The following is a 72,089-nucleotide window of genomic DNA, read 5'->3' as shown; positions in this document are numbered from 1 at the left end:
ACCATCTACAGAGATACAAATGTGCGAGGTAAGCCTAAACGATGTTGATTCATTATATGCTGATATCATATTCTATCTAAAGAACGGATATGCCCCTTCAAACCTCGATTATACAAAGAAAAGAGCTTTAAGGTTGAAGGCTAAGCAATATCAGCTCGTGAACGATGTACTTTTTAGGATGAATTATGATTTTGTTCTCCTTAGATGTCTTGAGAAATCTGAAGCTGAAAAGGTTTTGCAGGAACTCCACGATGGACCAGCAGGTGGACATTATGCTGGTGATACTACTGCACATAAAATCCTCCGCGCAGGCTATTACTGGCCCACATTATTCAAAGACGCGCATAGCTATGTAAGAAAGTGTCAAGTTTGTCAAACTGCTGCTGGAAGACAAAAGAAGCCATCATTACCTTTGCAGCCAGTCAACATTGAACAGCCTTTTGATCAATGGGGATTGGATATAATAGGTGAGATTGTTCTGCACTCTTCTAAACAGCATAGGTATATCCTTACAGCTACAGACTATTTTACTAAATGGGTAGAAGCAGTTCCTCTCAAGACAGCTAATGCCGAACACATCATTGAATTTATAGATCAGTTCATAATCACCAAGTTTGGTTTACCCTCTGCTTTAATGTTTGATAATGCATCGTATTTTTCTGGCAATACTATGACTGAATTTGCACTCAAAAGAGGTTTTAAGCTTAAGTACTCTGCCAATTATTACCCACAGGGGAATGGGTTAGCTGAATCTACGAACAAAAACTTGATTAGGATCATTAAGCGAACCATTGACCAAAGTCATAAAAATTGGCACAAGTCTTTAATATATGCTTTATGGGCGAACTGAATAACACAGAAAGCCTCTATTGGCACTTCTCCCTTTAATTTAGTTTATGGGAAAGAAGTGGTTCTTCCAACTCATCTAGCAATTCCCTCTTTGGCCTTAGTTCAATATATTGATGAAACACCAACTTCTTCCTTACAACTAAGGTGGTTACAAATCCTTAAGCTAGAAGAGCAAAGAGAGCAGGCTAAAATAGCTCATCCTCATCACCAAGCATTAGTAAAAGCTTCTTTTGACTCAAACATGATGTCCAGAAAATATTTTAGATAGGGGATCTAGTTTTAAAATTGGATAAGGCTCAAAAGGGCAAACATACGAAGTTTCAACGAATGTGGCTTGGACCTTTCCAAATTGCAGAAATCATAGGCCCATCTACCTTTATGTTACAGGATTTAACAGGAAAAAGAGAATCTTTACCCGTTAACGGGAAGATACTCAAAAAATACTTTCCATAGGAGATCGTTCTTCTATTTTTGTAGATTAGTTTTTCTTTATTTCCATAATAAAACTAGTTGTAAACTGTTACATTTGGAATTCACGAAAAGGACAGATATTTCTTTTATATTTTTTTTCGCTTATATAAATAGAAATAATCTAGAAAGATGGTCATTATTATTGAAAGATACAGTCAAAAAAGCTATAAGCCTTAATATGATACTAGTTTCAACCTTGTAAATTTTGATAAAAAGCTACCTTTAATGGGAATTTGTTTTATATCATTCCAATGAAAGGCATCAATAATAAAACAAAGATTCTCTATAGAAAAGCTCTTTCCAAAAACTCTACCATTGTTGTCCAAAGCTATTCTTAAGGAAGCAATGGCTTCCTCCCCACTTAAGGAATCACAAGCTTCAGGGAATAATCCAATGATACACTTTAAACTTAAAGAATAAGAGGTCTCATCACGAGCCGACTTATCATGATCATAGATATTATAACTTGCTGACTTTGCCAAAACTGCATACCACAATAGGGCAATGACTCAAGATTGTTACAATCAAGAGACAAGGGGTCTCATCATGAGCCAGCTTGTTCAACAAAGCTATAAATCAAGTGAGTGGCACTGTCATAATTTGGCTATCAAACCAAGGCATTGTTCTTTAAGGATTAAAAGAAAATGAAAGCAATAAGTGTAGATATGGATTTCTCTTTGAAAATTGTATATTTCTCCAAGTGGGATATAGGATCATTGTTGGGTAACAGGTAACCCTGTCGAGGCTATAAACGCCTGCTGGCAGTAGTGGCTCTACCTACGACAAATGAGCATATTTAAAACTGATTTACAGAGAAGGCTTTGTTTTTATCTTTATAAACCAAGTAGTGACTAATGTAAATACAATGACTAAGCTCTAGGAAGTAAATAAACAAAGTTCGCACAAAAGAAACAAACTATCATTAACGGCTGGAAAGCATAATGTATTTTATCTTTCTATAATAAAGTTTGATTTTCTAGAACAATTTCTATTTTGGAAGATTAGGAAATTCAAAAGAAAAGCAGAGATAACTGGTTCTTCCAAGTGAATCGTCAATTGTTGTGGCCAGCAAGAACCCCCCTTCTTATTTAGTGTTAGTAATAAAACTAAATAAGTGGGGACCCTTATTCAAAAAATTAAAAAAATCAATTAATGCCTGTATTTTCTTTTTCAATAAAACTTACTATCATAAACTTAGGAGAATACCATCAAACATTTAAAAAGGACTTAAGTTTTATGATAAGTTAGAAGGAAATCACTCCTTAAAAGCACGTCGCATCGCAAAAAGGGTAAAGGATACCTTCTCACAAGCGGAATTCTAAAAATGCGAAATCGTGATGCGAAATCACGCATGAAAAACCCTCATCGCATTGCATGCCTTAAACCTCACCTACGCTGAAGTGCCTTAAAACGCCGATATGCGATGGCGCATCTCGCGAATCACATTTCGTAGAAAACACATTAACAGATGCTTGCCACAAGTAAAATATTTGCGATATTGCGATATTGCGATCTGCGATACTATGATCTACGATATTGCAAAGCAAATCACAAAATCGCCTTATCGCAGATCTGCACGGCCCGTTGTTCGAGAAATTTTTTTCCATAAACTGAGGCACGGTCATGCGCATTTATGTTAATTAACAAGTTAGTTGGCAATCATTAATGAAATATGGTTTTGATCTTATCAAGGAGCAAGTTCACGTAAGGTGATATATTTTATATATTTTCCGCATTTAAAGCTTTCCCGTCACTTTTTCTTATCATCGTTTTCACCTCATTTGTAAACTGCAGGAGCGAAGAACTGAGAAGTATACAGATTAGAGTTCAAGATATTATGGGAAAGAAGGGTCAAGCCCCCAGTACTGAAGATATGTTCATTCTTGCATAGGATAGCGGCGAGACCCAAAATTCTCCTGTATACGGACATGATTAAATGAGTACTAAATAATGTTGATATCACGTATAAAGAAATCAAAGCTCAGAACCAAGGACGTATAAAACCATTCTTTCTACAAAATTTAAGCTTTATATCCTCTAACAAAATGCGCAAGAGGCAAAAATCGCATCAGGGAAGCCCGGATCAAGAAACGGAGGCAGTTTCCAATCGCCAGGCAAAACCCCTCGAGATGGAAAGCCTCAAATTGCTCAGTCGCCTGTAAGCGCGAGAATTTGTAGGAAAAAGTGCTAAAGACGAAAAGTAAAATTGGAACTCAAAACCAGTAATATTTATCAGGTATATCATCAAGTGATATGTAGATATCTACCAAAGGTGCAACATCTACAAACAAGTTGGAGACAGAAGGCTCAAGAAAAGGCATAGTCAATCCAAAGGTTAACCAAGTTGAATTGGGATTCTTACTGGGCGTACTTGGTAAAACCACACAGCCAGTGTATGACTCTCAAATGTGTCATCAATTCTGCCGAGAAGATGGCGCCAGCTCTTATTGATTTCGTTTTCACAGGATAGCTAAAATCGGAAGTCGGCCACCCAACTCTCCTCAAGCAAATGCTGAACGCTTGCGACTTCAGGTTGAAGATATATAAATAGTTAGTTAGTAGTTTTAGTTTTAGATTCAGTTTAGTTTTATTTTTGCTTTATTTTTGCTTGAAATGAGGATGGTCATTTAAACCGCATCCTATATTTTTGTAATAAATTATTTTTAGAATTAGTTAGTAGTATTTAAACCCTTCTCATGCATTTAGAGAAGGGTCTAGAAATTTGTCAAAAACTTGTCCTCATAACATGCACTTTTGCACCCTCCGAGGAGGTTTTGATGAATGAATGGAACAGGATTTATTGATATCTGCGTTTAATATCTACTACTGATGTTGCACTTCTATACTCTTAGTGGATGTTGGATTAAGAAGAAATAGATCATTATTGTTGGAGCTCATGAGTAAAACTAGTTATAAATGGTACTTTTATCTCTTAACTGTTTCTGCTTATGTGTTATGGCGATATTCATGTTCAGTTATTTATATATGAATGCTTAAATGCTTGATTTATCATTTGGCACTATTGTACGGTGATAGCTATTTATTTATGCTTAGTATATGAGTAGCTTACTATGCGATATGTTTTTCACAACTGTTTCATCTAACTTTTTATATGAAATGGTTTATCTTTATTAAATTCTTTTCTCATAGAAATTGAATGATCTTTATTACCAACTGTCATTTGAAATCATTTTAGATTGCATAAAGGAAAGATTACATCCCGAGTTAGTTTAGAATTAGATATTTCTGTTTATTAGATTACAATTGCATGTTGATAGATTAGATTTAAAATAAAGAAAGCATTTTACTTAGGAATCATTAGTTAAGAAATATCAATTCTCAACACGCACACACATATTGGGAAACTAGTCCCATATCCCTAGTCAGACCCACTATACCAAATGGAAAAGGAGCTACTAACCAAGGTCCGGACCGGGTGGGTATCCCCCTTGTTGTAGACCCAATTTTCGGGGCTTCAACATAATCGAAGGTGCAGAAGAGGCTGATGATTTTGTTGTAATGGATAAGGAGCTGACAATGTGGGTTGAGGTTGGGGACCTGTCCCCATAGGAGTGTTGGATATTCCCAAAGTTTGCTACCAATTTGTAGACCAATTCGGGTTTTGAGAAGTGGAGGCAGACCACTGGGATTGATAGGGATTGCCTTGCCAAACAGGAGTAAAAGGAGAATTTGGCCAACCATTTCCCAGAAAGGATTGAGTTGACCATGGTGTCATAGGGAATGGCTAAGGTTTCCAATTTGAGTAGGGTGATTGGCCTTGCCATGCTGCCCCAGGGTTCTGCTGTTGATTAAAATGTGAAGAAGGAAAGAACTGGGATGCATCTTGTGATATACCTAGAGGTTTGGCTTGCCACTATCGACGCTGGTTCATTAGATATACTGGCTCGGTCTCTTCTTCTACTTCCTTGAACACTGCTTTCAACCCTGAGAGTGATGGACATTGTTTAGTGGCGTGATCCTTGGTACAAATAGTGCATGTCTAAACCATGTCTAGTGGACACTCTTGTTGGTTGTGCTTCTTCCAACAACATGGACAGAAAATGGCTAAGTTTTGTTCTGCTAAAGCTTTTTTTTTGTTTAGCCTGTAGGACGTCCAGCTACGTTGTGAGGGTGCGCAGGGTGTCTGTTTTGAAATCTTCTAGGAGGTTTCCGATCTCCATTCATGTAACTCCTCCACTGTGTGGTTTTCTTCCCCTGCTCATGGGATCTCGATTTGTTGCTCCTATGCGTGAGATTCCTCACGAACACCTGATACAAAAGCAAACGATCTCATCATAATCTTCCTGAGAAATATCCCCTTTCCCCCATTAAATTTCGAGTTTCTAACCATTCCTCTTTCATTCCTTTAATTAAGATAGCTCTTAGGACTTCTTTTGGTAGGGTGTTGTGTGGAGATCTCTGCAAGTTATAATGAAACCATTCAATGTACTCTTATAGAGTTTCATTATCTTTTGCAGCCATCTTAAATATTTCATCCTTTAGCTCCCTAGTCTTGCAAAAGTCCTGGTATCTGGTGAGGAAGGCAATTTTCATATCATCCCAAGAATTAAAAGTACGCCCACCCAGACCCATGAACCATCTTAAAGCTACTCCTTTCAGAGTAGAAGGGAATAGTTTTAGCTTTTCGGGGTCAGTAGTGTAGTCATACCCTCCGCAGAGGATGTGGAATTCGAATAGGAAGGCATCGAGATCCTCTATGATCATCCCATGAAAAGTTGGGATGCTCTATAGAGGAATAGCCTTCATGGGGCATTGGCCACTTGGTCGACTATGGGGTATTCCAATCTCAAGGTTTTACCTTGATGTGGTTGGTTTTCCATTTGGTCAAAGATGTTCCAATACTCTTCAGGAATTTCAGGGGGTGTTTCTCGAGTCAGCGGGGGATTAATAACACGAGATGCCTTTGCAGCACTGCTTAGATCTAGGATCACATGAGACCCTTGTTCAGGCAGTTGAGGTCCTGTCTTAGCAGTTCCACTGGTTTCTCCTTCTCCTTCTCTTAAGTTACAGGATTTTCCCTCTTGTAGAGGATCAGAATGTAGGCTTACTGTAGCTTGAAGACTCTGTTCAGATCCTCCAATTTGGCTTTGAATCTCAGCATGAGCTGCAGATGGTGAGCTTGCTACTTGAGGGATTATAATAGGACTTTTTCCAGTTACAGCCCAGAATCCTACTGATGCTTGACACTGATTTTCTCACAATTTCGTCTATAAAGGTCGTTCTCCCAAGGTTCACCGATCCCTTGGGTTTTGTGGATTTTGGAGGGGGTTCGGTTCCTTTTCTATTTTTCTATTCCTAGTCATTCATAAAAACTAATTCCTATTTAACCTCTAAGCTTTTGATGAAAAGCGGGCTGGTAAGCAAGCACTTTACTTGCTAGGTACGCGGATTCTTACCTCTCATTTTTAAAACTCAATTCTTTTACAGTAAGAAAAAAAGGAAATCACTTTGGAACACTCTCCCCGACAACGACGCCAAAATGTTGGTGCACTAAGATGTATTTTTACAAACAATCTTAATTCCTACATTAATTGTCAACCCGAGGCAAGTATTTTTATTTCAAGAGTGTCAGCACTATATATGCAGTTAATTCAGAGGTTAACTAATACAATTCATTGCAACTGCTTATGACTATCTTCTTCAAACTCAATCCAATCAATTATGAAAGAACTTCATAATGCACTCCGCAATCCTACTTAACTTGTCATGGAAGAAAAAAAATCTAAATACAACTTGTAAAGAATCACACTTGGCAGTTTTAACTAAAATTGAAGCTAACTTGCTCACTCATGAAAGAGAACTGTAATAATTAACAGTAATGGTATTTGAACAACAAATCCTAAATAAACAAAAAATCCTAATTAAGCAGCAATTCTAAATTGAACAACAATTCTTAATTGAACAACAATTCTGAATTGAACAACAATCTCGGATTGAACAACAATTCTGAATTGAACAACAATTCCGAATTGAACAACAATTCTGGATTGAACAACAAATCTGAATTGAACAACAATTTAGAATCAAACAACAATTCTGAATTGAACAACAAACGATACAGGAATATCAAACGTTATCTAATAGCAAATGACTGTAGAAGCATAAAGCGATTAATTCTATCTCTGAAATAACATTATTTGAAAGGAATGACGATCTAAGCTAGAACTATCATAACCGATTCAATCAAAAGTATTACTCGCATATAACACATAGATCAATCTAAATCTCAAATGAACAACAAATGCAAACCAAATCGTCAATCTTTACAATAATCAGAAGTAATATTAACTTAACATTAACAAGCAATCAAGAATGAAATAGAAAAGATAATGACACAGGTGAAGCAGTAGATCTTCTCTTGACCGGGCCCAAAGTTGCCAGAAGTCTCCGCTAAGAGGTACTCATAATATAAAGACGAATTAAACACAACCTTTCTTCATTAATGTAAGTAACCAAGTTACAACATTCAAAATAACAGTATTATATGTCAAAAAGAATAGTTACAAATGGTGTAATTTTGAACTCTGTGCAGTTTTGCCTTTCGGCCTTATATATTACATTTATAAAATAAACAGATAAAAGCAAATCCTCAGGATCAGGGGATCCTGAGGATTTCACTATACTTGATCTGATTCTATCATAAAATAGCCATTGGTTTTCCCAGTCTTCCATTGTCCTGCCTTGCCTCTAACGTTGTCGCTTTCCATTGTGAGATGTTGTCGTTCTATTGATTGGGCAGCCATCGCTCAGTTTGTGACTTCTGCACATAAAGATAGTAAAAATTAGTTTTTCTTGCTTAGATTCGTCTAATTTGTTAATGATTACTTTTACTAGACTTTAGCTATTATTTCCTCTATGTTATTCATAAACAGAGATAATCATGTGAGGATGAGTGCAAAATAAAGCGATTACCAAGGAGAAAACATAAATTTTTCTTGACCCAACAATGAGGACACGATTAGGATCATGAGGAAGTGGTGTAGGTGGTGGAAGAATGTAAAAAAAAAGGCTTTTCTATGTTTTTTTAGGTGCATAATAGAAAGGAAATTTGAACTAAACTTGACTAGATGGAGTGGATAGCTGATGAAATGGATAGTGGCGGACCTCCCTCAACATTACCTAATGAAAATATGACCCTTTGGCCTCTTTTTCACATCATATCTCACTCTTGTAACATTACAATTAGGACACAAAATTTGTTTTTTTTTTACAAGATGATGGAGAGAGGTAGGTATGTGAGTGGAGAGTGAGGAAATGAAAAGTATATATGGAAGAATGGAGGAATAAACATGTATATTATGCCATGCAACCATGATTCTATCAACTTTTTTGAGTCCTGCAAAGAAAAAATGTTAGCAGGGGTGGTGTAACAACTCCTTCCCTTTATTTCCTTTTCTCCTTTGTTTTTTATTTTTCTTTCATTCATTTTTTTTTAGAAAAGTAGACTACTTCTGCAGAGGTTTTCAATCTACATGCCTGCCCTAGGTGCCTCAAAGGAGGTTTTCGCCTGAAGATATTTTATTTTCTCTCTCTTTTTTTTTCTCCTGGGTTTCCTCAGAGATATTTTCAACTCAGGAATTGGCCCTAGACGCCGCATGGAGGTTTTCACCTAGGCCCTCTTATTATTTTTATTTTTTCCTTTTTGAACTTTGGTGTTCTGAGGGCTATGAGCCTCCTAATCACATTTAGCTCTTGGCTAACTAAACTGATAAAATATTCCTTGGAGAAAGGTTTCTTGTACAACTTCAATCTATGACCATTGACAAGTAAGGGATCTCTTCCTCATCAATTTTTATAATTTGGACAGACCCATTCTCATGACACTTATCTACTAGATAGGGACCCAACCATCTTGTCATTAACTTCCCCTTGAAATCCTTGAATCTAGAATCATAAAGCAGGGCCCAATCTCCTTCTTGAAAATTATTTTCTCTGATGTGCTCATCATGCCAAATCTTCCTTTGTAGCTGGATTACCTCAGTGTGCAAGAGAGATCGCATTATGAATTCATCTAGACAATTGAGTTGGAGTGGCCTTTCTTATTGTGTTATAGTGAGATCCAAGTATAACTGAACAAGGCCTTCTTCCCATAGACCATCTCAAATGGAGTGAATCCAGTAGTGGTCTTACAAGTGGTGTTGTAGGCCTAGGTGGCTTCCACAAGCCTATCTTCCCAATATTTTTTGTTGTTGCTAACAACCTTAGTAAGAATGCCTTCCAATGCTTTGTTTGTGACTTCCACCTACCCATTTGCTTGAGGGTGATAGGTAGTAGATGTCCTATGCTTGATGTGGTGTTGCTTCATGAGATCTTCAATCAAACTTGATGTAAATTGTGCTTCTTAATCAGTGACTAATTCCCTTAGAAAAGAAAATTTGTAGAATATGTTCTCCCTCAAGAATTCAGCCACCTTTTGCTCAGTTGCTTCCTTCACTACTTTTGTTTCATCCCATTTGGTTAAGTAATCAGTGAAAACAATGATATACATTTTATGTCCCAATGGGGGATCAATAGAATCCATGCCCCACATGTCAAATGACTCTAGATTCACTTAAAGTTGTAAGGGCATTTCATCCTTGGTTGTCCGTTTACCCATCCTTTGACACTGATCACACCCGGTGGTGTACCTCCTTGCATCCTGATGTACAATGGGCTAATAATAACTTGATTGTATAACTTTGAAAGTTGTCCTCTTAGCAGAAAAGTGGCCCCCACAGGGTCCATCATGGCATGCTAAGAGGATGTAAAAGACCTCTTATTCCCTCACACATCTTCTCAGGATTTGATCTAGCCCCAATCTGAAAAGATTTCCCCAATCCAAGTGAATGGGGCACTCTTCTTGCCAATCTTGTTTTTCTCCTTAGAGGATAGGTTAGGGGAGAAACTCGCAACAACCAAATAGTTGGCTATATCAGCAAATCAAGGAGAAAACACTGACATGGAAAAGACATGTTCATCTGGAATTTGATCATCTACCATTTCTTCCTTTCCTATAGGTAGGGTTAGCCTCAACAAGAAATATGCAACCACATTCTCTTTCCCTAGTTTATCAATAATAGTCAAATTAAACTGCTACAATAATAACCATCTAATTATGCTAACATTGACATCAGGTTTATATATTAAATATTTAATGGTTGCATGATTAGTGTGAACCAAAGTTTGATAACCAGTGATATAATGCCTAAATTTGTTCAAAGAATGCACCACAACCAAGAGTTCTTTTTCAGTGACAGTATAATTCAACTTGGCTTTGGAAAAGTTCTTGCTGATGAAATAGATAACATAATGTAATTTGTATTGTTCTTGTCCTAAGGCAGCCCCTACAAATTTATCTAAGGCATCTATGTGTATATGGAAAGGTATTGCCTAGTTGGGACCCCTAAGGATGGGTGCAGTGGTCAACTTTTCTTTCAGTACTTCAAAAGCTTCTTGACAGTTGGTTTTCCAACAAAAATCTTAATATTTAACCAACAACCCAAACAAGGGTGAAGCCAGTTTGATAAAATATTTAATGAACCTCCTATAATACCCATCTAATCTAAGGAAACTCCTAACATCTCTTTGTTTATGAAGGATAGAGACCATTTTGATAATTTTCAATCTTGTTTGGGGCAACCTGTATCCCTTCCTTGGATATAGAATGGCCAAGGACAGTCCTCGCATTCATCAAAAATTTACATTTTTTAGGGCTCAATGAGAGATTCATTTCAATACATTTCTTCAAGACTTTGCACAAATTGGAGAGATATTCTTGGAAGTCACATCCATAAGGAGTGAAATCATCCATGTATATTTCAATAGAGTCATGAACAAGCTCAGCAAATATACTTAGGACAATCCTCTAAAAAGTAGCAGGGGCATTGCATAAACTGAATGGAAGAACTCTATAAGAAAAGATACCCCAAGGACATGAAAATGTGGTCTTGTCTTAGTCTTCAGGGCTGATATGAATCTAGTTATATCCACTAAATCCATCCAAGAAGGAGAATACATGTTTTCCTGCAAGGCCATCTAGGACTCAGTCAATGAAGGGAAAAGGAAAATGGTCCTTTTTTGTAGAGTTGTTAAGTTCCCGACAATCAAGACAGATTCTCCACTTCCCATTATTCTTGGGAACTAGAACAAGAGATGACACCCACTCGCTATCTGAAATAGGGTATATGAACCTTGCATCCAATAGCTTTTGTAATTCTTCTTTCACAATATCCTTAAGAGTTAGGTTCATCATTCTTTAGGGTTGGCACATGGGCTTGCATCCCTCTTTGATGTAAATATGATGAGTACAAATTGAGGGATACACACCTTTCATTTCTTTATAATCCAAGCAAAAGCATCTAGGTGTTGCCTTAGTACATTGCACAATTGTTCTTCATGTTTGGATGAGAGAGAAGGGTTGATATTTAGAGTTCTTGATGGGCCAATATCTACAATATTTACATTTCCTAGGCTAGATTCAACAGAGCACAAGTCAGTTCAAAGACTGCTCTCAAATTCCTTCATCAATTCATCAACTAGTATGGGATTGGGAGGCTGATTCTGAAGGATATGGTCAATAAGGTCTTCTTAATCAAGCTATCCCCCTCCTATAACAATATCTAGAGTTCAGACTGGGTAGGGGGTGATACAATTCATCCTCTTCCTCGTCCTCTAGCCATATGGGTAAATCATTTTCAAAAGAAGTTTGAGCAGGAGGATACAACACAAGTCATTTGGGTAAATGTCCATTTTTATAGTCGTGTTCCTAGACCGAAGGTTGATCTCTTGTATTTCCATAGCATAAGCAGGATAGGATGTTTCCCCACTATAGACCTATTATGCCTGCTTATTGTTCGAGTTCCTATTGGGTTGAGCAGGAATTTGAGGTTTCTTAGGTGGGGTATGATGAGCTAGCTTTGGTTGAGGTTGGGGTGGAGGCAGTAACGCAGGAGGTTGTCTTGTTTGATGCCTCCACCCTTGTGAGGGGTTGCCCCATTGGGAAGATTGGGGTGGATATAGCTGAAAAGGAGGGTTGATATGCTAAGGAGGATATTGAGGAGTATAAGACTAAGGAGGAGGTATGGACCATGGTGGATAAGTGGAAGGGTACCAAGGCTGGAAAGGTGTACTCTAATTTGGATTGTAGTGAGGATAATCTGCACCTTGCATGCCTTGTTGATATGGTCGAGGTTCTGGAGGTTTCCTTTGGTTAACAAAGCACAAATATTTTGACCCACTCTCTACTCCTACCTCGTATACAAACTTTAGGCCTAGAAGAGAGGGACATTTTTTTGTTGCATGATTCTTCTCATAGACTAGGAAGACTTCTATGACATTTAGTGGGCATTCATTCTTAGGATGTCTTTTAGTACATCTAGGGGAAAAAAAGCTACTGCCCTTTTTTCTTCCTCTTGCTTTCTTTTTATTTTATAGGATCCATTTTCAATGAAAATGTATGAAAAAATTCACTATTGAAATCCTCCAACATGCTCCCTATCTCATGCTTGATGGATGTTGTGGAGGGAGAGCAATTGACCAAGTTTTGGCTAGACGTACGCTTTTTCCTAGCAGCCCTAGAGTGATTATTGAATACAATTTTGATGTCATCATAAGAAAATTGGTAGATATATCCTCTAGATAACATGTCGAGGATCTCCATTACATCTTCCCTAATCCCTCGGAGAAGAACTAGCTTGAGTGACTTAGGATCAAGGGTACAGTTGGACCTCATATAATTGAGTTGAAACATTTCCTCATAGTCCTTTAAAGATTTATCAGGTCCAATTGTCATCCTAAAAATTTCCTCCTTGTTTCTTTGGACCTATAGTAATAGACTCATAAACCAGCACAAGGTTGCATCTTTGAGGGTAGAAAGAAACAACGTCAACTTATACTCATCATAGGCATAGTCATAGTTGCTAGAGACAACAAAAAATTCAAACATGAAGGTGTCAAGATCTTCAGAGGTTAGGCCATCGAAATGTGGAAGGGAAACAAGGCTTATATTTTTCATTCTAGCCTGTCCATTGGCTTCTCTAATAGGGAAAATGTCATTGTTCTAGTTTTTAGCCATAGTTTGAGTAGGTGAGATAGGTCCTTCTTCTCCAATAGGCTCTTCAAAAATTTCGGTTGGCTCATCTAGAGGGTATTATAACCCCCTTGTATTCAAAGAGCGAAGTTCATATCCACCGAAGAAGAGTGAAGGTTGGCTGCTTGAGCGTGTGGGGGTTTTTGGTAAGAATTTTCCTTGGTTATCCCTACTCCTACGAGGCATGAAAGAACATTTTTTTTTTAATTTTTCACTTTTTCAAAGCAATAATACTGATACAAAACAGGAAAAATAAATAAATGCTTACACAGAAACAACACCTACTTAGACACCTCCTCGAAAATGGCACCAAAAAGTGGTGAGCCCTGGTATTGCACAAAGAGTATTGCAACTCTGAAGGGCTCCTCAACTCAAATTATCAACCTGGGGTTCATGCAAACTTAGAGGTGACAACATTATATGCACAGTAGGTTAGGTTCTACTCATGTCACCCTTAATCATGAAATTATATCAAGATGTTCAGAGACCATTCCTCCAACTAATTATAGTGAAAACTTCCTATGAAAGAAAAATTGAACCTGATTCTAACTATGAAATTGAAAATGCCACTCATTCAAATGTAACTGCTAATTGAAATTGCATGAAAGAGAAAGGGGCTAGTCTACTTACAGAAGTAAAACTACTCTAATTTTCACATCTAATAAAATCAGTAATCTACTTGCATGTATCATTGATCTTCTCTACATTTTCTTGAAAATAAAGAATCTAACTTTTAACATGCTTATGAAAAAAACTAATTCTAACTTTGTTTTGCAGTGAGGAAAGGAGGAGGTTGGAGAGGTCTAATAGCTCCTCTTAATCATAAAATCACAATTTGAGGGTCATTATTCATCGTAACAAGGCTAAGGTCAAAGTGTGGAGTGAAACAAGTTGAGGAAAATAGTGCTACAGGCATGCTACAACAAGTCCTATATTGCTACAAGAGGCCCTGTTTTGCTACAAGAGGAGTTCTGAGAGCCTTTTGAGGGTAGAAATGGTGTCTTGTGGGCAGGAGAAGATGCATGAAGATAGGAGGAAGTGAATGAAGGTTGGGGAAATCCCCTTAGCCAAGCCTAGGATCTCTCAGAGGTCTACATTGCACTAAGGTTTATGCTCACAATGTCTTTTAATTACCTTAATATAATGACTATAGAAACAGAGTTTGGGACCAGTTTGAGGTAGAGAGGGAGAGGATGGAAAGGTGTAGGTAGAGATGGAGAGATGTGCCACCCCTACAGATCAACACAACCTTACAACTAGCCAAAACATGCATCAAATGACCAATAACACAGTGAGATAAACTTATCATGGAAAAGATGAGTTGAATTTTACTAAAATATATTCTATTCTACAACATTATTTGATCACTGAACTAATGCTAAATTTTCATTAAACATGAAAAGGGACTACTACTAACATCCATCTGTTTCCAAGAAATCATAAACAAATATTTTTAGACTGAGATTGTAAATCTTTCCAATAACTTTTCCCACAACAGAGTTGATAGGGAAACCTGTAATCACAAGTTTTTATAGCTTAACATCTACTACAACAAGAGAATGACATGAAATGCTTTGAAATAAGAACAAGAAAGAAATACAAAAGAGGGAACAAAGCCTCTAGGTTAGGCTCAAACCCAAGGGTTTTATCCCTCTAAACCTAACTCAGACAAAGATCACTGACAAACTTCTCATTAGCAGAAAATAGTAGTCTTATACATCACATGAAATTTAAGAATAACAATATTAAGCACTAGTCTCAATATCTACTCTTAGTTTAATCAAAATTTTGAATCCTAATGAGTCTTTCAGCTGGTTTATTTATACAAAAAGGTAGTTGATGGCAACTCCCTTGAAAATAGGAGTGGTTCCCTCCAAGAGCCCAAAAATTATGGATCTGGTCCTCCTTGAGCTTCACATGTACTTGGAGTTACTCGGCTATCAGTGAATTCGAACTTGTGAGTGAGGATCCTATGATCTCAAGCTGAGTTATAGAGTTAGGGAGGTGGAAAAGCCCCCGTATATTCTCTCTTGGTTGTCTCCATCAAGCCCCTGCATAGTAAATGCCTCAAAATGCTTCTTTTTCTTGCAATTTGATCACATTAGGCCACATACTATGACAAACACCTTTTAATCTTCTTGCTAAGCACATTATGAATAAAAATATGAATTAACCTGAGAAAAGGATTATCCTAAGGGCTCGAGGATAGCATAATGAATTTCAAAATATACCTATTTATGGGACCCATTAGAGAGAATTAGAGGTTTTTGTGCATAAGGATGAGGATGAACTTACTTTGGTGAAATGAGGATGTATTGGGGTTAATGAAACAACGAAAGGATTGAAGCGAATTGTGTTGGTGGACACCAATGCAACTCACAATTTTATTTGTGAGTGGACTATGAACTCACTTGATTAGAAAACATGTGTGTAATATTTGATCCATTTATGGGTGCACTAATTAATTATGTCATAAGGCATTCTCTTTTGAAAGAACTCCCCTCCCACTGCCACTTTGCACCATCGATCCTATGTTAGATAATTGAGTTATTATATGTTGTCGGATGATGATACTGGTTACACCATACATTTATTATGTGGCATGTGGTTCCTTGATTTACACTACCTTAAGTGTTCAATTAGTTTATGCTCTTCTTGTAGGCATAACCATCTCACAGGTAAACTTTTTGCTGTCAATAATATTAAAGGGCATCTTTCCCAAAGCATAATACCATCTTTATAAATGTCTCACCCATGAACATTGTGTTATCAATGATATTAACATCAACATTGGGAGGTGACATTGTTAGTTGTTTGAGTGGTCTGCCATATTAAAATAAAGAAACGACTCCATATATTTTTGTTGAAGGGAGAATTTGGTGAGACCAAAAACATGGCACAATCCTTTTTGAAACTGTGGGAGAGGGCTCACATTCTCATGGAAGCAAATATTTGTCAATCCCATCCACAAGATTTGTTATTTATGGTTTTGGCCAGGCTGCTAATGCACATTCTTGCTAAACTGAACACTGACTATTTCGAGACAAATTCAAATTTCAAAAATTGTTTTTAATTTTCAAAATATTCAATTTAATAGTTATTTATTTCTAAACTTTAATAGACTTTATAAAATATTTTTAAAATTTCCAGAACTAATTGAAAGTCAAATCATTTTGATTGTAAAATGATTACAATATAACCTGCCTATAGTAGGTATAAAAATATGATTGCTAAAAAAAAATTCTTACTTAATTTCAAGTAAGATTATTAAAAAAATGCCCCCGAAAACAACAGCTACTACCGGTTAGACTACTGGCAAGCTATTGGACCGGTGCCAAAACAATGAAGAAAGTCAAGTATACAGATGGTGAGAAAAGTGGTTAAGTGTATGGGGTGCTAGGCCAAGGAAAAATGACTCCATATCTCGATCTGGAAGAGATGTATACCCATTGAATTTGAATCTGAAACACACTGGCTTGAAGGATCATGATGGGACAAAAAGAAATTAAGTAATATGTTTTTTTATAAAGTGGAACCAAGCTGGGATTCTTGATTCTTGACTTGGAGAATCATGATGAAAAAAAAAATATTATGTTTTTTTATAAAGGTTAAAGTGGAAGAGAACAATGAGAAGAGTTAAAGAAAGACGACATCTTACTTCAAATTCAAAACAATATATTGTCGAGTGAAGACTCTATTCAATATCATAAACCAAATTTATTTTGTTATCATTCATATTTTTTATGCAATAGTGTTCCATATAGCACACCAGTGTTTGAGAATTAGATTTTCTGGTATCAAGGGTAAATAAATTTCATGCCATACCATAACGGAGACCATAAGGAAAAATGGGTCACACGTGGAAACCATAACAGAGACGTTGTAGCCATTGAATCATCAAAATAATCTGTCTTTTGTATTACCAGTAGAAAAATAAAATTATTGATACCCTCTAATATTGACATGCATTTATGTTTTTGTGTTCTGAAAAGAATGAAAGAATAAATGTAATAGAAATGAATAATTGGAAGGAAACAATCAGTGGAAGGGTCGGGTATCTACAAATCATTCTTTGAATTCAATGGAATTGAATTGAATTAAGGGGTCATTTGCGTTAGGTGGGCGGTCCCTGGGGGAATCTCTTGGTGTCTGAACAATAATCGTAGATTATGTAGTTCTTTCATACCCACTGGAGCCTCTTCTCTTCGTTCAATTCCAAAGTCGCCTCCTCTGCAGTAACGACAAAAGAAGAAGTAGCAGAAGCAATGAAATTGTGGAAGGATGAAACAAAGGGAACTTTAGTTCAGTTGATCTTCACAAGCCCACCTCTGGTTGCCCAATCACCTGCATTCCAAAGGCTAGAGTAGACCCTCATTTCTTGGCTCTTGGCATAATGATAATTTCTATCGAGTTTACCTAACTCTGTCTCCATGTTCTTAAACACTCGAACAGGAGTTCCGTCTACATAAAATATGAACAACCAAAAACATGATTGTCATGGTCATGTTAGTTTGAGAGGTCACGGTATTGTATTGTATTATATTATATTGAAATAAAAAGAATGAATGCAAAGAGTGATTAGAATACATACATAATTTGGTTTGATGTCCAAATCATAGAGTAAGTGTGAAAATACAGGGTTGGGTGGAACCACAAGTAAAATTGTTGCTCGTGATTACCAAGGTCTTGAGCAAAGACATTAATGTGCATAATATAGGGATCTCTAGAGAGGTTGCCCAAAAATTCAGTCTATTTCATCGTGTTTGGGACCTTGAGATGATAGTTGTAGAGAGACATAACAACAATAACACCATGTTAGGAGAAGTTATATCTTCAATCTAATGATCCAAGGTAGTGCTACTTAATTTAATTCAATATAAATAAGGTGAAGTTAATTACATAGAAGGTAGTAAATGTGCCTGCAAAGTTGTCAGGTACCAACTTGATTTGCATATAAATTTTGGCAAATAGATACTCTTGCTTGGATTGAATACCACAACTTGTCATAAAAGAAGAATATTAATATTATCTTATCTTTGTTTAGTTGAATTTAATTGATAGAAAAAGGCTTAATGGCATGAGAACTTCAAATATTACTTGAAGAGTGGTCGAGAGTAAGCTGCAACTTCTTTCCATTATCAAGAATTTTAGCACAATCAATTCCCCATGTGTTGTCGAAATCATTTTAGAAATTTACAGAAACAAGAGCTTCCAAGAAGGCAACGTTAAGATAGAGAACACATAGTGTTGGGGGCAAGCCCGCCAAAGAAGGATCATGTAAAGAGCTTAAAAATGGAGTCGGGAATTATATCTTTGAAATTCATATGCACAAGCAATAATGTATTCTAGCATGTGGGAGCTCAAAAGTTCAGGTGGAGGTTAGAATCACGTGATGGGAACTGCACAGAAATGACCATCCCTAGTATGGTAATCCCAACTGAAATGAAAGAAAACAATTAGGAAGACTGTCAAATATGATTTTGGCTGCAGGAGGGAGCACACGGATCGTCAAGTCGAACCATGGATTATCAAGATGATGAACTAAATGAGGATAATACTAAGGTAGAGGAAGAAAGTAAGTTGAAACTAACTAGGACAATAGAGGTAACACATGTAAACTATCTCATCAAGCTGAGTTGAAGGAATATTTTACACTTAGTCTATGCAGAGGTACAACAATTCAGATCTGTAAACTATAATGTCTGAATCAATGTCCCAATCATTCAAGAGAGGGAGTGGTGGGCATGAAGAGGTATAAAGCACCACCCAAAGAAGAAAGAAGAAAGAAAGGAATTGTTAGGATAAGATCTTAGAGTTGAAGGGATTAGAGGATATGACAATAGTTCATGGCTGCAGAGAGATAAGTAGTGCAAGGTTGGCGCAAAGAAGAGGGAACGTAATGAGAATCATAGAGGGAGCTAAAGGAGAAATGGGAAAATCTAAGAAGATGCTAAGAGAAAACGTCCAAGTTGCTGAAAAAAGTAAGATGACACAACTATGGAAGAGAAGACTATGTCAAGAGAACATGGTGTAGAAATTATGGTGTAAATGTGAAACTACTCATGAAGTTTTAATCAAAATCACAAGACACAAACCTACTCTACTGCTCTGCAAAAGTTAATTCACAATTTAGAACAAAAATTTCAGACATGCAATAAGAAATAACACACATGCACACAATATTTTTCTTGGAGAAAGCAATTTGCTAAAAACCCCAATGCCTGCTTGCATTAATCTGATGAATAGAGATGTATTACAATTTATTTTCTCAATTGAGCACAACCTGCAAGTGAATAACCTATATGTATCTTCACTGAGAAGCTATGACCCAGAATTAGTTAATTTATGCCTTTGCTTGAGCCACTATTTCCTTGTGCAATTCCTCAAGAAATATAATAGGATTTTCTCCAAAATGGTTTGCGCAATTCTCAAGGTTGATGATTTGACTTCATGCAACACTTGTACACTCAAGACTAGTCTACAATTGATGTTACACTACCTTGGAATCTCCACCATAGCTGGGGAACTTGAATTCTCTACATGCAGTAGCTATTTTGGGTTCATTAATCAGTTAACTAGATGATCACTGAGTTTAACTGAAGTCCCATTGCACAATTGACCTTCCACAAGTTCCTCCAACAGTTGGAACTAGTTTAACTAAAAATAACTTGAGATAACTAACTTTTATTGCTACAAATTAGCAATAAGGCATGCTTAACTAAAATTTAACTCCAACTCAAATTTACTAAGTAAAATGGTTGACTCAAATTCAAAGTTTCTCAATTTAATAAAGGCAAAATCAAATTAAGAATTTCTTATTGCATTTTTTGACAATACCTCTTAGCAAGAAAGGGATTATCAACCACCCCTATCTCGCACTTGTGGAACTCGAATTTCCCTCTTGACAAGGCCTTTCTTGACAAATGTAAACATCTTGTTCCTCTTTCAGAATGTACTAAAGAAACATTATCCGCCTCTGCACATAGTCTCGTAAATGGTGATACCATATATATATATATGCTTATATCGATCATGAAAAATAAGATTCTCAAAGAGCTTGATGAAACTATGATTATTGTAGTAGATCATAGTTGGATCCATCATCTTACCAAATAATCCAACAAGTATATTTCTCATCTAGATCGTCTCACAAGTTGCTTGAATTGGTGCTATGTATTATGCTTCTGGCGAGCTGAGCGCCAAAAAGATTTTCTTCATGTTGTACCAGGAAACAACTATGGACCTAACACTGAAAATTACACTTGATGTGGTCTTTCAGCCTAATGGACTCCCTACCCAATCTGCATCTGTGAAGCCACACAACTTCACTCCCTTCATCCGTTTGTACCATAGTCCAAACTGGGTAGTGCCTCTACAGTACCGTAAAACATGCTTAGTTGCCTTCCAAAATAATTTGGTTGGCCTAATCATAGCTTGGCTTAGCTGGTTGACTGCATAACACATATCTGGTCATGTGTTCACAAGATACATGAGTGAACCCATGAGCTTTCGATAAATGCTGGCATCCACTTCCTCACCTGAAGTGGCATCCTCCTTCCTCCAGTTGGTCTCTAGAGGTGTCTCCATGGGTTTACAACACTACATGTGGAATATCTGTAGTATATCATTTGCATACTTGTCCTGAGAGACAAACAGTTCCCCATCTCCTTGCCATACTTCCAACCCAAGGAAATAGGGAATGAGACCCATGTCCTTCATTTCAAATTCTCTTTTAAGGTCCTCCTTGAAACATCTGATCAGCTGCTCATCACCAATTAAAATTAAATCATCAACATATAAGACAATAATAAGAAATTTACCTTCTACCAAGATGTGATAGAGGTTTGCATCCACTTCACTTTTGGTGAAGCCCAACTAGTGAGATTGATCCGGATTTAAACAGGAACGCAACAAATTACAGAGATAACCATATACACAAAGATGCAGCGGAAATAATACTTCATTTCATTAATGGAAAATACTGAAATATGCTTACAACCAGAAATGGAAATAAACCAGCTGGGGCGATGGTAGCTTATCTCTGAGAAGAGATGTGATGGCTACATGCCTCTGAACTGTGTTACAATGAGGCTCGAAGGCCTATTTATTGTTGAGAAACAATGGAAAACCCTTAACATTCCAAAACCTAACCCTAGGAGATGAAACGCCAAACTGTGGGCCCCGTTTGGGGTAAATTGGTACATCAACTTCCCAGGGTCGTAACTTTGGCATATGATCTCCGTTTGACGCATACAATAGCTCGTTAGAAAGATCTATCCGAGTACTACCATTGTTGGAACAGGCAACATCGGTCCATGGACCCATGTTGCCCCCGGATTCCCCAAAAAACGTCGTTTAGGGCCTCAAAACGGCTCCGGAAGTTCAGGACCCGAAAAAGTGCTAAAAATAGTAAGTTGTGCTACAATTAAGGAAACTAAAAATGCTGAGAAAGACACTGGTGGGGGTCCAGGTGGACTTGGCAGGTGGCCACCAATATCCACCTGGATCATTCCTCCCCCCTTAGGAAGCAATGGTCCCCATTGCGTTGAGCTCCTCCATGAGATGAGGAAACTTTTGCTGAACTTGTTCCCTGGTGAGCCACTTGCCCTGCTGAAGGAGTTGGCCTGCTTTGACAACTCGATACAGTTGGATATTCTGTTGGCGAGTGTTCTTGATCTGTGTGTCCATGATCCGATCAGTTGCAGCTTGTTCCATGCAATCCGGATTTAACTCTGTGGGTTTGAGCTGTTCTGCAATGTCGGATGTGTCTAGCAATGGTGGAAAGAATGGCTGAAGGCGGTCCACATTAAACACTGGGTGCAGGCCAAGGAATTGGGGAATGCTGAGCTCAAATGCATTGTCTCCCATATCCTTAGTAATGGTGTAAGGACCATATCGGAGTGGTCTCAATTTCCGATAGGCTCCAGTAAGGCGTTCCTTTTGCAAATGCAACCAGACTTTGTCGCCCACCTAAAACTTGTGTGGCACCCGGTGTTGATCATGTCGCTGCTTGTACTTGGCATTTGATTTCTCGAGAATGTCATGGACCTGCTGGCGAATATGTTGGATGTGCTCAATGAAGCTGGTGGCCTTATCTGTTTCGGACTGGACATGAGCTAAATTCATGTGAGTAGCTGCAAGTGGCATGGCCACATCAATGGGGCAGAGTGGCTAGAATCCCAAACCCACCTGAAAAGGGCTATGGCCAGTGGAGCTGTGAAGAGCTCGGTTGTAGCTGTGCTGAACATAGGGGAGGCTCTCGTCCCATGTGCGTGGATGCTTTGAGTTATACATGCGCAGAATGTGCACAATCATCCTATTGACAACCTCTGTCTGGCCATCAGTTTGAGGATGGAAGGCTGTGGACTTCGTGAGTTTGGTGTCCAGCATTGACCAGAGACTGGACCAAAATGTGCTGAGAAACCGACTGTCCCGATCTGAGATGATAGACTGTGGGATCCCAAAGTGCACCCACACTCGTTCAAAGAAGAGTTTAGCAGTGGCTTCTGCTGTGATATTCTTCTTGCAGGCCATCATAATGGCCATCTTCGAGAACCTGTCGACGACCACAAACACACAGTCATTTCCATGCTTAGTGGAAGGAAGGCTTGACATGTAATCCATGGAGATAGATTCCCAAGGTCGACTAGGGGTAGGCAACGGGGTATAGAGGCCGTGCTTCTTAATGGTCGGTTTGGCAATGGCACAGGCAGTACATGATCTGATGTACTTCCCAACATCCTGTCGAAGATTCGGCCAATAGAAATAATTTTGCAGTACTGCCACTGTTTTCTCGACCCCGAAATGCCCAGCAGCCCGACTGTAGTGTGCTTCCCAAATCATCTTGGCACGCTCGCTTGAAGGAACACAAAGGTGATCGAGGTGGCATAATAGGGCATCCTGGAGGTGAAAATCTGCAACATGCCGACCCTCCAAGAGTGTCTGGTATGTGTGGCCGAATTCTGGGTCGCTTTTGTAGAGAAGTGGCCAATCAGAAGTCTCGTGCCCACAAGAGTTGAGCACGGTGGTTAACGCCATGATCGGTGGTCGACTGAGGCAATCTGCAACATTATTGGTGTTGCCCTTCTTATACTTGATATTCAAATGGAACTGTTGCAGGTATGTAGACCACTTCTGATGGCGATCATTCTGCAATTTCCCTTGGGTCTGCATGAACTGCAGGGGTCGGTGGTATGTGTGGATGACCGTTTCCTTCCCCAAAATGTAATGCTTCCATTGTCGGCAGGCCTGTACAATGGAATACATCTCTTTATCATAAGTGGGGTACTTCCGGACTGTGTCTGAAAGTGTTTCACTGTGATATGCCACTGGATGTCCATGTTGAGTAAGGACTGCCCCAATAGCATAGTCAGAGGCATCTGTCTCGACCTCAAATGGTTGTTGTAAATCTGGTAATGCGAGCACTAGTGTCGTGCAGAGGCGATCCTTCAACTCCATGAATGCCTTCTATTGAGATTCAGACCAAAAGAAATTTGCTTTAGCCCCTCCCTTGGTGACTTGACTCAGGGGCCAAGAAATATGAGAAAACCCCAACACAAACCTGCGGTAGAAGTTGGCAAGACCTAGAAAGCTGTGGAGCTCTGTTAGAGTGGTTGGAGAGGGCCAATCCCGAATGACTTGGATCTTGGCTGGATCGACATGCACCCCCTGTTCATCAATGATGTATCCCAGATACTGAACCTGGGTCATGCCAAAAGTGCATTTCTCCAAATTGGCACATAGCTTGTGTTGCCGCAGTGTTTGGAGAACCTGTCGGATGTGGTGGAGGTGCTCTTCCCAACTCTGGCTGAAGATCAGAATGTCATCCAAGTATACTACTACAAAGGAGTTGGTGAATGGCCGCAAGATGTCATCCATTAGCCTCATAAAGGTTGCAGGAGCATTCGTCAATCCGAAAGGCATGACCAACCATTCGAAGAGGCCCTCCTTGGATTTGAAGGCAGTCTTCCACACATAAGAGGGTTCGATTGGTACCTGGTGATATCCTGACTTCAGATCGATCTTGCTGAAATATTTTGCCCCCTTTAGTTGGTCTAGGAGGTCATCAATTCGCGGGATCGGGTACCTATTACGGACAGTGATCTTGTTCAGCGCCCGATAGTCAATACAGAGTCTCCACGTCCCATCCTTCTTCTGTACCAACACGATCGGGCTCCCACAGGGCGATGAACTCGGACGGATGTGACCTTTCTGCAGGAGCTCCTGAATCTGCCTCTTGATTTCATTGTTCTCCAGAATGGAGCGCCGATAAATTGGTCCATTGGGTAGCGGCGCACCTGGGGTCAGATCAATGGAGTGCTTGACTTGACAGTGTAGAGGAACCCCTGCCGGGGAGGTGAAGATGTCCTCGTACTCCTCCACAATCTTGTCCATCTGTAGTTGTTGTGCAGAGGGGCCCCGTCTGGAGGCCACGGCCACTGTCTTCTTCTTTCCTTGAGGGCGTATCATCAGGAAAACAAATTTCCTGGTTTTGGAAATGATCTTACTGCATTGTTTTGCAGTAATCAAAGAGATGGCGGCAGGTGGTGTTACCTCTGGTATCCTGAACAACTTATTTCCCAATGTAATAATAACAGCACGGGGCCTTGATTCATACAGAGCATGTCGCTTCCACAAGTATGGTTGTCCTAGTAATACATCACAAACTTCAAGGGGAGCAATGTCACACAATACCTCATCCGTGAAGGGTTTGATGTTGTATGGAAGGCGACACTGCTGGCTCACACGAAGATCTCGTCCTTGGTGAAGCCACCCAATGGTGTATGGTTGTGGATGTGATGTGGTCGGTAAGCCCAACCGTTTCACGACCTCTGCCGAAATGAGGTTCTTTTGACTCCCGCTATCAACAATGAACTGTATCGGGGAGCCCTTTACCCACATCTGGGTGTGGAAGAGATGCTCCTCCTCCTCTGGATCTTCGGGTTCATTTTTCTGGATCTTTGCGGTAGCAACGGTGGCACTGGGATCTGCATCAATGATCTGCTTCCCTTTTTCATACCCCTTATCGGGTTTTGACTCAGAGTCGGAACATGCATCTGATTCTGAAACTTTTAGCTCAGCCACCAGTGACTGCTTGGCCCGACACTCACTTGTGTTGTGAGTGGAGCTCTTATGGAACTCGCACCATTTTCCAGTGTCCTTTCTCGGCTTCGCGGCGCTGTTCTTTGCTTGCAGCTTCGGCTGGTTGTCTTGGGCTGTCCCGCCTTGGCTTTGTCCTTTGTTCTATGGTTTAGGGGCACCTTTCCTCTGCTTTGGATTCGCAGATCCAAAGTCTCGCTTCTTTTGTTTAAACTTCTGCTCGACCTTGACGGCATATCGGTATGCTGCACCGAGCGAGGGGATGTTTAGGAATTGTATTTCTTCCTGGATGTACTTGTGCAGGCAGCCACGGTATTTGAGTATCAAATGTTGCTCCGAATCTTTGATACCCAACTTTGTACGAAGGGTATGGAAAAGATTGGTGAACTCCGGCACGTCTTGGTCCCTTCCCTGCCGTAGTGTGGTCCACTTTATGTATTCATCCTCATAGCTTCCAACAGGGTAGTACTGCTCCTTGATGGCATCCCGGAACGAATCCCAGGTGGGTGCGGCTGAAAATAGTGAGCCAGTACTTTCATCCTTCTGCTCGCAGTAGGTTTCCCACCAGTCCTTGACGTGGGGGGCTGCTTTGAGAAGAGCAAAAACAATCTTTTCCCGACTCGAAAATTCATGAACAGAAAAATAACCCTCTAGCAGATTTAACCATTTATCTACGGCATCTGCGTCTATCTGACCCTCGAATATGGGGATTTCAAAATTAACTTGTACCTTAAAGGGTGTGGCGTTTCCAGAGTAGCTGCTGGAAGCCGATGCGTCGCTTCTGGGTAGCCGCTGAAGGATCTGGGCAAAGCTGTCCATCATCGCGTTCCGTTGTCGCTCGAGGGCTTCTTCGAGCAAGATTTTGATGGGATCTCCTGCCCCCTCGTCTTTCTTCTCATCCGCCATGGGAGGCCGTCGGGATTTGCGAGGCTGGTCTTGCAAAGGTTCAACCGGTTCAAGCCCTAACTCCTTATATCCCGACCTTGTTGGGGACATGCAAAGAAAAACAGAGAAAAAGCAGACCGCTCTGATACCACTGATCCGGATTTAAACAGGAACGCAACAAATTACAGAGATAACCATATACACAAAGATGCAGCGGAAATAATACTTCATTTCATTAATGGAAAATATTGAAATATGCTTACAACCAGAAATGGAAATAAACCAGCTAGGGCGATGGTAGCTTATCTCTGAGAAGAGATGTGATGGCTACATGCCTCTGAACTGTGTTACAATGAGGCTCGAAGGCCTATTTATTGTTGAGAAACAATGGAAAACCCTTAACATTCCAAAACCTAACCCTAGGAGATGAAACGCCAAACTGTGGGCCCTGTTTGGGGTAAATTGGTACATCAACTTCCCGGGGTCGTAACTTTGGCATATGATCTCCGTTTGACGCATACAATAGCTCGTTAGAAAGATCTATCCGAGTACTACCAAAAAACGTCGTTTAGGGCCTCAAAACGGCTCCGGAAGTTCAGGACCCGAAAAACTGCTAAAAATAGTAAGTTGTGCTACAATTAAGGAAACTAAAAATGCTGAGAAAGACATTGGTGGGGGTCCAGGTGGACTTGGCAGGTGGCCACCAATATCCACCTGGATCAGAGATAGCTATCAATCCTGGTGTACCAAGCATGGGGTGCTTGTTTGAGATCGTACAACGCTCGCTTGAGTCTGCACACATGAGACTCTCGATCAAATGTCTCAAAACCTTTTGGTTTCTCGATGTGCACCTCCTCCTCAATTACTCCATTAAGTAATGTTGTTTTTACATCCATTTGGTGGATCTTCCACCCCATCTATGTAGCCAGTGGAAGAATTGATCTAATGGATGAGTAAAGCCAAGTTCAAACTGTAAAGCCAAGGCTTCACGAGTTGCTCCTCTTGAGTTCTTGCTTGCCTTTTTGTGTGGACACTTCGTGGCATAGTGCCTGAATTCATGACAATAGAAGCATTTAATTTGGACAAATATTTCATCTTTCCCTCTTGGATGGACTCTAGTTTCGATTGATATTTCTTCCATTTTCCCTTCTTTCCCTTTCCAACCAATGCAAAGTTTTCTTCATTCACGCCCTTGGATGAAGTCCCATCTATGGTATTCCACTTTATTTCCTCCTATACCAAATCATACCATAAGCTTTCCCAATTTGGTAGTTTCTAAGCTCCCATTCACTGAATCTTAGTAGTTGTGCCATCTCTTGGGAAGGCCTAGAAGGGCTAGGCTTACTAGGTCATCTTCTAGAACATTAACACCAACCCCATCAATTTCATCACGACATTGTGTGAACCTGCTCAGATACTATGAATAGTGTCATTCTTCTGCATATTAATACTTCGAATTTTATCCTGGAGTGCCAACTTCCTGTGGTCACTACAATTCTCGATCAATTATGTTAGTGCTTTCCACATTGCAAATAGAGTTTCTTTTCCATGGAGATTTGAGACAATGTGATCCTGTACTCCCTCCAAGATTATTCTCCTCACCTTGGATACATAATTCTTCCATTGGGAAAGGTTATGGGCATCAGATTCTGGTGGTTTTGCAACATCTGTCTTGATGTATTCTAGCAATCCATTTTCATCCAATACCGCCTCCATGCAATCCTTCCATGCAATAAATCTAGAGTTTCCTTCCAAGGCATACTCTAGCCTCTATACATTAAAGGCCATCCTCTCAGATCTGAAGAGATCCTGCTATCTCGAACTTCAAAATTCGATCCTCCTGAGAAATAACTTTGAAATTCTCGCTCTGATGCCATGTAGAAATCATGGTGTAGAATTGCAACTGCTCGTGAAGTTTTAATCAAAATCATAAGATACAAACCTACTCTACTGCGCTACGAAAGTTAATTCACAATTTAGAACAAAAGTTTTAGACATGAAATAAGAAATAACACACATGCACACAATATTTTTCCTAGTGAAAGCATTCTGCTAAAAATCCCGATGCGTGCTTGTATTAATTTGACGAATAGAGATGTATTACAATTGATTTTCTCAACTGACCATAACCTATAAGTGAATAATGTGTCTCTCTTTTCACTGGAAAGCTCTAACCCACACTTAGTCAATTTCTGTCTCTGCTTGAGCCTCTATTTCCTTGCACAATTCCTTGAGAAATTAGGCCCCTATTATTTAGGAATTTCTCCAAAATGGATTGCACAATTCCTAAGGTTTATCATCTAACTGCATGCAACACTAGTACACTCAAGACTACTCTACCATTGATGTTACATTTCCTTGGCATCTCCACCACAACTGGGGAACTTGAGTTCTCTACCTGCACTAGCTATTTTGGGTTGATTGATCAGTTAATTGGATAATCACTGAGTTTGATTAAAGTCCCACTGCCCAACTAACTTTCCACTAGTTCCTCCAACAGTTGGAACTAGTTTAACTAAACACAACTTGAGATAACTGACTTTAATTGCTATAAAGTAGCAACCACACATGCTTAACTAAACTCTAACTCCTCTAACTCGAATTTACTGAGTAAATTGGGTGACACAAGGCATGTCACACAATTTAAGTGCATCCAAGTTGTTTGCTCATGTGGAAATTCGAATTTTCTCAATTTAATCAAGGAAAAATCAAATTGAGAATTTCTTGCTGCATTTTTCAATAGCTAGGATGGCAGAAAAAAAGTGGGAGATTTATTCCATGGGGGCTGGTTAAGTTATAGCAAGTGGCCCAACACAAAGGAGGCCCCCTCCTTTGACAAGAATGGTTTTCATGATACACTGTAGCTCCACGAGTTATTTTAGCCTAACACTGATTTTGGCAAGGCTTTGTAGGTATATTCAACAGACAAATGTCAAGGCAGTCCCCACCATGGGGTTTGTAGCAATTGGACAGGGTTTTGTCCACGTGCATGATGGGGTGGCACGAGGGCACCTAGGGAATAACCCCTACTCTATCGACTAGGAGCTGCAATCACTTCAAATATGCGTGGCGGTCACCTGAAAAAGGATGAACCACCCCACCACGTTGATCGTCATGGTACCATGGAAAAGGCTACAAATCCAAAATCTAGCCACTGTCTGCCAGAGGAAGGAGCATGTATAGCAGCAAGAAAAGCGCAATGATCAGGGACAAACATAGAACTCACTGGCCTTGGAGCAGTAATGGTGGAAAGGATTATTTTTCTGAGAGCACCACTGTGGAGAGAGGAAGCATGACTCTCCTCTCTCACCCAGTCCCGAAGTTCCAGGATGACCAGACCACCTGACCACCCCTATAAGTTGTTGTAGCAAGAGCTTGAAAACAACCTCAGTAAGAGCAGAGGTTACCGAATCCATGGAGATAGGAGGAGGACTGAGTGGCTCAGGATGAGCCATAGTTTTACTTTGGGAGCCTATTGGAGCCCATAAATTTTTTGTTTAAATTTTATTAAGAGAAGGACCACGTAGGAGAATAGAGGAGTGCACAAGGAGCAGGCAGTGCGCAGAAAATGAGCTGGCACAGTGTAGGGAGATATTGTGTAAGAAGGAGATGTCAACATCCAGAGAGGGGGATGTGTGCTAGTGAGGATTGGTAGTTAGGATTTTGTAGTAGCAGCGAAACATGAGAGGGATGTCGTGGCAAGGGGGAAGTTAGATATATTTTGTGGGTAAATGAAGGTTGGCAGAGTGGAGTGAACATGTGGTAGATACTTTCAAACGACAATTAAAGCACACATGGGTGAGCTAAGGGAGGTATTTGAAAATATCTTAATGACCTAGAGGATAGCTGAAGAGATGGAGGGGAAGGTCGAGAATGTTAGAGGAGCTATTGGCGATAGATAAAGGAGATGCTAGAGATGGATTGGTTGTTAGAAGGTTGATCAATGAAGGATGATGGGTGTTGAAGGTGAAGATTGTTATTATGCATATATTCTTTGCATTATCTCTATTTGTATCTATATGTAGTCTTAAGCATGAATGTCTGAGTTTGTAACTACTATGCAACCCTGACGTAAAGTAAACCATATATATTGGACGGTGGATGGTTATATATTATATGTGCATTTTCCTTTTTGTACGTTGTGTAGAGATTATTGGTTGGTGAGTTTGATTATACAATTGTTGCATTGTAGCACATTTTCTTATATATGATGAAATAATAGAAGGGATGATTAGGTTGCCCCTATTTTTTTTGTTAATGTCTGAATGTATCTTGTTGTATATGGTGTGTTAGTTTAGCCAGTGTCTAATGTTTCACTACAAATCTAAATATTCGTGAATATCCTGAATAGTTATGCTCTTTGAAAGTTTGGGAATGTATCTATATTTTATGATGTGGTTGTAAAGAACAACGTTTGGTGTTGTTAATATCGTTTCAAATGTCGAAAGGTGTAAGTTGATTTAGTCCTCTGCGCGCTGTCAATTGTGACATGCGCACTAACTAGTAGACAAAAGGGTTTGGAGGTCGTGCACAGTGCGTAGTCCTATGAGGATGGTTAAGTGTCTATTTGGTGGGAGTTCGGGGACTACATATATACCTATAATGCGTGAAACCATGTAATTTGGAGATTCACTCAATATTAAAGGACACTACAAAATAGATCGCACATATGCCTTTAATGCATGGAACTATGTAATTAGAGGACTCACTCAATATTAAAGGCTATAGAAATATTATGATTCAAAACTAACTTAGTCTACATTTAGTTCTTTTACCAAATACCCAATTAATTAATGCTTAGGCTTCATTTAACCATGTTGCTCTACACTAACACTAACTAAACACTAATATGGAATCGATAACATATTACCATGAGAAATCTAACTTCGTAATACATAAAATGAAATTTTATAGATCCACTTTTTATATCAAAATCACAAATTAATTAAAAAATGGGAATTTGGTCTTCAAGGCATGGGAATTTGGTCCACCATGGGGGGCAATAGAAGAATTAGTGATAGTGGTAAATCTTGATGGAACCAACGGAGTGGGGAAGCTTCACGATATTTGAATTACTTAACAATGAAGAGATGGAAAACCATCTGTACGTTCTAAAACCCTAACCAAGAGATGGAAAACGATATGTGCGTTCTAAAACCCTAACCAATGGAAAATTTCTGATTTTATAATGTTGTTACTAGTCAATAAAAAAAAGTTAATTTCGAACTTGTGACTTCATCATTGCCCACTCCTCATTTTGCAGCGTTGTGAGTAGTCAATAATAAGGGTTAGTTTAGAACTTGTGACTTCATCGTTACTCACTCCATAAATAAGGGGTTAGTTTAGAACTTGTGACTTCGTCGTTACTCACTCCAAATAAGGGGTTAGTTTAGAACTTGTGACTTCATCGTTACTCACTCCAAATAAGGGGTTAGTTTAGAGCTTGTGACTTCATCGTTACTCACTCCAAATTTGGCTAAAGAGGATGCTTGTTTGAATCCCAAAATTTTGTTTGAATATGTTCTCAAAATACTTCATATTCATATTATTTAATAGGAATGGAAAGAATGATTTCCCGCTTTGATTTTTCAATTGTATTGTTTCTTTTCATGATGAAAATGGCAATACCTTTTATATATCCAAAAAAATTCAAAAGATAGGATGGGAAGTGGAAACGCTAGTAGTGAGGAAGAGGAAAAACCTTTGCGAGTTCACATTGTGTGTTCAATCCTAAATTTTGTCAAATATATATATATATATATCAATGTGTTAAATCCTAAATTTTGTCAAATATATATATCAATGCCGTTGTATGTGTGTCTTTCAGATTTCGATGCAAGAGCTTCAGAAAAGAGTAAAACGCGAACATGCGGTAACCAAAAAGGAAACGCTGTAGCCATTGATGAATCATCAAAAGAATCCCGCTTTTGTATACCAGTACCAAAATGAAATGATTGATACCCTCTAATATTTTACATGTGTGTGTCTGAGAAAGAATGAAAGAATTAATGTAATAGAAATGAATCAGAATACTTGGAAGGAAAGAATTCAGAGTTCATTCTCTGAATTCAAAGGATTGAGGTTTTATTTGCATTCGGGAGGTGGTCCCTGGGGGAATCTCTTGGTGTCTGCACAATAATCGTAGATCATGTAGTTCTTTCGTACCCACTCTAGCCTCTGCTCTTGGTTCGATTCCAAAGCCTCCTCCTCTGCAGCGGCGTCAAAAGAAGAAGTAGCAGCAGCATTGAAATTGCGGAAGGATGCAACAAAGGGAGCTTTAGTCCAGTCGGTCTTCACAAGCCCACCCCTGGTTGCCCAATCATCTGCGTTCCAAAGGCTGGAGTAGACCCTCATTGCTTGGGTTTTGGGATAATGATAATTGCTATCCACTTTACCCAACTCTGTCTCCCTGTTCTTAAACACCCGAACAGGACTCCCGTCTACAGAAAATCTGAACAACAAATTACAAGAATGTCAGGGTCATGGACTGGTTTGAGAGGTCGCTGTATTGTTTTCAATAATATTGAAAGAAAAAGAATGATGAGAATACATACATAATTTGGTTTGATGTCCAGAGCACGGAGTAAGTGTGGAAATCCAGGGTTGGGTCGAACCACAAGTAGAATTGTTGTTCACGCCCACCAAGGCCTTGAGCAAAGACATTAGTGTGCAAAATATAAGGATCTCCAGAGAGGTTGCCCAGAAATTCAAAGTCTATTTCGTCGTGTTTGGGACCTTGAGATGATAGCTGCAGGCAGCCAGCCATAAGAGCAACAACAAACATGTTAGCAGAAGAAGTTATACACCTTCAGTCTAATGAACCAAGGTAGCGCTAATAATTAATTGAATTCAAATAAGGTGGAGTTAATTACATAAAAGGTAGTGACTGTGCCTGCAGAGTTGCCAGGTACCAACTTGATTTGGATATCAATCTTGGCAAATAGATACTCTTGCTTGGATTGAATACCACAACCTGTCATCAAAGAAGAATATTAAGATTAACTTATCTGATCTTAGTTGAAGTTAATTGACAGAAAAAGAAAAAGGCGTAGGTAGCAGAAGAAAAGCAGAACTTCAAATAGTACCTGAAGAGCGGTCAAGAGTAAGCTGCAACTGTTGTCCATTGTCAATGATTTTAGCACGATCATTACCCCATGTAATGTCGACATCATTGTAGAAATTTGCAGAAGCAAGAGCTGCCGAGGAGGCCAATAAAAGAAAGAGGAGGTGAAGAGGTGTGTCCATGTCGATGTCGATTAGGGATTGGGAAAAGAGTTTGTGATGCAGAGCAGCAGTTCCAGAAACGAGAGAAGAGATAAATTGTCGCTGTTGATGGTAGATGATGGGTTTGGGGTGAGTGGGTTTGGGTTTATATAGGGAGAGAAGGGTGTATGGCATCTGTGAGTGGGGAAGGGAAGGGAAGCGAAGGGAAGGGAAGAGGAGAAAGAAAGGGAGGGAGGGAGGAAACATCCGGAAAACAGCAATAACAATAACAGAGCCAGCCAGCTGTTCCCATCGCGTGTGGAGAAGGGCAAATCGCGTCTGCGTGGGGAAGGGAGGGAAGGAGGAAGGAAGGAAACATCCAACGAAGAGGAGGCATAGAGGCAGCCACCTGATTTGATTTCCATCGTGTCGCTTTTTGCCTTTACAAAACCAACGTTTCTCCGTCTATTTGTGCGTTCCAACTCATCACTCCGCAGCTTTTTCAGTCTCCGCGTTTCAGATTTCCAACTCAACTCTTGCAACATCCAACTGGCATTTTCGCTTTCATAACTCTTGCACAGCAAAGTACTTCCTTCCACCCACGCCCACCGCCAACTACGTTCAATCATTTTTCCGCTTTTTATATTGCCAACTGCTTCAATAATTTATGTGTGTTTATTATTGCATTGGATTCTCCATAAAATATTTCTCTCTCCTTTCTTCTTTTGCTTCTCTTGGACTCCGAATTGGACTCTTCACCCACCACCCGCCTCCTTGGGCCTCACAATGGCGCTGAGAAACGCTGGTCATCGATTTTATGGTGTTGTTTTGTTTTAAAGATTAAAACCTTAATAATGATCATCATCCATTGTACTTTTTTTTTCAAACATTATGATTAACAATACTTTATATATACAAAATGTTCTTTTATTCCTATTTTCTTGTATTGGTTTAACCTAGCACATCTTAATTTAAAATTTTCAACCTTTTTTGACTTAGTTGAATTTAAGTTTAAAAATGAAAGTTACGGATATTTTTATTCTTTTGGCAATTCATGATTAATCTTATTTAGTTTTGCTTTATCTTTCCCCAAACCTATTTAATTTTCCATTATCTTAATCTATCTATCTATTCATTTTTTCATATAATGTAATGTTTTAGTTTTGTACTATCATCATCCATTCATTTATTTTTCATATAGTGCCAGTTTCATGTATCCATTATATATAATTGTAAACACACACACACACAAGAATATTATATTAATAAAGTATCATACAAATTGTAGAAAAAACGATTTTTTCAACTTATCTCCCCACGGTTTTACTCAAATTTTGAGCGGAAGTACTTTTTGGACGCAGAATTTAATTCATCATCCAAGGAGTACCCATGTTGAATACTTTTGATGGACCCTCCTACAAAACAAATGAGAAATACATGAAAAAAATGTGATTGCAATCACGTTTTTTCATGTATTTCTCATTTTTCGTAGAGCAAGGTCCATTGAAAGTATGCAACATGGGTACTCCTTGGATGATGAATTAAATTCTGCATCCAACAAGTGCTCCCCATTGAAATTTGAATAAAACAGCAAGGAGATAAGTTGAATTTTTTTTTTTTTTTTCTTTTTTTAACCTTTTTACTATTTTAGTCCAAAAATGGTCAATCACCCCCCATGGTTGACATCATCATATTTAATCATATTGGTTCTTATCAAGTTGATTTTGGTTGTACATTTTTGTTTCGAGTCCCATTTTAAACCTCAAAATTTCTCTAATGAAGGATATCTTCCCTTTGTAAAAAATAATGTTGTTTACGACCCTGTACCTATCATCTTTAACTATTCCATCCATCAACTCATATGGACATTTATTATTTTAGTACTCAACTAATAGGAGTACCTTCCAATCACTATCGATCCTTATGAGGGAATAGGTTGTTGGTTTCCTAGAGAGAGCATCAACCACCACATTCTTCTTCCCCTTCACATACTCAATGTCGAAGTCATAGGCCTAAATTCAGCTGACCCATTTTTATTTCCTCTCCTTCAGATTCATTTGTTCCATAAAGTATCTCAAGATGTTGTGTCACATCTTGACCATGGATCTTCCTCCACCAAGTACTTCCTGAAATATTCTAGTCTTGCATTATGGTCAATATCTCCTTGTCATATATTGAGTAGAGCCTATTTGTTTCCCTTAGCTATCGAATCTCGAAAGCTATCAGATGTCCATCTTGCATCAACACTATTCCTATGCCTTCCCCTAAGGCATCACACTCTAAAACAAAATATCGTGAGACGTTTGGAAGTGCAAAAATAAGATATGAGCTCATTACTTCTTAGCACCCTTCAAAAGTGTGTTGTGCTTCTTTTATTCATCTTAAGGCCACTTTCTTTTTCAAATTTGTTAGGCTTTCCACCTTTTGACTGCAGCCCTTGAAAAATTTCTGCTATTGATTGCATATCCCCATTAACCCCTTTAACTTCGTGAGGTTCTTGGCTATTAGACACTCAATTATAGCCTGAGTTTTTTCCTTTGAACTTGCACTCCTGCGCTAATGATGTGCCCAAGATACAAAATCTCTATCATTCCAAACTCGCACTTGGATTCCTTGGCAAAGAGGAACTACTCCTCTAATATGCTTAGCACCTCGTCTAAGTGTCTCAAGTGCTCCTCCCAGGTTCTACTACAAATGAGGAGACCATCAAAGCAAATGAGCAGTAACTTATGAAACTTGCTCCTGAATATACAGTTCATACATGACTAGAAAGTTCCTAGTGTATTGGTTAGCGCGAATGGGATGATGAGAAACTCATAGTGCCCATAATGACACCTAAAGGTTATTGTTTGTATTTCCTACTCTCAAACCCTGATATGATGGTAGCCTGACGTCAAATTAATTTTGGAGAAGTAGACTACCCCATGCATCTCATCCAATAACTCATTGATCTATGGTATTGGGTAACTGTTCTTTATTTTCTTCTTTTTGAGGGGGTTGTAATCTATTCACATCCTCATTGTCCCATCTTTCTTCTTAACCAGTGATACAAAGGACACAAGTGTGTTAGCATCAGGCCTTATGTGCCCCATATCCAACAATTATTTAATGGCCTTCTTGATCTCCTCCTTAAATATTTTGGGGTGGCTATATGGTGTGGTGATGATTGTCTTTGCCCCCTCCTCTAATTCTACAATATGCTCAAAACCCCTTTTTGGTGGTCAACCAGGCATAATATTCCAGAAAAACTTATGGTGCTTATTCAACAAAGCCTACATGTTTGTTAGGTAATGCATATCCCCATATAATGCCTTTTTTATGTCACCATGCTCTGATTAGCCCATGCTATATATCCATGCCAAAATATACCTTCCATTTTCTTAGTGGTGACTAGTCTTGGAGCCTTGAATGGTCATTCCTCTTAGAAGCACCTTTTGTCCTTCTAACATGACAAACTTCATTTCCATGATACGATAATCCTTCTAATGCCTCCCAATGGAAATGAGCCTGTGTACCCCTAGAACCACATTTGTGTCAGTAAACTCTACTACATACAAGTCATCCACTAGCACCATCCAATTTATCCTTTCATATTATATCACCTATGGCTCCCTCATAGTTTTAAGTTAGATATGTGTATCCAACTTCTGTACCCATTCTCTAGCGGTGCTACTAGAAGTTTCACTTAAGGTTGGGGTGTTTATCTTTCTTTCCTTTTCTGAGACCTCGCTATTCTACCACCACTTGTTATGATCCCCTTATTTACTCCTATGATTGATGGTGTAGTAGTCTTGGAGTGACATTTGTGCATGAAACTTTGCCCCAAGTGCCTCTTACTCCCTCATATAGTCCAATAAAATTCCATCTCACCACTGCTAGTTATCAATTAGTTCCTCCAATAATTTGGGTTATAGTGGCCTTAGTATAGCTTTGCTTGTTGGTGGGGGGAACTGGATTGGATAAATTAATAGCCTCATCATGATGATTGTTGTATCCTTTGAGAAAGCTACAAGCATTTTTTGTGCCTTCCACTCCATTGTTGGGACAAACCCCATGAAGATTGGCTATGGAATTATTCATGGTTTTCATTGTCTAGACCATCTCCTTCTGTCCTTTGTCTAATTCATTCATGGCATGCCCGAAACTTTCCAAAATTTGATCCTAATGATCACCCATTCCTCCTTCTTCTTCCTTTGATTCTAGGTAGGGGTTCTCCCTTTCCTTTTTCTTCCTCCTATAATTTACAAATTCTCAATCCCATGTAGTCATCTATTGTGGTAAACCTTTCAAGCTGGAAGGAATCTCAGCTCTGATACCACTATCATATCCCATACAATATAGTTGTTTTAATTTTCCAAAAAATTAACCAGAAGAACAATAGAATTTTCTCAGTGAAATTTGCCAATACTTAATTAAATTTTGCAATTGCACATCTAGGGAATAAGTGAAAAATATTTCAATCTCCAACAAATTTATTAATTGGAATTCTCTAAAGGAAATTTAAATTATTTATTTGAAGCAAAACCTAGGGCATATCTCATGGAAATTCTAGTCATCAATCCTTGCTAATTCAGTCTCCTAGTAAACTTTTAAATTCTCACGAATAGTAGTACTAACCTCTCCCTAGCTATGTAGTTTGGCCTTCTTCAATCAACACAAGTCAACCCTCCTTGATAAATAGAACTCGAACCTATTTACTGGAACAACTTGGCCCTCATTTATGTGAAACAATTCAAGCTCCCAAAACTTGAAAATTCTAGCCTCTTATAAAAAAATATTTTTGACCTTCCTACATATGTGCCTCGACCTTCAAAATAGGGTTCAATTTGATCTACTCACAATATTTAATTTAACCCTCTACAAATGTAATTTTTTCCCCTTTGATATATATAAGCTCACTCGTCCAATATAAGCAATAAACCTTCTTGAAACTTCAATAATTTGGCCCAAGAACTTGGGCTCTTTTCACAAGAATTTGACAAACACAAATTTATGGAAATTAGTTAACTAAGCCTCTAATGGTTCACTCCTTAAAGGAATGGAAATTCGCACCTGGTTTCTTACATGAATTATCCTTCAATGGATGGGACTCGATCTCCCTTAATGATCAAAGGTTTGACCTCTTCACCAAAGTTCAACTTTCTCTCTGAGGGAAACACAATTTTGAACCTACAATTATACTTTGATTTGACATCCCAAATCACAACAATTCCACTCTCTCCATAGATGGATAAAGTAACTTTCTCGCTGGATCAATGTGAACTCCTTGTTGTTGAATTTTGTATCTATGGTTAGTCTTTATAATCATTATTTTTTCTTTTAATGTATTTTCATAGCATATATTCTTCATGCTTGGATCAAAAGAAAAATATTAAAGGCATGTTCTTCATGTCCTTTGAAAAAAGAAGAAAATTTGTATTTTTGAAAGATGAATTTTTGGCTCCAAAAATAAGCCAAGTAAACCTCCTAGTCAAGTCGTCTCAACCCTTAATGGCACCCATTTAGCCAACAAGAAAACTATTTTGATGTGACTAGGCCTCCTCTCCATCATACAATTTGGATCACTTTTATTGAAGATAAGTTCACACCTTTTGAGGAAAGCAAACAAACCTAAGGAAAGATGGAAGACTGAATTAGTCTAAAAAATACCAAATTGTTCTAAGGCTGACCGAATTACGTCTGAGGAAGATTAAGTTAATTCTAAGACATACCTAACTAAGGAAGACAGTTGAATTCTCTGAGGCATATTTATGCAAAGAAGAAGGTGATCTTAAGTAGAAAAGGAAGTTTATCTTAAGAATGAGTATGAGGATAAATTATTGGTATGATGAGGGTCGAATCCATGAAGTACATGGCCAAATATTTGTGGTAGTGCTCTGTGCTAGAAAATCTCCGTGGAAGGACTAAATTCTTGGGATGGCATAAGGCCAAGTTCTAAAGCATACCAGGTCAATTTATGTTGGGTATAATTACAACTTGATTAGAAGGATGGACGAAGTTTGACCTAATGTTTGAATTAGATGTATCTCTATTGAATTGAAGAATTTCTCTAAGGAAAAGGTTGTTGGGTTTTTTCCCCATGTGGATTTTCCTAGGGTAAAAGATTGTGTGGCTGTCTCTTTATGATCCTTCTAGCATATTGTTTTAATGTCTATGTTGGTGTCCAAGAATGAATCATGCAATTCAACCAATCCACATTTAATTGTCAACTTAGGGTTCTACCAGTTGTTTCAAGGCTATCATGCACTGTATGTGTAGGAATTTCCATACCCAAAATTGAACATTAACTATAAATTCATAAATGTGTAAAAGCAAGAAATATTGTAACAACAAATAAGAGTAACAAAAAGTAATAATTGTAATATCAATAAGAGTAATGGTAATAAGGACTCACAACAACACACTAATAAAAATTCACAGCAATAATAAACTCACATAAATAAACCTAACACACATCTAATCCAACAGAACTTGGTCAAGAGAGTGGGCCCAACTCCCTGATCAGGGCTGTGGCGAGATCAATGAATCACGATATGCTCAAAAGATCAAATTGTCATTAATAAAAGAAATATTACAAGTATGTTGTTACAGACTCAAAGTTAGAGTATTTCTCCTATAACCTTAACAACTCTTAACAACGATAACTTTCACAGCCCACAACTCTACTTTATACAATTTGTCAATAATACAACTCCTAGAATTACAACATTATTTGCCCTTAATTACATGGTGGTTTTCAGAACGAAATAGAATGTTAAAATATAACAGTGTGTCAATCGAAATATTGATTCACCGTTACAGCAAGTATTCAAGGATAGTATTTCCAGCTTTGATAGCATCATTCAATGAATCACGGTCCTGGCCATTCTCTCTTTAAATCTACAAAAATAACTGAATTAGCAAGCCACTTAGGTAATAATCCCCTCCGACAATGCTTCATTGACCAATAATCCATAAAGACGTGACAAGAGGTATACCTGTGTGTTTTAAGATATCGATTAACCACTATTGGTGTGAAATGGATAAAAAGAACATGGTAAAAGGGTGAGTAAAAGTATGCAAATATAGCCACCAATATCTTCCCCCAACTGGCCTTACTGCATGTCCTCATGCAGTTTGTCACCTGCACAAGTCTAGGTTAGAGCTACGATGATCAGCATGAAGCTGTGCAAGATTGTATTTTGCAGACATCTCTGTTCTTGGAGGCTTATACCCATCTGTCTGGATGACTTCTTTCCACCAATCCTCACCTACCTCGTAAGATGGAGTGTACTGATCAGTTGGCAGCCAGATGATGGGAAATCGAAACCTCAAACCCATCCATCAAACCCCATGAAGCCGCATGCATGCAATATATTGGGGTACCCTATTTAGAGCCTGAGAAAAATTAGGGGCCCCAAAAGGCTCACGTATCTTGACAGCTGATGACGAGAGCATCCACCATTTCTGGCAGTTGTCCCGGGCCTCCTCTTGACAAGTAAAGATCTGTTTTGTGCATATATCAACGCACCATTATTGATTTGCCAGCATTTGTTCCTTTCGTCCCTCAATCCCTAAGATGGTTTCATATATGTTATAAACATGCACAAACTGACAATTCTCGATCTGAACGACAAGTGGCCTATTTGCTCGATTTAATTCAAATGTGTCATAGGCCTTTTTCCATTTAACCTGGTTGATTATGTAGGAGTTAAAGGCTCTTAGTTGAATGTCTCCTACATATGTCACTGGGTTACATGATCAATCATTGCCCATAAATTAGTCATGCATGTACAACTCGCACATCAAATGTTGATCCAGAATATTGTGGCATCTCATGATGCACAAAAACTGCATTATATCTCCCATATCATGACTGAGCTCCTGGTAGAGACTTTCTAAACCAAAGAATAGATATTGTTCATGGAGGAACAAGGCGTAGCTATGAGTAGAGGGGCGGCAAGCCATTACCTGTTGTGCCAAGGTAAACATCTCTTCCTTATCGACCTTTAATAGCTTCACCTGTTCTTCTAGTCCCTCAATTCGCTTATACCATTTCTCCTGCTTCCACTTTTGCTTTTCTATCTATTTTATGTAGTCGGAGAATATTTTCGCAGCTTGCTCGCAAGTTTTCCTTATTCCTTCCCTCTGTGCTTCTAAAGGAATGGTCCCTCGTTGAAAGTGAGCTCTTGTAGCTTGCCACTTCTAGATTTCTGTAGACATGACAAACCCCCGTGCCTCGATCATATGCATAAAAAAACTCCGTCTGTGTAGCCGTTGAAGTCATTGATCTATCTTCGATCTGTATTTCAACTGAAACAGTTTCAGGTCGGGGATTCACAATTTTTTTCTTATTCTTCCTCACTCTTCTTCCTAAGCGTCGCATCTGTTTCCTTAATTTCATGATTTCTATTTTCAACTGCATATTCTCTCTGAATTGTGATTGATATCTTTCCTTAAGATGGGTATCCTTTTCGCACATTTATCAATAAACTGTTGTTTCACAACTACTTCTTCCACATGTCTCACAGCTAGTCCAGGGCCTGGCGGGTTGACGTTGACAAAATCATCAACCGGTTCTTGTTTTACTCTGATTTCTTCCATTTGTTCCTCGACTCAGGGAACTTCCCAGCCATATCCTTCTTCAGGTCTCAGGACCTCTATGTCTTCCCTCTGTGACTCTAGATTCACTATAGGGTCTTGTGGGGTAGTGTCTTTGACACCCTCCTCTTGTAGTTGCTCTGTTGCCTGACCGTCCTCTTCCACCTGTACAGGAATAGTTCCTAGCCCTTGCGGGTTAGTTTTGTCAACAACATCCTCTTCCATTTTCTCAGGAATGGTTTCTAACCCTTGCGGGTTAGTCTGATCAGAAATATCCTCTTCCATATGTTTAGGATTAGTTTTTAGCCCTTGCAGGTTAGTCTAATCAACAACATCCTCTTCCATCTGCTCAGGAATGGTCTCTGTAGAAGTAGTATCGGCCATAACTTCTTCATTTTTTCCTTCAGTCGGCACTGGTTCTTGTGTGATAGTGCCGACCTCCAACCCTTCAATTTGCTCAATTCTTTCACCAATCGACACTAGTTTTTGAATAACAGTGTCGATAATGGTGCCCTTAGCTTTCCCAACAAATTTTAGGATCAAGGGAGAAGCTTCTTCTTTCTCCATGCATCTAGAGGAACAGGTTTTCCTTGCCGCTTTTGGAAAATATGCAAGAAAAGGAGAGCGAGTAATAATTTCATCAAATTTCATTCTCTCAATGCCTACTAATGTAGGCCATCCTTCCTCTTCTTCTATGTTCATCGGTTGTTCTATGCTCCCTTTTTCTCTTCCTGTCTGTGCTTCTTCCAAGTTGTCCTTCTGCCCAACAACCAACATTGTCTCTTGCGGAGTGGTGTCAACTGCGGCCCCTGTTTCCCCCAAAGGTCCCACCCCTGTTTCCCCCAAAGGTTCCACATTCATTTGAATAGGTGGTGTTGGTTCTTGTGTGACACAACCACCTACATTTTCAACCATAGGTTATTCAACTGTTTGAACAGGTGGTGTTGCTTCTTGTGTAACAACACCACCTAAATTTTTAACCAAAATTTTTTTAGTTGTTTGGATAGGTGATGCTGGTTCTTGTGTGTCAGCACCACCTATAACTACATCCAAGGGTGGTGATTCTCCTCTTAGATTGGTAGTTGACACTGGTTCTTGTGGAGCAGTGTCGACTGCACTCTCTTCTATCTCCATTGTATCTATCTCTATTGGACCAACATGTGACGCTAGAACAACGTCGTTTGTGGCCTCTTCTTTTGCTACTAAATCTTCTTCCTCCTCCCCTGGCGGCAGCATACCCAAAAGTTCTTCCTCCACCAGCTCGGTGAATTATGGCCAAGCCACAAAGGTTTGAGACAAAGCATGCACCACCAATAATCTAACCAACCCATGATTTGTGAGAACCACTAATGGTTTTTGAGACCGGCGAGCAGATTGTGCCATTACGTGGAGGTTGCTCCATAGGAAGTATGGCATGTCTAAAGCATGAATTTTCTCATGTCGAAACTGGAGGCATGTAAGGAGTTTGAAATGATACTTAAACAATGTAGAGAAACAACCTCCACAAGTAACATACCTCATGAAAAAATACGCCACCTCACCCCATGTAAATGGCAAAGATTTACGATCATACCCTCTTCTTTTCTGGACCGCTATCTCCCTAGCCTGCAAAAATAATTCTGGAAACTCCAGGCAGAGGAGACTTCCGAGAGAACAATTTCTGATCTCCTCACTGTAATCCACTAACAATTGAAATAGCTTCCTCCGTGACATAGATATCTAGCCCACGGACTCTAGAATGATTTCCTTCCAGGTTTAAGGAAAATTCCACTGTGATGGCTTCATTAAATCCTTGTAGCATCTCCAAATACTCATGCAACTCTGCATCCAAGAAGACTTTCCAAACATATGCATTACATCGAACCTACTATGTTCTCTTTGGTTCGTGTCTCACAGCCTGCCCACCCATTCTATAATGGCTCTGTAATAGCACTCAGATTGACAAAAGACCATCGAGGAGTGCCAATAGGTAGATTTGTAGTGAAAGAGTTGTGATAGCAACGGGGTGCAGTGAGAGTGAAAACCAGGAGAATAACAGTGAAATATGGAAAACTCATGGCGGATAATGGATGATAATGGATGGCAATAATGGTAATCACTTCACAGCGTTGGAAAGGACCGTTCATTAGTACAACAATACTAACTTTAAGTCCTGATACATATGGGTATCATGCGAAGTATGGTGGAAATCGTGGAGTGAATGCGCTTACCACAAGGTTTAATAAAAATAATAATACATCATTATTATCGAATCTTTTCATTTATTATAGTACCTCCCCCCAACTAAGGGATGACCATCTGTAGTCATATCAAGTCATGTCACATGAATTATTAATCAAATCCACAAAGTCGATCGGGGACGTACCTAGCGACTTACCTTGACGGAGTAACAACAGTGGAGGAGTAACAACATCGGAGGGAGTAATCGTACCTAAGGAGTAACGACATCAGGGGAGTAACAACACCCGAGGAGTAACATCACTGCTTGAACACTTAGTCGAAATCGCGACAGAGTAATAGCACTAGGGGAGTAACAGCTTCAGAGGAGTAACAACACTAGAGAAGTAACAAACTTGGAATACTTAGACGAAATCATGACATAGTAACAACACCAGCGAAGTAACAACACCGAAGGAGTTACATCATTGGAGGAGTAACAACATCGAAATACCTAGATGAAATCGTCATCGCCATGGAGTAACAACACCATAGGAGTAACAACACCAGTAAAGTACTTACCAAAATCACCATGATCAGAGTAACAACATGTTGGGTCCCTATAATATTAGTGATTACCCCATTCTATTGTAGTTATACCCCTTATTAATATTGTTGTGCCCCTATTGCCCCCATATTGTTATTACTGTGCCCCATAGAATCCCTCTATTGTTATTTTTGTGGCTTTATATTATTATTGTTAGGTCGGCTGGATTATATTGTGACTCCTTAGACTCCTATATATAGAAAGGAGGTTTTGTCATTTGAATCATCCAAGAATTGTTCATTTATGTAATGTAAAGGAGGTTTCCCCCTCGAAGAGGCTGAATTCTAAGGCGTTGATCTATCTTTTCTATCTTTTCTTGAGCTGGTTTCATAACATTTGGTATCAGAGCTTTGGATTCTAGGGTTTCGCTGCTCCAAACAGGTCATCGTGGCATTTTCGCTATAACTTTTTTTTCTGCGACGTTTCAAAAGTTGAAAAAAAAACCCATTTGAGAAGAAATCGCGCTGAACCTCGGGTCCGAATTTCAGAGCTTTTCGTGCTATATTTGTGGAGATATGATCTGAGGAAGTTGGTATTTTTGCAGACTCCTGAATTACATTCCAAACAGGTGACCTGGGGAAAATCGTCATAACTTTCTCTCTGGGGATCAGATTGAAATTTTGTAAGGTATAGAAATATGATGGACTCTATTTTCTTGTATGCATTTTTCAGATCCAAAGGTCGAAACAATGACTCGTGCCACGTCATACAAGTTCGCTCTACTAAACTAGTCTATAATGAAGTCACTGTGGGAGATTTCGCATAACTCTTCCTTGGAGAATCCAATTTGGGTCAGACTTGTGGCATTGGAAAGAGGACATAGAGGGCTACTATAGGTCACAAATTCAGAACTAGATGATCGAAAAGCACAGAGATACATCAGAGGCAATATCAAGCTCCTACAAAGTGAAAAAAGGTGTGTAGATTTTCTTAAATTTTTGCTTAAGATTGGTTTGAAAATTATTTTGAAGGAATTATTATCGATAACTGATGCCCCGAGGAAAGAAAATGCAAACACCTAGTAAGGAACCTGAAAGCTCTAGCATGACTCATGAAGAAGAGGAAGAAATGCTACATGATATATCAAAATTACAAGAACAAGTGCAACAAATGTCACGCTCACAAAAGCTAACAGAAGCTAAGATAAATGGCATGGAATCTAAGATAAAGGCGTGGAAGCTAAGATGGATGATTGGAAGACAGATTTGAAGACAGACATGGAAGAATTGAAGATAGATTTGAACACAAACTTGAAGACAGGCATAACAGATATGAAGACAGATTTGACAAATTTTCTACAAGAAATACTTACTAATGGTGAAAAGGTAGTAAAGGAAACTCATGATGCGAACAAAAGAAATGTTAATCATGATATCATAGACTCTAATGTTGGATCGAAGAATCACCATATTCCAAAAATCGATATGAGGAAGTTTGATGGCAAGGATCCCGCCACATGGATATTACAGATGGAGCAATTCTTCGATCTCAATAATGTGCAAAACACACAAAAGGTACGTATGGCAACTTTATATTTGGAACCAAATCAGTTTGTATGGTATCAATGGCTTTGCTCTCGTAAACAATTTATCACTTGGGCAATTTTTACGGAAGAATTGATAGCACATTATGAGGATACAAAAAGCAACACTTTTTTTAGCCAATTGATAAGTCTCAAACAAAAGGGTTCAATAATGGAGCACATTGAGGAGTTCCAAAAATTGAACATAAGGGTAAAAGATATTCCAGAGGAGCATAGGATTGATGTGTTCATAGGGTCTTTAAAGGATAATATCCAACATGATGTTCGCCTTTGGGAACCTGATTCATTAGAGAAGGCATTCAGGTTAGCAAGAAAAATGGAAAGCAAAATTATGGCAACCAGGAAGCATACCACTCACAACTATAAAGACGGAAGTGTTGTTGCCCCTAGTCTTCCACAACCTATAAGGTTGACACCACAACAATTGGAAGAAAAAAGAGCAAAAGGGCTTTGTTACAGTTGTGATAGCAAATACACTAAAGGTCATAAGTGTGCTGAGAAGAAATTATTCTACATAGATTGTGAAGAGGAAGAAGAAAAGGAGCAAGAAAGGTCAAAAGAAGAGGATATACTCCAGGAACAAAGCCTAGATGAAGAACAAATAAATCCGACCATATCTTGTAATGCATTGGCGGGAATTACCACTCCTCAAACCATCAAGATAGAAGGACAAATCAAGAAGAAAAAGGTAATAGTGTTGATTGATTCAGGAAGCACCCACAATTTTATTCATTGTAGGGTAGCAAAAGAATTGAATTGCTTCCTATATCCAGCACCAGAGTGTCAAGTGATGATTGCAAATGGAGGAACAATAAATTGCTCTGGAAAGTGCCATAATATCAAGCTATCCATGGGAGAATATGTATTGACTAGCCCAATGCTTTCCATTCCAATGGGAGGTGCTGATGTTGTACTAGGAGTCCAATGGCTACAATCCTTGGGTACAATAGCTTTTAATTTTCAAGAACTTTTCATGAAATTTTCTGTGGAAGGAAAGGAAGTTGAATTAAGGGGTATTGCAGGGAAACCAGGAAAGATAATCAGCTCTAATGGTATGACAAAGCTTCTAAAAAAGGAGCAAAGAGGTGTAATTGCACAATTATGTTCGCTAGATGTTTCCACATTGGAATCATCTATTTCTCCAGATCTCCAAAAAGTCCTGGACAATCATTCCAAGGTATTTGAGACTCCCAAAGGTCTCCCACCTATGCGTGATCATGATCATGCTATTCATCTGATTCCAGGAAGTGTTCCTCCAAACATCAGGCCGTACAGATATCCCTATGTCCAAAAGAGTGAAATTGAACGTATGGTTGCAGAAATGCTAGAGGCTGGTATAATTCAACCGAGTCAAAGTTCTTTCTCTGCTCCAGTAGTATTGGTGCACAAGAAGGATGGATCATGGCGCATGTGTCCGGATTATAGGGAGCTCAACAAGCTCACTATTAAAGATAAGTTCCCCATTCCTGTCATTGATGAATTACTGGATGAATTGCATGGATCAATTTACTTCACCAAGTTGGATCTTCGTTCAGGATATCATCAAATCAGAATGAAGATTGAAGACATTCCGAAAACAGCATTTAGAACTCATGAGGGTCATTATGAATTTTTGGTCATGCCTTTTGGCCTTACCAATGCACCTTCAACATTTCAAGGTTTGATGAATTCAATTTTCAAACCATTCCTTAGAAAATTTGTGTTAGTATTTTTTGATGATATACTAATCTACAGCAAGTCTTGGAAGGATCATGTTGAACATGTTGACAGGGTGCTACAACTATTGGAGGAGAAACAATTATATGCAAAAAGATCCAAATGTTTCTTTGGAGTCCAGGAGGTGGAATATTTGGGTCATATTGTATCTCATGAAGGAGTTAAGGTAGACCCTAGCAAAATTAAAGCCATTAAGGAATGGAAAATCCCCACATCCATAAAGCATCTGCGAGGATTTCTTGGGTTGACAGGGTATTATCGCAAGTTTGTTAAGAATTATGGGAGAATAGCAGCACCTCTAACAACATTATTGAAGAAAGATGCATTTTCATGGACTCCGGAAGCAACAAAGGCCTTTGAACATCTTAAAGAGGCAATGTGCCAAGCACCGGTCTTAGCTACACCGGACTTCACAAAAACCTTTATTGTGGAATGTGATGCTTCAGGAAATGGAATTGGTGCTGTTCTAATGCAAGATGAAAGACCCATTGCTTTTGAAAGTCGTCCAATCAAGGGAAAGTTTTTAAGCAAAGCTATTTATGAGAAGGAAATGTTGGCAATACTCCATGCACTTAAGAAATGGCGACCCTACCTAATGGGAAGACACTTCAAGGTAAAAACGGATCATGATAGCCTTAAATACTTTTTAGAACAAAGATTATCCTCTGAAGAGCAACAAAAGTGGGTCACAAAGATGTTGGGTTATGACTTTGAAATCATCTACAAAAAAGGGAAGCAAAATGTGGTGGCAGATGCACTCTCAAGAAAGGATGAGGATGTGGAAGCATTGTTGTGCGCCATTTCTATTATCCAACCAGATTGGATAAACGAAGCAAGGGAGGAATGGAAGAATGACGAAGAAGTGTGGGCACTTATTCGAAAGCTACAACAAGATTCCAGTACTTCTGATACATTTAGCTGGCAAAATGATTCGTTATGGTACAAAGATCGCTTATACCTCTGTAAGAATTCCCAGCTAAAACAAAAGATTCTTATGGAATTGCACACTTCTCCCTTAGGAGGGCACTCAGGATTTTTAAAAACTTACCACAGGGTTAAGAAGGAATTTTTTTGGGATGGCCTTAAATCAGATATTCAAAAGTTTGTGGCGGAATGTTTGGTTTGCCAACAAAATAAAGTTGAAACAATTAAGACACCGGGTCTATTACAACCTTTATCCATTCCAAGCCAACGTTGGGAGGAGGTTTCAATGGATTTTATCACAGGTTTACCCAAGTCTGAGGGAAAGAGTGTCATCATGGTGGTAGTTGACAGACTTACCAAGTATGCACACTTTTGTGCATTATCACATCCATTTAAAGCCAGTACAGTTTCTACTGCATTTATGGAAACAATTCAAAAGCTACATGGAAACCCAAAGATTATTGTAAGTGACAGAGATCCCATTTTCACTGGAAATTTTTGGACAGAATTATTTTCTTGTCTTGGTACTCAGTTAGCTCATAGCTCATCTTATCATCCTCAATCTGATGGGCAAACTGAGATAGTAAACAAATGTTTGGAAGGATATCTTCGTTGCTTTGTATCTGATAAACAGACACAATGGGTCAAATGGTTGCCTCTGGCTGAATGGTGGTATAACACTTCCTTCCATACAGCAACAAAAATGACCCCATTTATGGCACTTTATGGGTATCAACCACCATCCATCACATCATATTTAAGAGAAAATTCTAAGGTTCAGGCAGTGGAACATCACATCGAACATCAACAACAAGTCCTCCAACTCTTAAAGGATAACCTCGTGTTGGCACAAAATAGAATGAAACAACAGGCAGATCAACATCGCAGTGAAAGAAGTTTTGATGTAGGTGATTGGGTATTCCTACGGCTACAACCATATAAGCAAATGTCCCTCAAGCAAGCTAAGAAGGATAATAAATTATCACCAAAGTATTATGGTCCGTACAAGGTGTTGCAAAAGATTGGTACTATGGCATACAAATTGGAGCTTCCTGCAGCTTCTCGATTGCACCCAGTTTTCCATGTTTCATGTTTAAAGAAGGTTATAGGCGACAAGCTCCCAGTTCAAACAATATTGCCAGAACTTGACGAGGAAGGAAAAATTATATTGGAACCGGAAGCAGTCACAGAAACAAGAACTCGACAGCTACGAAATCGATCAATTTCAGAGTATCTTATCAAGTGGAAGAACTTATCCGCTGAAGATTCCACATGGGAGGATGAGAATTTTATGCAGAAGTATCCAGAACTACTCAAGCGTTGAGGACAACACTTTTTTGAAGGAGAGGGGCATGTTGGGTCCCTATAATACTAGTGATTACCCCATTACTATTGTAGTTATACCCCTTTTTATATATTGTTGTGCCCCTATTGCCCCCATATTGTTATTACTGTGCCCCATAGAATCCCTCTATTGTTATTTTTGTGGCTTTATATTATTATTGTTAGGTCGGCTGGATTATATTGTGACTCCTTAGACTCCTATATATAGAAAGGAGGTTTTTTCATTTGAATCATCCAAGAATTGTTCATTTATGTAATGTAAAGGAGGTTGCCCCCTCGAAGAGGCTGAATTCTAAGGCGTTGATCTATCTTTTCTATCTTTTCTTGAGCTGGTTTCATAACACAACATCAGAGGAGTAACAACACCCGAGGAGTAACAGTGCCAGTGAGGTACCTGCAATAAAAATATTGATAGAGTAGTAACAACATTTTATTATATATATATATATATATATATATTAAATCAAGGGTGTAGAGGAGGAATTTCCTGAACTAATAACTTCAAAACCAGAGTTATCAGAGAGATATTTAATAAAGGAGTCTCTTGAAGCTAGATGGTGATATAATCTGAGGCGATGGCCATTCACGATCAAAGGAGTATGTGCCTCATCAATTGTGATAAGTCTAACAGTCCCATTATTGAACACCGTGTCAACTTCATATGGTTCCATCAACCTGGAGCAGAGGTTTCCCTTAAAATCCTTGAACCGAGAATTATAGAGTAATGCCCAATCTCCTCTGTGAAACACCTTTTTATTAATGAATTTATCGTGCCATTTAGTTTGTTGTTGTTGGATTGCAACAATATTATGGACAAATCCCAAACGAATTTCATCCAACTCATTCAACTGTTCCAGTCGGTGTTTATAGGATTCTGAAAGATCTAAACCTACTTCAAGGGCTATCTTGAGCGTCTTAATTTCGAATTCCACTAGAAACAAAGGTGATTTCCCATGAACAAGATCATATGGTGAAAACCTAGTTGTGTTCTGCCATGTTGTTATATATGCCCACAGTGCCTCAGGAAGTTGTTTAGCCCAATTCCAACGGTGGTTCATTATAGTCTTTGTAAGAATATTCTCTAGTACCTTTATTATGCTTTCGACTTGACCATTCGCCTCAGGGTGATATGGAGATGTTACCCTATGCTTTATTCCATATTTCTTGATGAGTCCTGCTATCATATGTGATGTAAACTATGCCCCTCCATCTGAAACTATCTCTCTAGGAGCTCCATACCGTGCAAGAATTTATTCAAATAAAAAGTTCGAGACAACCCGTTCTGTTGCTTTCACAATAGCCTTGGCCTCTACCCACTTTGTTACGTAATCCGTGCAAACCAGAATGTGAACTTTCTACTGTGAAGGCGGATTAAATGGCCCAATGAAATCGATAGCCCATTTTTCAAAGGGCTCAAGAGCTAGTTGGGGTTGTAATGACATTTCATCTGCCCGACCAAGCTGACCCATCCACTGGCAACTATCGCACCCTCTAACATATTTCCTTGCATCACGAAAAATAGAAGGCCAATAGTATCCCATTTGTAACACCTTATGACCTGTCCGCTTATTTGAAAAATGTCCCCCACAGGGGCCATCATGAGCAACTTTCAAGACATCATAGATGGAAACTAATTAACCCACACACATTGATGGAAATTAATTAACTCGGCCTCTTTTCACAAGAATTCAACCCACACACATTGATGGAAATTAATTAACTTGGCCTCCAATAATTCGCTTCTTCATGGATTGGCAATTCACACATGGTCTCTTACATTAATTTGGCCTTCAATGGATGGGGCTCAACCTCCCTTAATGCTCAAAGGTTTTACCACTTCCCCATAGATCAACTCGCTCGCTAAGGGAAAAACAATTTGACACCTACAATTATACTTTGATTCGGCCTCCTGAAGCACAAAAATTCAGCTCTTTCTCTGAATGGATAAAGTGTCCTTTTTGCTAGATCAATTCAAACTCCCTGCAAGATCGATAATTAGCTAGGGTGGCCTTATAACCACTGAAACCAACTGCCACCAACTACATGTAAGTTCCAACACTGAAACTAGGAAATATCGAGGGTTTCTCCCTCACTTAGTAAGTTGCTCGAGCTCCTTGTCAATTCACAATTAACTCTTCACATGTCCCCCCTTGAGTCTCCTTCTTTTTTACAACATTCTCCTCCTTCCAAAACCATTGGTGGTAAGCAAAAACCACGGGTCAATTATTATAATTTTTTCTAAAGTTATTTTTACCACCTTTATTTAATTGTTTATTAATTTATTCTATCGACCCCCTTTTCTTGCTTTCAATATAGCCAATGGGATCCAAATATGATATGACTCTGAGCCTCACATGCTTTTATGGATTGGAAAGGGACATTACAATCCTCCCTTCCTAAATTTGTGTTCCTCAAGCAACTGGAGGTTGGGGTGTTGCAACACCTATTCACCTTCCCATGTGGCATCTTCCACCGACAAGCCCTTCCATCGAATTAAGTACTCATGGATGAATCTACTCCTCAATTTCCTTTCCCTCGCATCCATGACCTCTTATGGAATGAGGACCAATTTCCCTTCCTCTTCAAGTGGTGTAAGTTGTGATGTGGCCTCGACTTGCTATCCAAGCACCCTTTTAATGGAAAAAACATGGAAAAAATTATGAATCTTTCTTTCTTCTGGTAGTTCTAATGCATAAGAAACCTCCCCAACCTTCTCAATCACTTTGTAAGGTCCAAAATATCATGGCTTTAATTTCTTAGAGCCACTCTTCTTTAAGGATGATTGCCTCTATGGTTGAAGTCTCAAGAAAACAAGATCCCCCTCCTTGAATTTGTGCTCCATCCTATGGTGATTTGCATACACCTTATGTTGATTTTGGGTTACCCTTAGGTTCTCCCTGAGGATTTTAAGAATATCTTGACTCTCCTATAATCGATACTTGGCCATCGAAGCCCTGTTGTCTCCTAGTTCCACCTCAATCAATGTAGGAGCATCATATCCATACAATGCTCTGAAAGGATTCATCTCGATAGACATATGGTAGGTGGTGTTATAATAGGACTCACCCAAGTGGAAACACCTAATCCAAGTTTTCTGCTGCCCGAACACATAGTTCCCCAAATATCCTTCCACCTAGTTGTTGACGATATGTGTATGGGATTTTGTTTGTGGATGATAACCGATACTCAGGATCAACTATGTGTCGACTAATCTAAATAGTTCCTACCAGAACACAATGATGAATATGTTATCTCGATCACTAATAATGTGTTTTGGAACTCAATGTAGTTTGAAGATCTCCCAAAAGAATGTCTATTCCACCTATGCCACTATGTAATCAGAAGATATTGTAATGGAATGAGTGAATTTTTTCAGCCTATCCACCACCACAAAGATACAATCTTTCCCTTGCACCTTTGAAAGCCCTATAATGGAATTCATCAAAATGATTTCCCATCTTTTATCTAGGATTGACAGTGACTATAGTAGTGTTGTTGAATGGGCCTGCTCTGTTTTATTCCACTGGAAAATAACACATTCTGCTACATGTCTCCAAACATCTCCCCTTAAGGTCCTCCCATGCAAATATTTCTCATGCATGCCTGTATGTTTTGAAGAATCCTTGGTGTCCAACTAGGGGTGAGTCATGGATGGCCCTCATGATCCTCTCCTTGAGCTATGACTCAAGAACCCATTAAAGAAATTTTGAGGTCTAAAATGGGCCTCCTAAGTAATATTATAAAATGATAGTGGAAATAATAAAATAAGATTAGATTACATCATCAAATTTTGGAGGGGAAAAAGAAAAAACTACTTTTTCAACTCTTATTTTCAACTTATCTCCCTACGGTTTTACTCAAAGTTTGAGCGGAAGTAATTTTCGGATGCAGAATTTAATTCCTGATCCAAAGAGTACCCATGTTGAATACTTTTGATAGACCCTCCTACAAAAAAAATGAGAAATACATGAAAAAAATGTGATTGTGATCACGTTTTTTCATGTATTTCTCATTTTTCGTATAGCAAGGTCCATCAAAAGTATGCAACATGGGTACTCCTTGGATGATGAATTAAATTCTGCATCCAACGAGTGCTCCCCATTGAAATTTGAATAAAACAGTAAGGAGAAAGTTGAAAAAATAGTTTTTTTGTTTTTGTTTTTTTTTTAACCTTTTTACTATTTTAGTCCAAAAATGGTCAATCACCCCCCATGGCTGACATCATCATATTTAATCATATTGGTTCTTATCAAGTTGATTTTGGTTGTACATTTTGCTTTGGGGCCCATTTTAGACCTCAAAATTTCTTTAATGAAGGCTGTCTTCCCTTTGTAAAAAATAATGTTGTTGAAGACCCTGTAGCTACCATCTTTAACTATTCCATCCATCAACTCATATGGACATTTATTATTTTAGTACTCAACTAATATCCTTCCACCTAGTCGTTGATGATATTTGTATGGGATATTTTATGTGGATGATAACTGATACTCAGGATCAACTATGTGTCGACTAATCTAAATAGTTCCTACCAGAACGCAATGATGAATATGTTATCTCAATCACTAATAATGTGTTTTGAAACTCAATGTAGTTTGAAGATCTCCCAAAAGAATGTCTATTCCACCTATGCCACTATGTAATCAGAAGATATTGTAATGGAATGAGTGAATTTTTTCAGCCTATCCACCACCACAAAGATACAATCTTTCCCTTGCACCTTTGAAAGCCCTATAATGGAATTCATCAAAATGCTTTCCCATCTTTTATCTAGGATTAACAGTGACTATAGTAGTGTTGTTGAATGGTCCTACTCTATTTTATTCCACTGGAAAATAACACATTCTGCTACATGTCTCCAAACATCTCCCCTTAAGGTCCTTCCATGCAAATATTTCTCATGCATGCCTGTATGTTTTGAAGAATCCTTGGCGTCTGACTAGGGGTGAGTCATGGATGGCCCTCATGATCCTCTCCTTGGGCTATGACTCAAGAACCCATTAAAGAAATTTTGAGGTCTAAAATGGGCCTCCTAAGTAATATTATAGAATGATAGTGGAAATAATAAAATAAGATTAGATTACATCATCAAATTTTGGAGGGCAAAAAGAAAAAACTAATTTTTCAACTCTTATTTTCAACTTATCTCCCTACGGTTTTACTCAAATTTTGAGCGGAAGTACTTTTCGGATGCATAATTTAATTCCTGATCCAAGGAGTACCCATGTTGAATACTTTTGATGGACCCTCCTACAAAACAAATGAGAAATACATGAAAAAAATGTGATTGCAATCACGTTTTTTTCATGTATTTCTCATTTTTTGTATAGCAAGGTCCATCGAAAGTATGCAACATGGGTACTCCTTGGATGATGAATTAAATTCTGCATCCAACAAGTGCTCCCCATTGAAATTTGAATAAAACAGTAAGGAGATAAGTTGAAAAAATAGTTTTTTTTTTGTTTTTTTAACCTTTTTACTATTTTAGTCCAAAAATGGTCAATCACCCCCCATGGTTGACATCATCATATTTAATCATATTGGTTCTTATCAAGTTGATTTTGGTTGTACATTTTTGTTTTGGGGCCCATTTTAGACCTCAAAAGTTCTCTAATGAAGGCTATCTTCCCTTTGTAAAAAATAATGTTGTTGAAGACCCTGTAGCTACCATCTTTAACTATTCCATCCATCAACTCATATGGACATTTATTATTTTAGTACTCAACTAATATCCTTCCACCTAGTCGTTGACGATATTTGTATGGGATATTTTATGTGGATGATAACTGATACTCAGGATCAACTATGTGCCGACTAATCTAAATAGTTCCTACCATAACGCAATGATGAATATGTTATCTCAATCACTAATAATGTGTTTTGGAACTCAATGTAGTTTGAAGATCTCCCAAAAGAATGTCTATTCCACCTATGCCACTATGTAATCAGAAGATATTGTCATGGAATGAGTGAATTTTTTCAGCCTATCCACCACCACAAAGATACAATCTTTCCCTTGCACCTTTGAAAGCCTTATAATGAAATCCATCGAAATGCTTTCCCATTTTTTATCTGGGATCAACATAGACTGTAGTAGTGTTGTTGGATGGGCCTACTCTATTTTATTCCACTGGAAAATAACACATTCTGCTACATGTCTCCAAACATCCCCCCTTAAGTTCCTTCCATGCAAATATTTCTCGTGCATGCATGTATGTTTTGAAGAATCCTTGGTGTCCAACTAGGGGTGAGTCATGGATGGCCCTCATGATCCTCTCCTTGAGCTATGACTCAAGAACCCATTAAAGAAATTTTGAGGTCTAAAATGGGTCTCCTAAGTAATATTACAAAATGATAGTGGAAATAATAAAATAATATAAGATTACATCATCAAATTTTGGAGGGAAAAAAGAAAAAACGACTTTTTCAACTTGTATTTTCAACTTATCTCCCTACCGTTTTACTCAAATTTTGAGCAGAAGTACTTTCTGGATGCAGAATTTAATTCCTGATCCAAGGAGTACCCATGTTGAATACCTTTGATGGACCCTCCTACAAACAAAATGATAAATACATGAAAAAATGTGATTGCAATCATGTTTTTTTCATGTATTTCTCATTTTTCGTATAGTAAGGTCCATCGAAAGTCTGCACCATGGGTACTCGTTGGATAATGAATTAAATTTTGCATCCAACGAGTGCTTCCCATCGAAATTTGAATAAAATAGTAAGGAGATAAAGTTGAAAAATAATTTTATGTATTTTTTTTTTAGCCTTTTTACTATTTTAGTCCAAAAATGGTTAATCATCCCCATGGTTGACATCATCATATTTAATCATATTGGTTCTTATAAAGTTGATTTTGGTTGTACATTTTTGTTTCGAGGCCCATTTTAGACCTCAAAATTTCTCTAAAGAAGGATATCTTCCCTTTGTAAAAAATATTGTGGTTGACGACCCTGTACCTATTATCTTTAACTATTCAATCCATCAACTCATATGAACATTTATTATTTTATTACTCAACTAGTAGGAGTACCTTCCAATCACTGTCAATCCATATGAAGGAATAGGTTGTTGGTTTCCTAGAGAGAGCATCAACCACCATATTCTTCTTCCCCTTCACATACTCAATGTCGAAGTCATAGGCCTGAATTCAGTTGACCCATTTTTGTTGCCTCTCCTTGAGATTCGTTTGTTCCATAAAGTATCTCAAGATGTTGTGTTCCATCTTGACCATGAATCTTCCTCCACCAAGTACTTCCTGAAATTTTCTAGTCTTGCATTATGGTCAATATCTCCTTGTCATATATTGAGTAGAGCCTATTTGTTTCCCTTAGCTATCGAATCTCGAAAGCTATCAGATGTCCATCGTGCATCAACACTATTCCTATGCCTTCCCCTAAGGCATCACACTCTAAAACAAAATGTCATGAGACGTTTGGAAGTGCTAAAATAAGATATGAGCTCATTACTTCTTAGCACTCTTCAAAAGTGTGTTGTGCTTCTTTTATTCATCTTAAGGCCACTTTCTTTTTCAAATTTGTTAGGTTTTCCACCTTTTGACTGTAGCCCTTGAAAATTTTTTGATATTGATTGCATATCCCCATTAACCCCTTTAACTCTGTCAGGTTCTTGGATATTAGACACTCAATTATAGCCTGATTTTTTTCCTTGTGAACTTGCACTCCTGTGCTAATGATGTGCCCAAGATACAAAATTTCTATCATTCCAAACTCACACTTGGATTCCTTGGCAAAGAGGAACTGCTCCTCTAATATGCTTAGCACCTCCTCTAAGTGTCTCAAGTGCTCCTCCCAGGTTCTACTGTAAATGAGGAGAGCATCAAAGAAAATGAGCAGAAAATTATGTAGCTTGCCCCTAAATGTACAATTCATACATGACTGGAAAGTTCCTAGTTTATTGGTCAATGTGAATGGGATGATGAGAAACTCATAGTGCCCATAATGACACCTGAAGGTTGTTGTTTGTATTTCCTACTCTCAAACCCTGATATGATGATAGCCTAACCTCAAATTAATTTTGGAGAATTAGACTACCCCATGCATCTCATCCAATAGCTCATTGATCTATGGTATTGGGTAACTGTTCTTTATTTTCTTCTTTTTGAGGGGGTTGTAATCTATGCACATCCTCATTGTCCAATCTTTATTCTTAACCAATGCTACAAAGGACACAAGTGTGTTAGCATTAGGCCTTATGTGCCCCATATCCACAATTATTTAATGGCCTTCTTGATCTCCTCCTTAAATATTTTTGGGTGGACATATGGTGTGGTGACAATTGGCTTTGCCTGCTCCTCTAATTCTACAGTATGCTCGAAACCCTTGTTTGGTGGTCTACTAGGCATAATATTCCAGAAAATCTTATGGTGCTTATTCAACAAAGCCTGCATGTTTGTTGGGTAATGCATATCCCCATCTGATTCCTTTTTTTATGTCACCATGCATTGCTTAGCCCGTGTTATATATCCATGTTGAAATTTACCTTCCATTTTCTTAGTGGTGACCAGTCTTGGAGCCTTCAGCGGTCATGCCTCTTAGAAGCACCTTTTGTCCTTCTAACATGACAAACTTCGTTTCCATGATATAATAATCCTTCCAATGCCTCCCTATGGAAATGAGCCTTTGTACCCATAGAACCACATTTGTGTCAGTAAACTCTACTACATACAAGTCATCCACTAGCACCATCCAATGTATCATTTCATATTGTATCACCTATGGCTCCCTCACAGGTTTAAGTTAGATATGTATCCAACTTCTATACCCATTCTCTAGCGGTGCTACTAAAAGTTTCACTGAAGGTTGGGGTGTTTATCTTTCTTTCCTTTTTTGAGACCTCGCTATTCTACCACCACTTGTTATGATCCCCTTATTTACTCCTATGCTTGATGGCATAGTAGTCTTGGAATGACATTCGTGCATGAAACTTTGCCCCAAGTGCTTCTTACTCCCTCATATAGTCCAATAAAATTCCATCTCACCACTACTAGTTATCAAATAGTTCCTAAAAGAATTTGGGTTATAGTGGCCTTAGTATAGCTTTCTTTGTTGGTGGGGGGAACCAAATTGGATGAATTACCAGCCTCAGCATGATGATTGTTGTATCCTTTGAGAAAGCACAACAATTCAACTTTCTCTCTCTGGATGGATAATGTGACCTCGTTGATGGATCACTCTGAACTACTACATTGTTTATTTTTATGTAAATGGTAGATTCTAGAGTATTGGACTATCTCTAGAATTTGACTATTACCATAAAATATTCTTACTATTTCTATGTTCATAATTGTTAACTTCAAATTATTGAATTATATGTAGATTTTGGAATATTATTATTATTATTCTGATTATTTTTATATTAATTGTAAATTTTGGGAATCATTTTAATATTTAAGGTCATTTCACATTTCTTATAACTATAGGGTCGTCACTATAACTGTAAATTTTGAAATATTTTAATTATATTTACAATAATTTTAGATGTAGAACATTGTCCATATTCAACTAAAATAAATAAAATGAATATATTAATTCACATTTTTCATAAATGTCCAAAATATTGATGGAAAATTTTCAATCAAAATAAACTGAGAGTTTTGGATTTTAGAACAATGTTCTTATTCAACAAAAATGAATAAAATTAAAATTATTAATTCATATTTTTCATAATATTCATATTAATTCATATTTTTCAGAAATAAATTCAGGTTTCACAAGTGTATCATATGAGTTGAATCTGCATATGCCTTTGTACATAAGAAATTGCTTGAATCTATTATTATTGATGCTCAGGAAGAACCAGACTTGAATCTAATAATATTATGCTCAGGAAGACTTGAGGCGCCTCGGTGTGGGTGGAAGGAAGTAGTGGAAATTCCAATTGGTAATCTGAAACAGGGGCATTGGAAAACCAGCGAAGCGATGAGTTGGAACGCACAAACAGACATACAAATGGAAATGTTGTTTTCCTCGACACCAAAAATAAAACTGGATGGCTCTATGGATCTTCTTCGGATGTTCCTCCCTCCCTCCCGCGATTGCAATTTCAATGTTGCTACTTCTTCCCGTGATGTCGCTGCAGAGGAAGCTTTAACTTTTATATAATGCTCTTGGATTGATTCAAAGCCACAAAATATTGAAATCAACGGTAGAATTTATGCATTTTTATTTATGGTTTATGTTTTGAAATATATATGTTAAAACAATTAAAATTATATTTTATATATAAAAAGAGAATTTAAGAAATCATTTGTATTACATTTATTATTATTATTATTTTCAAAGTGTTACAATTTGTATGTTTATAGAGATATAAAAATATACATTAATAATAATAGCATGTTTATGGTTATGATTTTTTTCCATATATATGTATAAAAGAATGATGAATCCATACAGAAACATGAACTCACTTCATACTTTTTTATAGTCCCATGTAAATGTATCAACATGTTGTTTCAAGACAATGAGCGGTTGGTCGTTTTGATTAACTTCTTAGAGAAAGATGTCGAGTTTCAAGGTTTCGGAGGTTTTCACATTATTTTTCTTAAAAATAGGAGTTATCAACTCTGCCCATGAACTGCCTTGAGAACATCAAGGTTGTCATGTATGTTTGTCTTTTAATCCATCAATATTCATGGCAGCGGGGTGTTCATTTTTTCAAAATTTACCAATCAAATTATCTTCATCAATATGTCTACTGCCAATAGCGGTTCCTAATCTACATATAGGGTAGGATGGTGATAGACAAGTTTCTTCTTCTTCTTCTTCTACCCAAATAGAAAAATAATGCTCAATGAGAGGATGAGCACGTGGATATAATACAAGCTGTTTTTTAGATTTCCCAATGGTATTAGTCATATTTCTAGCCCTATAGCTGATGTAGGCATCAACAATGTCCAACCAAGGTAATCCTAAGGTGAGAGGGTACCCATTAAACTTGGTCATGAGTTGAAGGACAAGGAAATTTGCAAGATACTCCCAGGAATCAATAAAGACCATAACATCTTTGATGATGCCTTCAGGTGCTATTGTAGATCTATCAACAAGTTGTAGCACTATGGTGGTCTTCCTTAGAGATCCTTGAAGATTGAGTTTGAGCATAGTCTCCTTAGTCATGACATTTATTGTAGCTCCCAAGTCAATGAGAGTGTTAGGAACTACAATATCATTGATGTGGACATCTACTACTAAGTTCCCAGGATCTAAGTACTTGGGGATGATGACTCTCCCAAGCATAAGATCAAGTAGATAACCTATGACATTGGTAGTAGGGGCATCTCTTTTCCTCCTCCTTGGACTTATAAGACATTCCTCTTTGATGAAATTATTATAGATAGGAACATCCTTTATTGCTTGAAGGAGAGGGATATTGACACACATATTTTTCAATTCTCCTAGAATTTCAACTTCTTTTGGGGTGTGTGATTTGTGAGTGGCCAACCTTTTAGGATAGGGAGGCTTAGTTTGGGTAATTTGAGGCATGAAACCTTGCTTCTCTTCCTCTATATTTTATGTTGGAGAAATTAGGTGAGAATGGAAGGACCTTCCTAGACCTACAATTGATCTCTTAAATTTCTATAGCATAAGTTGGATAGGTGGTTTCTCCACTATAGAATGGTTGAGCTTGCTTATTGTTGGGATTTAGGTTTGGTTGGGCAGGCATATGAGGTTGTTTTGGAAGATTATTTTGGGGTAATTGTGGTTGAGGAGGAAGATGCATCAAGGAAGGTGGTTGGGTTTCCTAACTCCTCCATACTGAAGATGGATTACCCAATTAAGGAGGTTGGTGTGGATATGGCTGAAAAGGAGGAATAACATTTTGGGGAGAATAAGGCCATGGAGTGGGCATAAACTAGGGCAAAGGGTCAGGAGGGAACCAAGGTTGGTCATGTGAATTGTAATTTGTATTGAAAGGTGAGTGCTAGTTCATACCTTACTAAAACTTCTTGGGGGCTTGTGGCCTATTTTGATTGAAAAAGAGGAGCTGCTCCATGCTCCCTTATACTCCTTAGTATACAACTTTCAAACCTAGTAAAGATGGACATTTTTCAATGGAGTGATTTTCTTCACACGTGGAACATGTTTCTATGAGATCTAAATCACACTCCTTCCTAGGATGTCTTTTAGTGCATTTAGGGAAAAAAATAGATAATTCCCTTTTTGCTTCTTCTAGTTTCCTATTAATCTGTAGTGTATCCATTTGCATAGCAAAGGTGTGTAAGATATTGGTCTTTAGGTCCTATAACATACCTACTATCTCATTATTAGTAATTGCAGAGGAGGAAGAGGGACTTACCAAGCCTTTGTTTGTTCAAGCTCCTTTTCTAGCATCCCTTGAGTGATTTTTGAATATCATTTTGATATCATCATAACTAACCTCATATATGTCTCAATTGGCTAGTAGGTTGAGTGTTTCCATCAATTCTTCTCTGAATCCTCATAATAGGACTATATTTAAGGAATCTAGATCTAGAGTGCATTTGTGAGTTCTTTGTGAGTTCTTCTGTAACTCAACTGAAATATTTCCTCAAAATCTTTTAGAGACTCATTTATTCCTTGAGTCATTATGAATATCTCGTCTCTAGTGTCTCTTGCTCCGCAATAATCCCGGTACTTGGTGTGGAAGGCTTGATGCATCTGCTCCCATGAAATGATGTTATCCCCTTCTAGGTTCATGAAGAAATGAAGGGTTTCATCCTTATGAGTGGAAGGAAACAGTTTGAGCTTCTACTCATCGGTTGTGTTGTCACAAGTCCTGCAAACTACAACAAACTCAGACATAAAAGTGTCAAGATCTTCAATAATAAAACCATAAAATTTTCAGAGGAAAGATGGATTGATGTTCTTCATTTTGGCTTCTCCATCTATTTTTGTAATGGGAATGTGAACACTTCAGGTTGCCTATTTTCAGCCATGGTATTGGTGGGTTGTGAAGGTCTTTCTCCTTCTACAAGCTCCTCAAAGATCATCACTTGCTCACCTAAGAGGGCCTCAATAATCCTTGTGGACAGGATTGGAGGCTCATAGTCAGCAAAAGGAATTTGACTACTAGTGGAAGTGGGGGTTTTTGATAAGAAATTTCCTATTTTATCCCTAACTCTTCTAGGTATAAAAGATTTTTATTTTTATTTATTTATTATTTATTTATTTTTTGTAATTTTTTGGAATGAAAATGCTAATGCAATGAAATATTTCTATTTTTGAAATGAAGAATACCTAATGAAAAATTTTTTGTTTTTCCAAAAAGTGAAATAAAATAAAGAGTAAATCAACTAAGGAAGAAGATAATACATACTTTGAAACATCCCTAGAAACAACACCAAAAAAGTGACGGTCCTTAGTATTGTAGCAACAATGTTGTAACTCTCGAGGCTCTCAACTTTAATTATCAACTCAGGGTCTGTACAAATTAAAGAGGGGTTGAAACTATGTGTTTAGTAATACATTTCCTTTTCTCTTGCTAAATTATATAGGAGTGGAAGTACTGAGATGAGATTTAGTTACACGAAGATCATTCTAACAATTCTATGCTACAGGAAAAATATGAAATTGCAGGAAATGAAAGACAATATGAAAACCTATGCTAACTGCAATTAAATCACGAAAACCATATTAACTATGATGAAATGAAAGCATATATAGTCTATTGTCCAAAAGAATCAAACTCACAACTAAAATAAAGCTTGTAAATAACAAACCATAATTATGAAAGAAAAAAGGCAATTTCTACAACAAATTAGGTCAAAGAATACACTTGGTATCTTTGCTTCTAAATTTCATCTATAGGATTCCAGAGATGTTTTAACACTTCAGAGAAGGTGAGTCATGATTTGGATGAGTTTCGGAAGCAAAATTCAAACTGCTACGTGGTTATCTATTTAGCTACATGGGACAATCCAACAAGTAGTAAAATGTGCTAAAGGAATGGTTGGAAAGCAAAAGGGGCTAAGGAAAGTCTAAGAAAAGATAAAGCACTCATATCCATGTCATCGTATTTATGGTATAAGGATTTAGTTAGAAAAATTTGTGGTTGTAGAGTCTCATGTAGCTGCAAAAGCAGGGAACTATGCAATCACAAAATAACAACAATGATGAGCAACAAATAAATATCAACTAAAGTGAAATGAAATGCATAAATAAAGGGCTAATTAAAAATTATAATCACTACTAATTCTATCATCTAGTGCTCAAATAACGTGCAAGAAAATATTAGTTAGAAACAAGCTAATTAACCTCTGCATAAAAATAATACTTAGATATACATTGCATAAATGGCAAAATGCATAAAGAATAATGATACAAAAGGGGTATTAAGCACCTAAGGTGGGCCCTAACCCAAGGAATCTCATATCCATGAAGGAGAAACATACTAAGAACTAAAACAAATGCTATATTCCATTAATTGAAGAATTGCTTATACATAGGGAAAGGTTGCAGAGCTTGAAAACTAGACTTTCTACATTACTATCCTCTTGCTTCTACTCACTACTATCTCACCAATGGGCTACTCGATAACTCTATTTATACAAAATAAATGAGTGGAAACCTCCTTGAAAGGAGGATTTCTTTCCCTCCAAAACTCCTAGAAAACGATATCATGCTCCCTTACTGACCTCACAGCTACAAGTAGGAGTAGTTATTGCTCCAAGCCAGTTGAATTTGAACCTTCTATAGTAGGGGACAAGTCCCATGAATCTCTTTGACTATATGTCCTTGTAATATGTGCAAAATATTCTCAATATCTTGCATCATAATTATGATATGCACATAAAGCATGATAAATCTCTTAACCTCCCTAAGAACTCATTTAAGCTAAGAAAATGTTACTAAGTGCAAAAAGGAAGGTCTAATACAACCTTTATGTGTCTAGGAAAGGTTAGATGGGCCTTATGTTTTACCTAATTGGGAGGCCCATCATATTGTGCAAGGATAGCAAAGGTGAGGTGGTGAGGCAACGAGAAGGAGTAGCCAAAGATGTGTTGATTCTATTACTTCATCGAAATTTTCTTAAGATGGTGCATGCTATTCATTTATTAACTGATATTGTAGTGTTCATTCACACCACTGTTGTGGAAATAAGAGTCTAATAATCATATCCAATAAGATTTTTTAAAAATAAATTTTTTGATTGATGTTAAATGATATAATGGATGATATTTAAGTTTTCCTACGTTAAATTTTAAAATTGAATTGAATATTAAAAGGTCAAAAGTTATCTAATATGAGGTCAACAATGAATCAAATAGTACAATAACCCTACTAAAGGTGAGGACTCATAAAATCTAGTCACATAATAGCCCACTTGGTTTTTAAGGATGTAGAATTTCACTCATCTTAGATGTATTTGGGTCTTGGACCATAATAAAAAACAATTTTATATCATACTCAAGGACCAATGATTTACCTAACCTTCTAAGCTTCACTTATTTATAACTATAAACTATATAAGTAAATTTATATTCTATTATAAATATAAAAGTGTGAAGCTAAATTACTTGTCACTTTATTCGAGTGGTTAAGGCATGTTCCTGCTAAGTACAGGGGGTTCCTCTGTGGGAGTTCAAATCTCTCAGGTGACAATGATAAATCTTAATTTAAAGCCCACTTGGCATAGAATAGACGACGATGGGGTGTACAATTAAGGCACTCCATGATGTGAAGGGCACCTGTTCAAAACTCCTTGGGAAAAAATCCATCCATGTTAATGGTTAGTGCGGCCAAAGTTCGATGTGATCCCTGGGTAATTTTGATGACTTAGATTCCCCTCTGTTGTGGTTTCTCAAGACAAAGGTTAAGTGTGTAGTCATCTTAGGGGTCACACAACTTAGAAAAACAAAAAAAAAAGTGTGAAGCTAAATTTAATTTAACTATATAAAAGGTTTTTTTTTTTATGTTTTAATTTCTTTCTCCTTTTTCATACTACTTATAAACTTAGGAACATATTTATAAAAAGGTTTTTCTAGTATTGTCATTGCACACGCACACACATATTTAAAATATGTATAATTCATAAGAGCAAGAGGTTAACTGAACATATTGTGAGACATTTGGCTAGTTCCATGGCGAGGTGTACTAATCTAGGGTAACATGTTTACAAGACCTACCATCCATGAATTTCAAAAGCATCTCCAATTTCATGCAGTTTTTTTCTTACAAAGAAATACAATGTACAATTAAAGGATATTTGAAATGTTGCATTGAACTTCTGATTGGTAAATTGTTGTGGATATTCCACTAGACAATTTGTCACAAATCTAATAAAATATATTAGAAAATCTAAAATCTACACTATAAGGGTTTATTTCTCTTTATATTTATGGACTTGTTAATTATTTTTTATTGTGTATGAATGAAAATTATAATTATGCAGAAAATAGAGAACAACGAAATACAAACTCATAAACCAAAAGTGACACAAGATACATCCTAAGAAAAACCCAGTTGAAAGGTGAGACCCTCTGCTCTCTTTCTATAAATAGAAAATGGATGCAAGTACGAAGAAGTAAGGTTGGCGAGTGGGCTACTCCAATCCAAAATCCTCTTCATATGCTATATCCCTATCCATCTCAACTACTCTGCTCATATATGGAATAAAATTCACTTGAAAATAATGCAACCATTTTTCCTCCTAGTGGTTTAGTTATAACACAACCTGATATGGGTCGAGGGTTAGCTCAATTGGTTGAGCCTCGTCATTAAATAATCATTGTTATTGATAGGTCAAGGGTTAAATTCTCTCAATACTCTCATGGTTAGGCTCCATGGTTGAGCTGAAAGGAAGTGATCCTTTCGAGTAGATCTGATTGGCACAAGTATTCAGTGGATGTAGAAGTCACCAATCTCTGGGGACCATGAACTGGAAAGTAAAATAAAATAACACAAATTGGTAGCCTATTAGTGGTTAAGTTCGACTCCTTCAACTCTTAACTAGAGTCACAATATGGACCCCTCATAGTGATCATATGTCTATCCCATTTTCCCATGAATAATAGGGGTTGGCGTGGCATCCTCTCAAATTATGGTGGTCGAAACAAGAAGGTCAACTTCTAAGTTGCATAATTTTTTCATACACACTTTGATTGAGGTGATTCTTGCACTGTCATAGAGGTGTCTACGTGTAGAATAACATGGAAAGGTGTAGCACTTAAGTGGAGAATTTTACCTGGAAAAAAATCCATTTAATGCCTCAAACTATTCTCGAAAGGCTTCAAGCCCTAATTTTCCAAACTAGGCCCCATTGGTAAAAATGGTCTTGTGAGCTAATTCCTCTACTTTTTCCAATTTAAAAGCATCAATATGAATGAAAACCAATATAATGATCCAATCTAGATCACACCTCCCCTTTTGAGAGGATTTTGGTCCCAAAAATCTTCTACTAAATGAGGTGAAATAATATTTCCTTCACATTCTGTTAGGTGTGCTATTTAGCCTTACCTAGAATATATCTTTTCACCCAATCTACCAAAGGTCATTATAACCTTGTATAGTAGTATTGGACCTCTCTTGCAAAATTATTTCTTATGTCAAATCTAACTGAGCATATGGTGCCAAATCCTCTACAAAAGGTAGGACTTGTTCCTCTTCATAATCTAACATGGAAGGCCCATAGAGTTTTAGATTCTCTACATTCACCAATGAGTAAATTTTTATGGATGGTGGTATACTAAGTCTATAGGCATTATCTCCAAGCTTTTCCATTATCTCAAAGAGAACATCATAGAGCCTTGATTTTCTTACTAGGACCCTCTAGCCTGTCCTTGTTTAATTGTAACCATACTTTGTCTTCCACCTTGAACGACTTCTCAGTTTGTTTTGGCCATGCCTGGACTTGTTTTTTTTTTGTGACTTCTACAATATCTTCTACACCAATATGTGGATCTGCCTAATCTTCTCAAAAAAATTATTTTCCTTTAATGCATCCCCCATAAGAACCTCCCTCACTTCTCCTTCTTGTCCATATGCAATATCAAAATGTGAAGGTGGAAAATATCCAAAACAAGTTTCAAATGGGGACTTACTAGTAGAAGTGTGGACTGCTAAGTTATAAGTGGTGTATATATATACCATATTTTCATCTGTGGTCATCAGATTCTTATTATTGTAACCTCTCAAAAGTTGCACCAAAGTATTGTTGACTACTTCTGTATGTTAATGTTCTTTTGAATGGAATGTTGTAGACCTCTTCAAATTAATTTCCCTCTTCTCCCACAATGTATTCCAAAATGCCTTGAGAAATATTATGTACCTATCTTAAACTATGCTCCTTAGTATCCCAAAGTGCACCAAAACTTACCAAATAACAGGTGCACTACTTCTTGCCTAGTAATTACCTTTTTAGGGGTATCAGAACATACATTTTGTTGAACCTGTGGCAACTACCAAGAACAAGTAGTCGTGTCCCTTCTGTAACACTCCCTCCCACCCCCTTGGAATTTCTTGGGTTGTGGGAGGTGTTTCCTATTTGTTTTAACCCAACCTCCAAGGTTTGTTATGAAGATGGCACTACCAAAAACCTCACTTTTCAAATTTTTTAGAAATTAATTTTGACATCATCATTATGACCAAATCATCGAGATATTTCCGGAAATATATGTTTTTCCTCAATTTGAGTTCCATATCAAAAGTTATTCTCATTTAAAGTTTGAAATGTTAAAAGAGTTTAGTTCATTACATTGCTCACATGGTGCCCTTGTGGAATCCATCACGCCAGCATGACCCTGACGTGTCATCCCTCTGGGGCCACAATACCTAGTCCATGTGATGTTAGTACAACCACTCTTGCATGCTCTTACCCGCAACATGTAACAAGTAATAAGAATGAGCGGTGAGCGGTCTCCTGATGGACAAGGTTCCCACACCGAAACCTCCATCAAATTGGATCTCCTAGCATCTCTCTATTCCAACCTCAATAGTATAGTTGTGATCCAAATTTCATGGAAAATTTTAGGGGCTAATGTTCGCCCAGTGGGCTAATTTTCCATGATTTTTCCACAAAAAAGATTCGCCAATTTCCAATTTTATAAAAGATGATTCGCCCAAATTTTATAATATAAAATTATTTTACCTTAAAAATCGCCAACATTATATAGAGACTATATATAAAATAATTATAAATTTGATTAATTTTACAAATATATCAATGAACATTTATAATTTGCATATTAGGGATTAGTGAGATTCGCCAATGTTTTAAACTTCAAGAAAATTTTCCATCCTTAAAATTTTCCTTGGATCCAATATATAAGACCCACAATTCCCCTTCATTACGCTCGATGCTCGAGGTGGATCCCACTAGGCCACGTCATATTAGGGCTTCGGTATTGGGGTTTCCCCTCCCTTGCGCACATAAATTTTATGGCCAATGGATGATGGTTGATATCAGTTCATTGGCATCGAGCCTATCCACCCCAAGACTCTTGTGATTTTCCCTAAAGGTCCAATGGTCCAACGAGGTCCACAAGTCACGGTTCCGATGGGGAAAGGTTCTGTCTCAGCCCCTTAGTGTTGGCTTATCCTATTAGCAAGGGTTAATCAATGAGAAGAAGATTATGCCATGAGTGGTGGACTGAACATGTGGTTCCAGAGCTAGAACCCTGGACAAATCAACCCAATTTCATTGGTATTTCTTGTTCACTTGAATGAATATAACAAAAAGGGTGAATTCCCTTAATGCCAAATTTACTACATGGTCTAACACAAGGTCCCTAAGCCCTTGAACCTCTAGTTTTGTGTAATAACCAACAATAGAGAATAGGTTCCCACACAACCAAAATTATAGATCCCTAAGACAAGAAGGGGATAAGGTCCCAACCCAAAATTCTCACAATTTGTCAATGCTACACAAGGATAATATGCCAAACATTCAAACTCTATTGACCTCTTCCAAGTTGGTTAAACATATTTAAAAGCATGTGATTTATCAATTAACTCAACATGATGCTATTGGAAAACATAGTCTATAAATTCAATAATTTCGTAGACATATGAGATACCATGTTAATCATGAGCATAATAGTGAAATTCAAAATTTACACATTTGTTCACATTCATAAATACACAAGGTATTGTACCAGTCATAAGCATAACAAGGAACATCATAGCCATAATTCACATATGTATAAGTAAATTTACACTTATCTGTTTGTTTAGAGATGATTGGTAAATGAAGGAGGGACTTCAAATTTCCATCCAAACATAGGTCAGCTACACCACAACTTTCTTACAACAAACTACCTCTGAGCCAGATACAAAGTTTAAGGGGATGCTTGCTTAAGGAAATTCACACCAAATATTGGGTCTCATACCCAAGAGATGGAGTCCACTATCCTGGTGGTTTAACAACTACTCTCTGGAAGTAAGCACCACAATGCTTCACCAAAATTCCATATGGAGCTTGTTTAGTTTTAGGAATTTAAATCCTTTGTTTAGGTGGTTTCACAACTATATTTTAGTATGAAGCATTGTAGTGGCTTGTAGTCCAATGTATAGGTGGTTTAATAACTCTTCAAGCAAGCACCATAGTGGTTTATATTTCCCAGTCCAAGTGGTTTAACAACCATGCCACAAACACCAAGTGGTTTAACAACCATACAACAAGCACCAAGTGGTTTAACAACTATGCAAAAGGCACCAAGTGGTTTAAAAACCATACAACAAGCACCCGAGTAATTTGGTCATCCACTGAGCTTTTCACTGATCACACTGACTTGGTAAATGATTCTAATGGTCTAAAACACACATCAATACATGAAATATGAGCCCAAATCATGGAGCACCGGTCTCCTTCACAACTCCAACACTATTCCTTTGTGATTAGCTTGAATAATTCCCCACTCTTTCTCTGGAAATTCTGTGAAAGCAATGTTTTTGCTCCCAACTCTTCTTCTGTTTGCTCACATTATCCCTTCTCTTGACACTGACCCTTCTCCTTTCTTTCATGGTTTTTTTCATTATTCTGAGGCCATCATTCGAGCTTGATTTGTGAGGGAAAAGGGGATGGATCTTGTCCAATTCCCACACCATCCAATCCCATCTCATAATTTTCTATTAGCACTGGTTGTTGGGTTGGTCAACCGGGTGTTAACGAAATTCAATGCAGTCAGAGATGGCCTACTCATGGAAGACAACATGCCCTCCCCCTCAAACTTTTGATCTGAGTTTCCCAATTCTTCAGCAATCCGCTAATTATTTTCTCATTAATTTTCAATGGTTCAATAGCAATTGTGCTAGCTAGTCATGAATCCCAAGATGACATGTATACCCAATCATATTTACATATATGGGTGAAATGAAAAGGGTTATTATAGACCCCACCCCTTTAAGGGAACATTGTCCTTTGTGTTCTATAAATAGAAAACAAAAGTAAACATTGAGCTATATATGTATAACTCTTACATTCATTTATACATTAAAAAAATGGTGGGCCCCAGTATTGCAGCAATAATGCTGCAACTCCTGGGACTCCCTTCTTTACTTTTATCAACCCGGTAGTTCGTAACAAACTTGGAAGCGATGGTGCTGTATGCACAAGTACTAGCTCTTGCCACGGCTGTCATTTGATCAGCTGGCACAAGTCTGCTAGGAGCTTAAGCCAAC

The 72,089-nt window shown here is 38.0% G+C and overlaps 1 protein-coding gene across 1 annotated transcript; it reads right to left on the bottom strand.

Annotated features, from left to right (window-relative positions):
* Positions 1 to 32,265: 32,265 nt before the first annotated feature.
* LOC149249947 (xyloglucan endotransglucosylase protein 1-like) lies at positions 32,266 to 33,797 on the bottom strand. The gene is made up of 4 exons (XM_089458858.1): positions 33,478 to 33,797; positions 33,265 to 33,365; positions 32,947 to 33,140; positions 32,266 to 32,843 (listed from the first exon to the last, which is right to left on the bottom strand). Exons 1-4 carry the CDS (start codon positions 33,788 to 33,790, stop codon positions 32,477 to 32,479), a joined length of 975 nt encoding a protein of 324 aa, XP_089314984.1. The 5' UTR covers positions 33,791 to 33,797; the 3' UTR covers positions 32,266 to 32,476.
* Positions 33,798 to 72,089: the final 38,292 nt, after the last annotated feature.

This window comes from Pinus tabuliformis, chromosome 7 (genome assembly GCF_031772625.1).
Source record: "Pinus tabuliformis cultivar Carrire ecotype Pingquan chromosome 7, CPIR1, whole genome shotgun sequence".
Lineage (NCBI taxonomy): Eukaryota > Viridiplantae > Streptophyta > Pinopsida > Pinales > Pinaceae > Pinus > Pinus tabuliformis.
This window is presented reverse-complemented; position numbering and strand designations above follow the sequence as displayed.

Bases quoted from the DNA above. Each gene is read 5' to 3' on its own strand.
- LOC149249947 (XM_089458858.1), bottom strand. From the start codon at position 33,790: ATGCCATACACCCTTCTCTCCCTATATAAACCCAAACCCACTCACCCC. The intron at 33,141-33,264 runs GTAATTAACTCC...GGCTGCCTGCAG, and splicing joins GCACAGTCACTACCTTTTAT to CTATCATCTCAAGGTCCCAA. The intron at 32,844-32,946 runs GTATGTATTCTC...TTTGTTGTTCAG, and splicing joins TGGACATCAAACCAAATTAT to ATTTTCTGTAGACGGGAGTC.